Source organism: Amblyraja radiata, chromosome 33, assembly GCF_010909765.2.
Source record: "Amblyraja radiata isolate CabotCenter1 chromosome 33, sAmbRad1.1.pri, whole genome shotgun sequence".
Classification (NCBI taxonomy): domain Eukaryota; kingdom Metazoa; phylum Chordata; class Chondrichthyes; order Rajiformes; family Rajidae; genus Amblyraja; species Amblyraja radiata.
In genome coordinates this window covers 12196848-12259399 of record NC_045988.1, presented here as the reverse complement: position 1 = coordinate 12259399, position 62552 = coordinate 12196848, and the positions used below count along the sequence as shown (strand labels likewise).

Below are 62552 nucleotides of genomic sequence, written 5' to 3'. Positions count from 1 at the left end.
ACCAAAGAGACATTTGGCGTTAAAGGTACAATGGCTTCATGCCTGCGTCTCTCAACTACCATCCATTCCCGGGACCAGGACTCCGGTCCTACGAAAGTCATCTCTCATTTTGCTTGGGAAGGGGGTGGGGAGGACTTCAGCTTCCCCGCTTCTGGAGTCGACAGAAGCCCAAATACCGAGGGAGGCCCGGCGCCGGCTGCACACCGGTGTCCAATCCCTCAGCGGTGAAGGGGCGGGTCGCCTGATTCTCAGATGCGCAACTATTATTTTCCCCAGGCCTCACCTTTGCACCCCTACACCCACAATCCCAATGAGTCGTGAGCCAGCCAGCATGATGAGCTACTCTTCCATCACCTCTGCTGCTGCGATACCTATTTCTGTGGGAAGAGTCCTTGCCTTCCATTGATCCTTGCCCCAATCCTCCTCTTTTTGCTGAGAGAATGGAACAGCTGGGCTTGTACACACTGGAGTTTAGAAGGATGAGAGGGCATCTCATTGAAACATATAAGATTGTTAAGGGCTTGGACACACTAGAGGCAGGAAACATGTTCCTGATGTTGGGGGAGTCCAGAACCAGGGGCCACAGTTTAAAAATAAGGAGTAAGCCATTTAGAACGGAGACGAGGAAACACTTTTTCTCACAGAGAGTGGTGAGTCTGTGGAATTTTCTGCCTCAGAGGGCAGTGGAGGCAGGTTCTCTGGATGCTTTCAAGAGAGAGCTAGATAGGGCTCTTAAAAATAGCAGTCAGGGGATATGGGGAGAAGGCAGGAACGGGGTACTGATTGGGGATGATCAGCCATGATCACTTTGAATGGCGGTGCTGGCACAAAGGGCCAAATGGCCCAATCCTGCACCTATTGTCTATTGTCTTTCTCATGAACACCCTCTATTGGCCTTCGACCAATCTTTCACTTCATTTCCAACTGCTACTATCACGCAGACCATCTTGCTTCCACCACTCGGGTCCAAGTCCGCAGCTCTCCACTCACTCCGCACCAAGCCCAACCTCGTCAGCAAACATGCAGGCAAGAGTGGACCCACTGTCGTGTGGTGGACTGACCCGTACCTCTCCTGCTGAGGGGAGGTAACAGGTCTCACACACCTCCATAGTCATGATCCACCAACCAAAACAAGGCCAACCTCCCAAACCATCACAGATCTCATCACTTCTGGCTATCTCCCATCCAAAGCCTTGCCTAATAACTCTGCACACTGCCTGTTTCTATCTCCTACCTAAAATCTACAAATAATTCTACCCTGGTAGGCCTGTTGTCTCTGTTTGCCCTTTGCCTGCTATGAACCCATTTCTTTACATCTCAAATCTCTCACTTATTCCCCCCCCCCCCCCCCCCCGGTCATCTTTACCATGGACGTCCTGTCTCTTTACATTTCCATTCTCCATTAGGATGGCCTGGGGGCCCTTTGTTTCTTCCTGGAACAGAAACCCAACCTGTTCCCTTGTACTAACACTCTCTGTCTGGCAGAACCTATCCTCACCCTCAACAACCTTTCCTTTGATTTATCTCACTTTTTTCAATACAAAGGTGTAGCCATGAGCACTTGTGTGGGCCTGAGCTATTCCTGTCCTCTTGTTGGCGATATTGAGAACTCTTTGTTCCAAATGTATCTCCAAACCATTCCCAAGTCTTTCTCGGCTACTTGACAACTGCATTGCGGCTTTCTCCTACACCTGTGCTCAACTGGTCAATTTCACCAACTTTGCAACCAAATTTCAACCCTGCCCTCAAACTTTCATTAAATTCATCTTTGACACCTCTCTCTCCTTCCTGTGGAGTATCTACATACTTCTATTCCAAACCCATTGACTCCCACAGCTACCACTTCGTGTTTCTACACCTCCTCCCACCCTGTCTCTAGCAAAGACGCCATCCTTTTCTCACAGGCTCTCCGTCTCAGCTGTACCTGCACTCAATATGAGGCATTCCATTCAAGGGAATCTGAGATGTCCTACTTCTTAATTAAATCTAGCCATGCCCTACCCTACCCCCTTTTTCCTCACCGCTGTCTCCTCTGTTTTACACCATTCTGCTCTGGCCACCCCTCCACCTAGAGAAACCAGATAGAGTTACCTGGTCCTTACATTTCACCCGCATCCAACACATCATTCCCTGAGTTATCTGCCAGGTTCAATGCAATCCCAACATCAATGACAACTTCCCCTCCCCACTCTTTCTGCTTTTCACAGAGACTACTCTCCCTGTGACTCCCTGGGTTGCACATCCCTTTCCACCCACCCTTCTCCCACTTCAAGCACATTGCCCTGCAACGGCAGGAGGTGCATCACCTGCCCCTACACCTCCTCATCCTTCACCTTCATTCAGGGACCCTAACAGCCCTTTTAGGTGAGATCAGAGTTTACACGCACCTCCTCCAACCTCATCTACTGAATTTGGTGTTTCTTGATGAGGCCAAACATAGACTAGGCAACCAATTGTACTCTGTCTGACAGGGTAGGCCATAATTACACACACTAATTCCTTCCTGTTAGCCTCTTGTTTTTGCTCATTTCTATACCAACTTGTTAGTCCTTGGCCATCTCCACTGCCTGAGTGAGGCCACCTTCAAACGGGAAAAAGATCTCCTCATATTTTGTGTTGGTAGCCTACAACTTAATGGTATGACCATTGAATGCTGCAATTTCAGGTAGCCCCAATCCCCCACCTGCTCATATACCCAGGTCTCCCATCCCTGCACATTCCTTTCTTTCCACCTCCCCAATTAAGTTTCCCCCACCTACCCCATTTCCCAACCATCACCTCCATTCACTCCCACCCACCCCTCCCTGCCCCAACCCCCCCATACCTCACCCCACCCCTCCCTTCCCTTCCCTTCTATCATCATCCTCCCACTGTACTACATTTCACACCCCTCTTTCCTTTCTTATCAGATTCCACAATTTGCATCCTTTTTATTCTCCACATCGCCTCCAGCAGTTACATCTCCACCCCCACCTGGGTCCACTTATCATTGGCCAGCTCTTTCCACACCACATCTTCTCACATCTTGCCACCGGCCTTCTCCCCTCAACTCCATCAGTCTGGAAGCGGGTCCCGACCCAAAACATTGTCTCACCATTTCCCTCCACAGATGCTGCCTGGCCCCTTCAGTTCATCCAGCAGTCTGTTCCCAACACGTGGGGTATTTGATGTTTCCACCTGCTATAACAGGTTTGTTTTTCTAATACCACTCACCCAGCCAAAATATTGACTCTCAGGATCTTAAGGACACTCTGGTCACCCAACGTGCACTGGGTGGCAGTTAATGATAATGTAAGGAGAATTTTATTAAAATATTATTTATTTAGGATGAGTGTTAATGGGTCGACGGTTTGCGTAGACGCAGTAGTGACTTGATGTCACCTGAGTCAATGCAAATTTGCATGGGCACAAACAGCTCAGGGCATTTGTCGGCTAAGAGCAGAACTGGTTTCATGGGGATCAATGGGCACTGCTTCCAAATATAGGGTAAAGTCCTATGGAAACCATCTGAGGTCCTGAGCCCCGGTGAAATGGGTAAGCAGTCATTTGAACTGAGGAGATGATTATAAATGTGAATTGTGCAATTACAACTATGGTGGGGAGAGGGGGGACTGGTTGATTTGGGTAACATCATTGCGTATTGGAGAGATGCTACCAATACTCTACACAAAATCTGCACTGGATGGATAAGCAAACCCACATTGCTGTCCTCTTGTGGGCTAAAACCCTGAGCATTGAGGTCATAATAACACTCAGTTGACATTTTTAAAAGACCACATTATTGATGTGCCCAATGCCAGGAACTGGAGATAGACACATTATTCCGAGCCCAGGCAGAGGAAAAATTTCACAATGTCCTTAAAGCATCTGAAAAAATGCAGTTTCTCTGATACAGATTCTTGGACATCTTTGGCTCATGTCCATTTAAAGTGAAAAGAGGTATTTGGACGTGTATTGAGAATGCAAGCACATGTATCGGAAGCACATATAAGTCCCATGTCAACAGTGGAAGGAAGACGTCACTTCGTACATACCCACCTGCCTGCTATCAGTCATCTTCCATCTGTGAAGGAGCCTGCCATTCCCACATTGTCCTCATCAGTCACCTCATTTTAACTCCAGTTTTGTGTGGATTAACTGACGTTCAATCCCATGCTACTGTCTGGGTAATGATAAGCAGGGCATGCCACCATGAGCTAGTCAATTTAATGCTGAAAGTCCATCTGTTAATGGAAAGAAAGTCGTGAGGGTGCTCAGTAGCTTGCATAATAAAGGTTAAGATAAAGGCAGAAGTGAGGAACAGTCTTGGACTGGAAAATCAGGAAGAATCATTACTGTTGGGGAAAAAAAGGTAACATAGGTGAAAAGATTTCATGGGGTTGTTGACTCTAGGTATAATCTATTAGCATGGATCAAGCCATAAGAACATTATAATAAAGATGTAGCCATAATCTTAGAGTTTTTAACTATTATAACACACAAGACAAATCTAAAGAACAAATTAACTACAAAACAATTTTATAGGATGCATCTGAGACAGATCCAAAGCAATATGTAATGGAACTGACCAGGAATCGGCTATTTTAGATTATGTCTTGTTTAATGAGACAGTGTTATTCAGAAACGATGATAGATTATCTTGGGAAAAGTGATGCATTATAATAGAATTTCAAGCAAAGTTTTTAAGGGATGTATTTAAATTGGAATAGAGACTAATCGAAAAGGCAATTATGTAGAATGAGGGGCAAAGGATTAAACAACATGTTAAGAAATAGTTCCTAATTATCAACACATATATGAACAGTGAGAAAAAAAAATCTTGTTGGAAATGTAATCAATCTCTTGATAACAAAGATGGGGTGGGAGATTGCAACCTTCACCTGGTCCGCCCTGTTTCGTCGAATGTAATCAACCTGGCGTGCACAATCAAGTAAGATCAAATAGAACAAGTTGTCCTACAACTTTAGGCTGTGCACGCCATACGCAAGAAGAAGAAGATAACTAAGATGTTAAGAATAGTATTGGATCTAACGAAGAAGCTGCTTTTACAAATAAGCCTTAGAAATGGGTAAGATTAAGAAACAAGCAAATCATGACCAAGATTTAGAGCAGAACAAATGGAATATGAGAACAAACTATCCAGCAATAAAAAAGCATATTGTAAGAGCTTGTATGGATGTGTGAAAAGAAAGAGAGCAACAAAAGTATATGTGGACGCCTTGGAACTTGATTGAGGAAAAATAAGGAAGTGCTCAAAATTTTAAAAGTATTGTATCCAACTTCATTGTTAAAACATATTGAACGATGGATGTAACGAGTCATTGAGAATGAGAAACTTAATGTAATGAACATGTAATGTGAAGAAAAAGTACCAGAGAAAATAATAAATATCTAGCACTAAATGGTTTACTTCCTGAAATTATTGCAGAGATACAGGATATATTTTCAGAATTCCATAGATTCTGCTTCGGAAGAAAACAGGTGTAAGTGAAAAATGAAGGAGAGAGAAATTAGGAAAATATTGGTTAATTCATTTAACACAGGTTGCTGGCAAACTAATGGAATCATAACTAAGGAATTGGTAACATGGCATTTAGAACATTATATGATTGAACAGAGCCATCATGGTTTTGTGAAAGGGAAGTCTTGTTTGATAAATCTTTGGCTTTTGAGTATGTAGCTTGCAAGGTATACAAGGGGAATCCCAAGGATGCATGTGTAGATTAAAAAAAAACATTTCTAAAGGTTGCTACATAAAATATCGATATACAAAATATTCTCAGGCCCTACATAAGAATGGAATAGATGATTGGTTTAAGAACAGAACACACTCAGAATAAATGGATTTATATCAAACTGGAAGGTTGTTACTTGTGAAAAGCCACACTGATCAGTGATGGACTCTGTTCTGAAAACAAGCCCTGCCAATGCGGAAAATTAAACTTGAAATACTCAGCAGGTCAGGTATCTTCTGTGGAGAAAAAAAACGGAATTAATGTTTCACACTGCTGATTGTTGATCAGAATTAGGAAAAAGCCCATCCAATTACAACCTATCTTAATGAATTGAATCAGCGGCCTGAATCTATGCAAATTCTTTGTGAACCAAAGCTATGCCAGAAATAAGCATATAGTTATTCACTTCAATCATTAAAAATATAACATGTTTTAATGACGAGAAGCTATTATACGTTTGTCTTCAGAAGGATTTGAGGATCCTTGCACAATAGGACAATTAATAAGATATACAACTTTGCCATTATTTTAAGGGAGTTATCGTATCAGTGAACATAATTATTGCCGCATTTCTATGGATGAAAGACTTCTTGGCTGGTTGTGCAGATACTGTATTCAACCACAGTTTGATATATGTGTTCAGTTTTGAACTCCAACCTAAACAAGGATATTCTTGTCTTAAAGGCTTTGCAATAAAGGTGCAAAATATTGATGCTTGGGATAATAGGGATGTCTTTGAGAATAAATTGAACACAGTAGTTATCTGGAGTTTAGGAAATTGAGATATTGGCTCATTAAAACACAAGATTCTGTGACAACAAAGAAAATCAGTTTTCTGAGTGTGATTCCCAATGACTAGAGAGTCTAGAAGTAGACCATCTTTTTAAAAGTCTATAATGGTTTGTTGCCGTTGGTGGCAAGCCTGTTATTTGTTGCCCATCCTAACTGCCCTTGAGAAGTCAGTTTGTTTAAGAAGGAGCATTGCAGTCGATACTCCCAGCCTGCAGTTGTGTATTGGGTTTCAATATTCATAAGCAGTGCCGATGAAGGAATGGTGATATATTTCCATCAGAAAATGAAATGATTAGCAAACTTGTAGATTATGAGGTTATTAGTTTAGTTTAACATTATTATCACATGTACCATGGACTATACATGAAACCCATCAAACCATCCAAAGTACACAGATAAAGAATAAAAGGTACACATTTAGTGCAAGGTAAAGTAATACAGTCCAATTAAATATAGTTCAAAGGTCTCCAATGAAGTAGATGGGAGGTCAAGTCTGCACTTGAGCTGATGAACCCCATGCATGCTCCTAGAATAAGGGACACAAGAGGGGACAATCCAACACTTAAGGGATATTAATCTTTTGAATTTGCAATGACAGAGGCCTATTATTGCACCTGGATTTTGAACCTGTGGCAGAATTAACCAGTACAGTCATGCAGATTAGTGAGGTTGAGGTTAAGACTGAGAGTGAAGGAACAAATTTGAGACGGTGAGGACCCTTAATTCCACTATTTAATGCTAACAGCCTACTTGCTCCCTGCCCATGCATTACATGAAACTTTAATGTCTAACGTCATATCGTAATTGTGGTGATCATTTTGGGTTGTCTATAAGATTGTCAGGATATTCTTTATTGGTGAAGACATTTGTAACAAGGAATTTGTCCATCAGACATTGGAACAGGGTTTCTAGTTTTATTTTAGGGTAGTCTGTTCCCGGACTAGGTTTTGCAAAGTAAATCCCTGGCATTTGCAGGTGAACATTCTGCATCTGCCTCAATCAAGAACAGTTTTGCAGTTCATTGTCATTGTGATAAAATCAATAGACAAAGTTGACGATAAAGCATGGAATCAGCCATTGCCAGGTGAAAGGTGCAAGTTCTCACTCCACTTTTGAAGATTGTTTGTAGCCCTATTGCAGTGAACTGCAAATCACCAATCCATGATTAGGGTCAGAAGTCAGTCTCGGTCTCAACAGGGCCCGAGGAGCTGATATGTGGGTGATTTGTGAAGCAGCTGCTACTTTCCGGAAGTGAAAGCCCCTACTGGTGTATAAAGGGAAGGCAGCCATGTTTGTGAGTGGCTGAGATTGAGGTGTAGTGTGAAGGCTTAGGCTTGAGAAGCTTCGGCAAGGAGGTTAACCAGAGGAAGAAGGTAAGATAAGATAGGTGTAGGAAGGAACTACAGAACCTACTCCAGTTGAACAGCTCCCTATACTTGCAGGCAATTGCGCCTACAGGGATCTGAAGGCAAGCAGCAACTCTGGCACTATCTCATCATGCCATGGACCCAGATTACCTCCTCCATCAGGCTATCAGCAGAGAGCAGAGGCCACCCCGACTGAAGTCCAGTCACCCCTTTGCTCCACATGGAAAACAACTCCTAGCATCCATCCAGCCAACTGAGACAAAAGCACACTGGATAGCCACCAAGTGGTCACAGGAGTGGAAGGCAACCTCATCTCCATTACACAGCTACATCTCTTCACCAGATAAAAGCTGTCCATGGTCTGACCTTGCCAGAGGAGCATAGGTGAAGTTCAACAGACTTCGTACTGAAGTTGGGCGTTTCAATGCCAGCATGTGGAGATGGGGACTCTACCAGAGCCCAGCCTGTGAATGTGGAGCAGAACAACAGACAGCCAACCATGTCATCTCTGAGTGCCTGCTCTACCACCCTCCAAATGGAGCTCAGGGCCCGGCAGACATTGACGCAGAGACACCAACCTAGCTGCTCAACACCCGGCTTGAGATCTAACTATTCCTTTGGTTTATTTATGTTTCATTTGCAAGAAGATGAACAGATGCTGGTTTAAACCGAAGATAGACACAAAAAACTGGAGTAACTTAGCAGGTCACCTATTCCTTTTCTGCAGAGATGCAGTCTGACCCACTGAGTTACTCCAGCTTTTTGGGTCTAAGATAAGATAAGGGTCTTTTTAACTTTCTTCTTTGGTCTTAGTGCAGTTGGAATGGCACTTATGGCAGTTGCTCCTCTTTCAGGATGTGGGATATCAGGAAACCTTACAGTGTGGAAAGGTGCATCCCGTTGCAGCTCCTGACTGACCATGTGAACCTGAAACGTCACCCATTCTTTCTCTCCAGAGATGCTGCTTGTCCCGCTGGGTTACTCCAGCTTTTTGTGTTTATCTTTGGTGTGACCACATGAAGGAACTGGAGCTGGAGCTGGAAATGGACATCACATGAGAACATCATAGATAGAAGCTTTCGCAAGGAGGCCACATCTTAGGTGTAGACAGATAGTAGCTGAGTGACCACCAGGAATGGTAAAGGAAGGACACAGAGAGTGCAGGACAACCCTGAGCCGTTGCTCATGAAAATAAGTACACCATTTTAGATACAGTTGAGTGAGGTGTGAGCGGTGGGGGTGAGGAATGACTATTCAGGAAAAAGCAGCAGTAGCAGTCAGGACTATTGTGTTCAGTTTTGGTCACTGTAGGAAACACGCCTTTAAGCTGGAAAAAATGTAAAAAAGATTTATGAAGATGTTCCCAGGGCTTGAGGTCCCGAGCTATAGGGAGATGTTGGGCAGGCTAGGACTTTGTTCCTTGGAGCATAGACAACTGAGGGGTGACCTTATACAGTTGTACAAAAACATGAGGATCTTGGTGAGACCACACCTGGAGTATTGTGTACAGTTTTGGTCTCCTAATCTGAGAAAATACATTCTTGCCATAGAGGGAGTGCAGAGAAGGTTCACCAGACTGATTCCTGGGATGTCAGGACTTTCATATGAAGAAAGACTAGACTCGGCTTGTACTCGCTAGAATTTAGAAGATTGAGGGGGGGATCTTATAGAAACTTACAAAATTCTTAAGGGGTTGGACAAGCTAGATGCAGGAAGATTGTTCCCGATGTTGGGGAAGTCCAGAACAAGGGGTCACAGTTTAAGGATAAGGGGGAAATCTTTTAGGACCGAGATGAGAAAAACATTTTTCACACAGAGAGTGGTGAATCTCTGGAATTCTCTGCCACAGAAGGTAGTTGAGGCCAGTTCATTGGCTATATTTAAGAGGGAGTTAGATGTGGCCCTTGTGGCTAAAGGGATCAGGGGGTATGGAGACAAGGCAGGTACAGGATACTGAGTTGGATGATCAGCCATGATCATATTGAATGGCGGTGCAGGCTCGAAGGGCCGAATTGCATAATCCTGCACCTAATTTCTATGTTTCTATGCAAAGGTAGGGTGAAGACACACAGTTTCACTCCAGGTTTGAGGAATCAAGAACTAGAGAATATAGGTTTAAGGTGAGTGGGGAAAGAATTTATAGGAAACTGAGGGGCAACATTTTCCACACAGAGGTGGTACATATATGGAACAAACTGTCAGAGGAAGTGGTTTAGGCAGATACAATAACAAAATTTAAAAGACATTTGGGCAGCTTTGTGGATAGAAAAGGTTTAGAGGGACACGAGCAAAATGCAGGCATGCGTGACTTGCTTAGATGGACATCTTGGTTAACATGAACAAGTTAGGCTGAAAACCTTGTCTCCATGCTCTATGGCTCAATGATTACAATTCAATTCACCCAATTCAAATGCGCAGGTGTCAGACTTTGATCAAATTATTGATTAATACAATAATGAAGAGGCCAATTAGTCAAATGCATCTAAACTGCCTCTATAAACGTTGTAGAACATTGATCATCCTTTTAATCTGGATTTTTAACTTATGTATTGTGTTTTAAAAAATATATAATTTATGATGCTTTTATAAGTGATATACTAAGATTTTATATGTATTTTATGATATTTAATATGCAATGCATTTTTTTAATGTAATGTTGCCCCTTGTCTGGACCTCGAGTCCGTAATAAAGTGAATTATTATTATTATTATTATTATTAAACGATCTTAGACACAAAAAGTTGGAGTAACTCGGTGGTACCGGCAGCATCTCTGGAGAGAAGGAATGGTTAACCATTCAGGTCGAGCCCCTTCCGCCCCAATCTCCTTCCCCTATAAACCTGCAAGTGTTTGATTTCAACTCGTTATCCAAATACCTTTTGAAAAATATTAAATTAGGTTCAACACATTTTCAGATAGAGCAATTCACATCACAACACACTGTGATAAAATAATGGTCAGCCCCCCCCCCCCCCTTAGACTCTTTAGTCAACTTTACATTTAAACTCTCTATCTATCTAACCTGTTGCCAGTTAAAAAAAACAAGTATCTCCCCTGTTAATCTATCAAAACCCTCTAAAATTTTAAAAGTTCCCATTAACTTTAACTCTCTCTGTATTAAGGGGAACAAGCACATTTTCTCATGCCTCTCCATGTAAATCACATCCTGATTGCTGGTATTATCATACTGTATTATTGCAGTATATACTGTATTATTGTGTTAGGTACAATAGCCTAGTGATAAAGTTACTGGACAAGCAGCTAGAGTTGTGGACTATTGTTCCGGAGACTTAAGTTTGAATCCCACCACAACAGCTGCTGCTTTTAAATTCAAGAAATTGAAAAAAAAGTTAATGATGACCGTAAAATGGCAGAATTGTCATACGAACCTATCTTGTTCACAGAAGGAAATCTAATCTAAATATGCCTTCAGATCCACGGATGTGGTTAACCCTTTACTGATTCCTCAGTTCAGGAGCAGTAAATGCTGGCACTGCCAGAGACACCCACATCCTGTGAAATAACAAATAGAAAATATATTCTCCACATCCTCTCCAAACCCAAATTTCACGCACATTGCTGCCGTTACAATGATGTGTACAGTGACGAGGCAGGTAGCTGAATTCTTGTTTCAATCAGCATCTTTTCATCATACAACTTGGGGTCGTACTTGAACCTGAGGGCTCTCTGGTTTACGGGCTGATCCCTGGGACACACTCAAGAGTCAGACATCAAGTGCTGCTCGAAGACCACACTTCTGATCTGCCTGAGATGTCAGTAAGGGAATGTTGCTGATGGGCCCAGTACAGACTGCAGTGTGCATGTGGAGGTGAAGCTCGGTGCAGCCAACGCCAAGGCTCTGTGGGGGAAGACCACAGTCCGGGGTCTCTCTGCAGTTGGACACTGAGGCGCAGAGTCCAGTGGAACCAACCCTTTAATCAGGGGAAGAGATATCACCTCAGGGGGCTACGTGGCAAGGGCGCTTTATGCAAAGACAGGTGTGACAACACTGAGCACGACACTATTGAATGTACAGGCACATAAGAACTTATGAAGTGTTTTTGTGTACAGGTTTTGTTTTATACATATTTTTTATTACAAATAAAGTTTAATTTTGAAATGAAAAGTTACTTGATCTTGAACCTGGCTGCGTCTCTTGAACCACCTCATACTTAACAACTGAATTGTTTGATAGTAATTATTTTATATGATGTTTATATTAAATGATATTAATGACATTAATTCTATGAAGAGTGGACCCAACCTGAAACACCTATCCATTTTCTCAAGAGATACTGTCTGACCCGTTGAGTTACTCCAGCATTGTGTCTATCTTTGGTATAAACCAGCATCTGCAGTTCCTTGTTATTTCATACTTAACAGTGTCTCTTCAGGCTTCTCTGAAGGTTTTGTGTTTATTTTCAACTGAATATGTCCCTTGAGAGATATAATCAATAGTTGGGAAGTTAGAATGAACAAGCAGTGAATTTGTTAAAACCTATATCTATCTGTGGTTTGACCACAATTGAAATCTGTGAATAGTTCTGGGCTTCATATTGAAGGTGGACTAAAGTAGCTGTAAACGGAATCACTGGGAGTGAAACCAGAAAAGAGCAATTATGCTCATCAGGAAAGATCGAAGAGTCCAGGAACCTTTTCTCTGGAAAAGACCAGTGCAGTGTAAATATCTGTTTTCACTTATGGTGGAGACTACAACTACTGACCATAATTAATCTAATCTCTACTAAATCCAACTGGGAATTGAAAGGATTATTTTTAATGAGCATGTGGTCACATTGTGGAACTCATTCAATCAGCAGTATGAACACAGAAATTGAGAACAGGAATAGGCCACTCATCCCATTGATCCTGTTCCTTATTCAATAAAATCATGATTTATCTGACTCTAACCTGAGTCATGTGAATATTTCTGCCAACCCCCTTAATCTTGACCAGCCCCGCTCCCTCCCTTTGTTCACCGTTTATTTACACCTGCCTTCATAATATTCCAATTCTCTGCTTCACTGCTCTGTGAGGAAGAGAGTGTTTCACAACTCCCAAAGAAAAAGATTTATGTCTCAATTCCGTCTCAGTGGTGCAGAGGTAGAGCTGATGCTTCATGGTGCCAGAGACCCCGGTTCGATCCCGACTATGGGCGCTGGCTCTGCAGAGTTTGTACATGCTCCCTGTGACCTTGTGGATCTTGTCCAAGTGCTCTGTTGTCCTCGCCCATTCTACACACATGCAGGTTTGTAGTCGTTCCAGGTGCGACAAAGGTTCACCTGTATCTCCTCCAACCTCATCTACTGCATCCGCTGCTCTAGATGTCAGCTGATTTACATCGGGGAGACTAAGCGGAGGTTGGGCGATCGTTTCGCCGAACACCTCCGCTCAGTCCGCAATAACCAACCTGACCTCCCGGTGGCTCAGCACTTCAACTCCCCCTCCCATTCCCAATCCGACCTCTCTCTCCTGGGTCTCCTCCATTGCCAGAGTGAGCAACAGCAGAAATTGGAGGAACAGCACCTCATATTCCGTCTGGGGACCTTGCGTCCGGATGGCATTAACATTGAATTCTCCCAATTTTGCTAGTCCTTGCCATCTCCTCCCCTTCCTCAACCCTCTAGCTGTCTCCTCCCACCCTCCCATCCGCCCGCCCTCGGGCTCCTCCTCCTCCCCTTTTCCTTCCTTCTCCCCCCCACCCCCCATCAGTCTGAAGAAGGGTTTTGGCCCGAAACGTCGCCTATTTCCTTCGCTCCATAGATGCTGCTGCACCCGCTGAGTTTCTCCAGCAATTTTGGGTACCTTCGATCTTCCAGCATCTGCAGTTCCTTCTTGAACAGGTTTGTAGATAAATGGCCCTGCAAATTGCCCCTAATGTGTAAGATGTGAAAGTGAGATAACATGGAACTAGTGTGTGGGTGATCAATGGGCTAAAGGGCCTCTTTCCATGCTGTATCTCTAAACTAAATTAAAGTGGGTAATCCAGTAATTTCTCATTAATGATTCTAATTGCTGGATGTTTAAGAAAGAACTGCAGATGCTGGAAAAATCAAAGGTAGACAAAAATGCTGGAGAAACTCAGCGGGTGAGTTGCATTTGCCTGCTTTTGGCCCATATCCCTCAAAACCTTTCTGAATAGAGTCAGGACAATTCATCACAGTATTTCTTCCAAAAATCGACACATGTACAATCAAAAAACGTATCTACATTCTTGTGAAAAATTCCCATTCCAGAGATTCGACATGCTGACAGTTCTGATGTCAGTCACAGTTAAGCAAAATAACATGCTGAAGAAATTCATCATCATTCCCCCATAACCTGTGGTCTAACCACCACAGATCCAGCCTCATTTTGCACTGTCTAACCAATTTGGCTCTAAAATAGGTGACCTCACACTTGGCTGCAGTGGAAATCCATTTGTCGCAGTTTTGCCACTTGTTTAATTTGTCAGTGTCTTTTGCAATTTAGGTGCTGGAAACTTTCAGTAAGTTAGGCAGTATTGCAGCAAGAGAAATGAGGCCGGTGTTTCAGATCGAAGATCCTTCACCACGATTCCATCTCTTGTTCCATCCAATCTAATTACACATTCATTATTCCAATTCCGTGCCTTCTGCTCGCAGTAACTTTGCTTTCAAATCATTGAGCTTTCAATTGAGGTCTAGGAACCTGAAACTTTCACTTGTTTTCATTCAAAACAGACGTAGCCTGCCCGGAATATTTCCAGCACTTTCAGTATTTACGGGAATCCCCCCCAACATTCTCCATACACATTCAACTTACAATTCTCATCTTTTTTTCTGTTGCTATATTCCCAGCCAATATTTCCCAAGATAGATGCAAAGTGCTGGAGTAACTCAGTGGGTCAGGCAGCAGCTCTGGAGAAAAAGGATGGGTTACCAGCATCTGCAGTTCCTTTCTACACGATATTTCCCAAGTCTCTCTACCCACCTTTCAGATTGTTGAACCCATTTTTGCATGTGTCTCAATTGCCAATATTGTGAATACTTTTCTCCTTGGGCAATCTCTAAGGTTGAAGGATGACTTGCTTCTACTCTGGATCTGTGGATTCAAATATGGCTGAAAATAAAAACAATATCAGGAATGCAAACTCTTCCACAGGTAGCTCAGGAGGTGTTTGGTGGAGGTACTATGTCAGATGATGTGCTCTTCTGCAGTAGATGCAGGGCTTCTATATGTTCCCAATCTATGGACTCAAGCTTCTCAACACCATTGCAAATGTTCCTTCAAACACTTTGAGCTCCAAGCCTTTGTTGACTTGTTTACTACAGCATGTGAAAGACTGGGCCTTATACCCATACACAAGACAAAGGTCCTCAACCAACCTCTTCCCATGGCACCACACCAACTCTCCTACAATGAAGCTTCTCACCAAGAACTCGTAGAAGATGGGCCACTTCCCGTATCTCAGGAGCCACTTCGCAGCAAAGGTGGGCATTGATGATATGAATATCAAGTCCCAGGGAATCAGCCTATGTGTGACTAATAAGTCTTGGAAAGTTGCCAAAATCCATATGAAAAAGAGCCAATTCATTCACTCTCTCATTTATTGTGCGAGAAAATGGTTTGTGAATACCTCATTCACATCTTTGGATCTAAATTACTTATTTTAGATTTAGATTAACTTGTTGTTTTGACGTGTGGCATTTTGGTAGCTTCCCTTCCAATGAATTCCATCCACATACACAATATATTTGATGCTTGGTGAACAATTCAGTCCTTTATAATTACTCTGTCAATTGTATGATCTTTTGATTCCATCAGCTGATAGACTTCCTTCCTAAAAATAATTGATTAAATTGATGGATTGAGAGATACAGCATGGAAACAGGCCTATCAGCCCATCGAGTCCACGCAGACCAACAATCACCCATTCACTTTAGTTCGAAGTTATCCCATTTTCTCATCCCTAAATATTATAGGCAATTTACAGAGGCCAATTCACCTACAAATCCAGATATCGTTCAGATATGGGAGGAAACCCACACGGTCACAGGGTGAACGTGCAGACTCCACATTGAACAGCATTCATGGTCGGGATCTAACCCGGGACCCTGGCGCTGTGAGGCAGCAGCCGTGCCACCCTGTGCTGATTAATGACACAGCTACCTGTCAAACTCTATGCTTTTACCTTGTATCCATTACGGTTGTCCTACCTTCTGTTGTCTTTAAGATACTAACTATCTTAATAGTTTCTCAAACTGCAGTTCAGCCTAATTTCAACATTTCACTGCAAATGGAGTTAATGTAGAAACTGAGTTTTTCTTTCTGGATTTCTTTCCCTCCATTTCCTCTTCTGCTACATTCTCAAGCTTCTCTGCCCTCACTGTCAGAAACTTTATTTTCTATCATCTCCCAAATTGTCCTACTCTTTCTAGCTACATTCTTTGCCCATGATTTCACAGTGGAAAACTCTTCTTTCCCTGATTAGTGATCTCCCCCTGGAGATTCTTCATGATGCTACACGTTGAAGAACGTATTGTTCAGTGAAGAACATATCACCACGTGTCCCATGTAGAAGATAGCATGTTGTCCCATGCAGAACATAGCATGTTGTCCCATGCAGAAAATAGCATGTTGTCCCATGCAGAACATAGCACGTTGTCCCATGCAGAACATAGCATGTTGTCCCATGCAGAAAATAGCATGTTGTCCCGTGCAGAACATAGCATGTTGTCCCATGCAGAACATAGCATGTTGTCCCATGCAGGACATAGCACGTGCTGTCCCACCCTCGATGGAAAAGCCCAGCAGTATCACGCACAACACCATGACTTCTCAATCACATCTCTATTCGAAGCTTCTGTCTGAAGTTACGCTATGGATGTCAGCACTCACCCCAACCCCCTCCATTCAAACCCTCTTTAACCTCAGGTCAGTCTGCAGCCTGGACTCAATTAGCAACAGGAATCTGTGGGAGGAAGTGAATGATGAGCGCAAGAGTTTATTATTGAACACGACATACAAGAAGAGCTAATGAATAAAGCCATCTTTTAATTTTTTTTAAAAAACACATTAATACAAAAATAATTTGTTAGGAATCTGAAACAATGAACAGGACAAGAAGGCACTTTTGTGAGATTGCAGTTATTGAGGTGAAGGCTTTCCATGCTACATCCTACAAAACCTTTTCCCACCACATCCCAAAAATATTCTCATTAACACCATGGGTCCTCTAATGCTTGACCCGAAGCTCTGGTGTCTCCAAAGTACTACCTCTAACGGCAGCCCGTCAAACCAGGCACGGGTCTTGTGACACATCACAGGCTCAGCTCCTCTCAACCCCAAATTGGACAACAAGTCGAGAACATGGTCTCGCCTCAAATAGAGTGACATGGATGGACGTGAAATGAAGAGAACCAATTTCTATCTTGCCGATGATCCCTCACGAGGGACAACTGCAAAACACTGAACGTACACCTGAAGCATTTCAAAAGCTTTTCACTGTACCTCAGTACATGTGACAGTAAACTAAACTGAAGCGGTGGCCATTCTTCAGGTCCGTGCAAAGAGTTGGTGGTTAACGGCATTTGAGACCAGAAGATTATCATGAGGAAAAACACTAAACTCACATCCTGAAGAGAAGGTGAGGAGGAAGAATTAGAGAACCATGTTCCAGTGTGGCTAGGAAATGGAGTAACAAACTGTGCTGGAACAACTATAATCCCCCTTCTAAGTCATGACCAAAAACTCACAGTTTGCCCAGAGTAAGACACTCTTGTTTGCCCAGAGTGAGATCATCAGCTTACCTACACAGCTCTAGAACTCATCACATTACCCTTGCTGACCCCAGCCAAGGGAGACAAACAAAATGGACATTCAAAGGCACATGGTCCACGACAAAAGTATTATTTTACTTGCACAAACTGGGAATATATTGTGTAAATATATACACAATATAGTCACACCGCCTCAGGATAGCCAATATTATCAAGGATGGCTCATACACCAATTATTATCTCTTTGTTCCTCTCCCCTTAGACAGAAGAGAGAGTACAGAGGAGATTTACTAGAATGTTGCCTGGGTTTCAGCAACTAAGTTACAGAGAAAGGTTGAACAAGTTAGGGCTTTATTCTTTGGAGCGCAGAAGGTTAAGGGGGGACTTGATAGAGGTTTTTAAAATGATGAGAGGGATAGACAGAGTTGACGTGGAAAAGCTTTTCCCACTGAGAGTAGGGAAGATTCAAACAAGGGGACATGACTTGAGAATTAAGGGACTGAAGTTTAGGGGTGACATGAGGGGGAACTTCTTTACTCAGAGAGTGGTAGCTGTGTGGAATGAGCTTCCAGTGAAGGTGGTGGAGGCAGGTTCGTTTTTATCATTTAAAAATAAATTGGATAGTTATATGGATGGGAAAGGAATGGAGGGTTATGGTCTGAGCGCAGGTATATGGGACTAGGGGAGATTATGTGTTCGGCACGAACTAGAAGGGTCGAGATGGCCTGTTTCCGTGCTGTAATTGTTATATGGTTATATGGTTATAAGATACAAAAGCTTGTTAGCATGTACCACCAGATTCAAAAACAGCTTTCCTGGACTGGAACAAACTGCACTACCTCATGGTGACCCCTACACTTACTTTTTCTAAATCTGCACTTTCTCTGTGGCTGTAGCACTATATTCTGCATTCCGTTTATTTTCTCCTTTGCATTACCTGTTGTATTCATGTATGGCAAAATCTACCTGGATAGTACACAAAACTACTTTTTTTCATTGTATCAAGATGCGTGTGACAATAAACTAAAACCAATACCAATAAAAGTACAAACATGTATCAAGGAGTTAAGGCCTTGGCATCAATTCTTGTGCAAGTCAAACATATGCTGTTTTACTTTGTTATTGAAAACGTTCATGTCAGTAGACCAGCTCATCTTACTCTTCCTTGAAATGTCTGGAAGCCAAGAGATTATTAAAGTAGTGAAGAGGATGTGCTTGTGTCAAGGTGTTTCCCTCATCTACTATACACACCCACTGGTCCCCACACACTCACCTCAGAAAGGTAGTGTTTTACGTTAAAAGGATCTTGGTGCAGTTGCTAGGATCTTTGGTTACTTAGTCCCATTTACATTTCTACTTCACACTATTATTTCCAAAGAAAAACACCAACAAAAACTCAATACTGTGACAATAATCTTTCCCTCCAAGCTTCCTTCCTGTTACCAATATATTCTGGGGATAATATATATATATTTTTTTAAAGTTTCATTGTGGAAAGCACTCTGGATATTGGAGATACTGTATTAGATTGAGATTGTAATACCTGCAAACATGACCTATTTCAATCTCAGGACATTTTGGCTAAGTTCCACAGGACGGAGACTACACACATAGATTTACAATATTTAAACAGAACTCAAGAGCCTTTTTGTTGAATTTGGCAAATAAAGATAGGTGCAAAGAACCGGGGCTGCTGGAAATCTGGTTTCCTTTACTTTTGCTTGTTGTGATTTAAGTATTTGGTGAAAATACAGACCTAGAATCTATGCTACAAGATAGATAGGCTGGTTGAAGAAAGGAGCCATACAAACCGAATAATATGTTAGTCACTTAGGAAGAACGAAACACTTAGTGGAACTCCTGGGTGGGGGCATGAGATAGCCTGACCTCCTCTGGCAGATTAAAAGAAGACACATCTGTCATCTGCATCAATCTTCTGACATTAGGACAAATTGCTGGCTGCTCCTATATTGGATAACACCCCATGTGATAATTCTCAATGGATTAAAAAAAAACAAAAAAAAACAGGATTTGGCATCACATCATGAACAATTTAATATGAGTAAGACAACTTCCCCATGAATAGCACCTAGTAATTTAGTGGTTAACAACCTCCCCTGACTATTGATTCAATGCCTGGTCAAAGAATGAGCTTTTGCCATCAAGAATGGTGGTTCTATGTATCTTATGCAAGCTAATAAACTATTGGCCATACGTCATGGAGGATGGGTAAAACATCTTATTGAGTGTTGGTTAAAGTTAATCTAATAATCTGAGGCACTTTTTATCACCAGGATGAAGTGGTCTGGTACCCTACTCTGCCAATGTTGAGCCATTGAGCCATCTCCTCTGTCACTTATCAAATGTAAAAATTGTGTTATAGCCTGGGCAGCTATTTGCTGGTTTCTATGATCCAAAGGGTCAAGTGATTTGGCCATTCTTACAAATCAACAAGGATCCACTCTGGTTAACAAAACAGCATTGAAATGATCACCATTGAAACAACCTAGACCAGGGAGATTAGTTAAAATACAGCATTAGTTAATTCAAACTCCCCACAAAGTAAACTAGGCAACCTCTTGAGGAAAGGCTCTCTGTATAAGAATTCCTAATTTTGAAACTTGGCTCAATGTCAAAATCTACAGTCCTTCAAAAAACCATAAGTGAAACTTGTTTTACACATTCAGGGTCTCTGAAGATTCTTCAAGCACCCCTAAAAAAAAACCACTCTTGAAATGTACAGATGTCACCATCGTGGACATGGACTCACCACAGAACAAGGCCTCGTAGCAGAGGCAAGGCCCAAACCACAGTAACCCCACCAATTCCCAGTCCCAGCCTCGGTTGAGGGCCTGGGGCCTAGGCTCCTTTTCACGTGATGAAAAATCTCTAATGCAAACACACCACTTCTCACCGACTCGCTCCCATCCCAGCGATCCCCTCCCCTCATTAATGATCACAGCCAGAGAGCTCTGAAACAGATTCCCAGTCTCCATTTGGCAGGCAAGATGAATGCGTAGACTATCATTAGCACTGTCACCCCGAACCCCTCCCAGTCAAACAAGAGGAGTGGGTGACGGTTAAGTGTCCTCGTCCCACAGACACAGCTGTTTCTGCGGGACATAGAAGTCAAACTGGGAACATTTCTGGCAGCTTTTGATTCCACACTTGTAGGTGCTGGTTTTCCCAGTGGCATCCTTTGTCCGACAGTATTTCAGGAAGCAGGGGTACCATTCCACACACAAGGAGTAGCGGCAGATGCAGCCCTTCCACCACTCACGGCTGGTCCGACATCGAGGAACATCTTCTGACACGTGGATTGCTTCAAAGATGGAAGCATCGACACCTGACAGTGTGGGGGGAACAAGAGGAGAAACAAGTCAACCAGGGGTCAACAAATTATCCCACAAACAAAGTGCATTAATATGGCACCTTGCTCATCTCTTTCAAAACATCCCAAGACACCCTACAATCTATTAAGTACTTTTGGGAAAGTTACCTTCGTTGCAGTTTAAGAAATAGCAATGTAGGAAATATAGCAGCAATTTGTACACAGCAAGTTCGCGAAAATAACAAAGTAATAATGACAAAACAAGGAACTGCTGATGCTGGTGTACACAAAAGGATACAAAGTGCTGGAGTAACTTAGCTGGTCAGGCAGCATCTTTGGAGTAACATGGATAGGTGATGTTTCGGGACGGGACCCTGAAGAAGGATCGCAACACAAAACGTCGCCTCTCCATGTTACTCCAGTGATGCTGCCTGACCCCCTGAGTTACTCCAGTACTCTGTGTCCAAAGTAATAACAACTAAACGATCATTTTCAGAACTTGGTCACCAAATGATCAGGGATAACATCCATGCTCCTCTTTAAAACTCTGCCACAGGATCATTTTAACATCAACTCAATTGAACTGTTGGTACATTAAGTCCCTGTTGTCTGTGAGGGATAGAGGCATAAGGATCCCATGGATAACTGTAAAAAATAACCATAAAAAAAACACCCACCATGGCATCCAAATACATCCCAAAAATGAATACGAGTATGCACTCAAATGCTCTCAAAGCATTAATGTACGCTAATAACACATTAAAATATTAAAATAGTTAAGAATGAATGATATTTGCAGCAAACAACTTCCATTCCATGTACTCAAACTTACAAGCAGTGACTGGTTTTCAAATCATAAGGTGCAGCTGTGTAAATAAAGACTGCTCGTTCTTAGATCAGGAGCCACGACAAGGCAATAAGGTGATGATGAGTTTCCAAACCAAAGAGGTCTGGTTCCTCAACACCTACATATTTGTTAAAAGATGCACCTCAAGCCCACCTGATGAGTCTGCAAACCCACAGATATCAAGGAGCAGAACGTCACTCGAGACTTTTCTCTAAATGGACTGAGACCTGAGCCATCTGACTCATTGGGAATGGTCATGAGTCATATGGGCGTGGAAACAGGCCACTCAGCCCCTGCATCCATGCCAACCAGTGGGTGCCCATCTGTACTAATCCCATAGATAGACACAAAAAGCTGGAGTAACTCAGCGGGTCACACAGCATCTCTGGAGAAAAGGAATAGGTGACGTTTTTGGGTCAAGACCCTTCTTCAGACACATCTTCAATAAGGGTAATGCAATGAGTTCTGGAGCTTTGTAGATGGACAGCAGGAAGATTCGGGGGGGGGGGGTGTTAATGGTCACATGTGAGAAAATGGGTTAGAGGAAATTACTGGAGAAGGGGGGGGGGGGGGGCAGCCCTTCGAGCCTGCACCGCCATTCAATATGATCATGGCTGATCATCCAACTCAATATCCTGTACCTGCTTTCTCAGCCATGATTGAATGGCAGAGTAGACTTGATGGGCCAAATGGCCTCATTCTGCTCCTCTACCATATGAACCTCATGGACAATATTAAAATGAGTTTGGGACAATACCAAACTGATACACAACATGATATAGATTTTGGAACTTTCCCCCACAAAAAAAGCTGTTGAGGAAGATAAATTGAGGACAATTAAAAAACAACCGAGGTCGGTAGATTTTGTCCGTGAAAGGTTACTGCAAAGAGGTAAGGTACTGATCAGCCAAAATCTACTTGTGTGGTGGAACAGGCTCAAGACACTGAACAGCCTCCCACTGCAAGCATTCAACATGCCTGCCTGCCTCTTGCATCAATTGCACAAACCTGAATTCATCCAGTGTTTCACGTCGCTCTCTCTTGCATAGATACCGTCAGTGGCCTCGGCGCACACATTATGTACGTGGATGCTGAGCTGGCTGGCCCTGCTGTAATTCACAGCCACGTCCATGTACAAGTGCTCGAGGCCTCGCTGCTCCTCTGCCACTCGCACGGCTCTCGGGTTCTTCTGCAGGGAAAGAGAAAGCGATCCGTACTGATGATGGAGTAGATGGAGCAAAGGTCGAATTTCAACAACAACATAAACAGATGGAGGCTTGGGGCGGGTGTTACAGCGCCCGAGACTCGGGTTTGATCCTGGTCTCAGGAGCTGACTGTACGCAGTTTGGACGTTCTCCCTGGGTGGAGTTTGCTCCGGGTGCGCCAGTTTCCTTTCACACTCTTAACGATGTGCAGGTTTGTAGGTGAAGTCTTGAGACCCTTCTTCAGACTGAGAGTCAGGGTGAAAGAGAAACAAGAGACATATATGGTGATATAGAGAGAGAGAGATAGAACAAATGAATGAAAGATATGCAAAAAAGTAACGATGATAAAGGAAACAGGCCAAAGTTTCAGGAACTGTTTGAATTGGAATCATTCAATAAGAAGCTACTTGTCAGAGGTCTGCAAGCAGACTTCACAGTAGTGTCGTAGAGTCTTCCAGTGTGGAAACAGGCCCTTTGGCCCAACTTGCCCACACCAACCATCATGTCCCATCTACACTAGTCCCACTTGCCTGCGTTTGACCCATATCCCTCTAAACCTGTCCTATCCATGTACCTGTCTAATTGCTTCTTAAACATTATTAAAAGCATTAAAACAGTATTTATTAAAAGCAATTATGTTATTAAAAATGTTATTAAGACAATATTAAAAGTGGTTACTATTGATTTCTGCTGAAGGGCCCAGACCAAGATTTAGTTCTAACCAGTTATATTGGGACTAGAATGAGAATAGCCCCGTTTTGGAAAGTATGAGTTAGGAGCAGTAGATCGACTGCCCCAGATGCTTGCTCCACCAGTCAAGGAAGTCACATCTGAACTGTTGTCATCTCAACACCACACACCCAGCTACCCGCAGTAATTTTTCACCATGTTATTCACTGAGAATGTACCTACATCTGCCTTACAACATTCAAAAACTATCTTCCATAAACTAGGAGGCCAACACAGTACACACTCGTCCAGACGTGGTCTTAATACAGCTGAACTCCAACCTCTCTACTTATGTACGGGTACACCATCGATTTTACTGCACACTTGGTTCCAGAGCCTTGCCGGATTATCCATTTTGCCGGACCAACAAAGGATTCATTTGTTGTAATAATAAACAAATTATTATAAGTAATATTTAATAATTTGTTATAATAATCCAACAATACACCTCTGATCCACTAATTATACCCCCCCCTCCCCCTCCGTGTCTCTAAAACCCCATGGATTGCCAGAAACAAATAAATAATTAACTATTGACAAAGAAGTAAACAATTAATTATTTTAGTCCAGGGGCCTGAAGGAGCATCGGCCTTCCACAACCATCTCATGATTTCGTCCAGATTAATGGTGGTCTGGAGTTGCCGGACAATCGGTGTATTCAGTTCCCTTCACAAAGACTAAAGACTAATATTCTGGTTAATTAACTGCAGCACTAACATACCAGGATTCTCAGACCCCTCTGCATCCTCTCATCTTTGGGGCAATTTGCCTTTATTTTTCCCCGCATGATTGAACAATTTTACAATTTCCCATATTCCACTCCATTTACGGGATCTCTGTGCATTTATTTGGAGGATGTATATCCCCTTCGTGGTCCCCGTATGTCCTCTTCACAACTTTCCTACCCACCTCATGTTATCAGCAAATTTAGTGACGTTATCTTTGGTGCCTTCGTCCGAGTAATTGATGAATTGTATAAAGTTGGGGCCTCAGCACCAATTACTGCAGTGTGTGTTCCTGGCATCTTGCCACCCGGCCAAAGACAAACTTTGTTTCTCTTTGGTTTCTGCTAGATACTCAATTTCCTACCCAAATCCATTTTATTTATTGCTCTACCATGAGATTTTATATTCCACTATAACCTTTGGAGCAACACCCAGTTGATACCAATAAGTCAACACCTTTAGCATCTCCACCATTTTCCCTTTATCCTCAGCCTATTACTCATTTAAAGAATGCCAATAAACTGATTCATTGTGATTTTACTTTCATTAAAATACTTTGACCACCTGATTATTTTTCCCCCACAAGTACCCTGCTGCCGCATGTTGTATAACAGTTTCTGACTTTTTCATCAATAAATCAACATTGATTAGCAACCCCATCACCAACACCTCCACTCTCACCCAGTGATCGGAACAACACGCCTTCCTATCTCAAAAACAATCTGCTTGAGGAATTTAGTTGGTCAGGAAGCATAGTCATAGAATCAAGCAGCACAGAAACAAGCCCTTCTATCCAACATCCATGTTGACCAGGGTTGCCCATCTAAGTTAGTCCTATTTGCCTGCTTTAGATCCATATCCCTCTTAACCATTCCAATCTGTGCACTTGTCTAAGCGTCCTGTAAATGTTGTTATTGTGCATTTACAATATGTCTACAATGCAGCCACTCCAATGTACTATGCACTGTGGGGTGGCACCGTGGCACAGTGGTAGAGTTGCGGCCTTACGGAGCTAGAGATCTGTATTCGATCCTGACTACGGGTGCTGTCTGTACGGAGTTTGTACCATCTCCCTGTGACTGCCTGGGTTTTCCACGGGTGTTCCGGTTTCCACCCACACTCCAACTCCACACAGGTTTGTAGGTTAATTGGCTTCAGTAAAAATTGTAAATTATTCCTGTGCGTAAGATAGTGCTAGTGAACGGGGATCTCTAGATGGTGTGGACTTGGTGGGCCGAAGGGCCTGTTTCCACACTGAATCTCTACACTAAACCAAATTATTCTACCTACCTCAACTACTTTCTCCGACAGCTCATTCCATATATATGCACTACCCTCTGCATCCATTGAGAAAAATGGTTCGACAATGTTTCGGGTGGGGACCGTTTTTCGGACTGATGGAGTAGAGGGAGATAGCCAGTGGAAAGAGTTGAGGGGGAGGGGTGGGGTAAGAGCTGGCAGGTGATACGGGATCCGGGTAAAAGGGGGCATCTGGCCGGGTGTGGGACCACATCTCACCTGTCGGAGTTTTGCCATGGAGTCACTTGGAATAATTTCATTCTTATGAAGCCTGGTGATGAAACACAGACCCTGAAACTGTGTTTGACCGCGTTCCATCTCGCCCAAGATCAAGGAACGGATAATCTTCACATCCTATTTCAAAGAGAAGAAAGGAGTAAAAAAATGACCAACATTGTGTGAGAACGTAGGTGTCAAACAGTAATAATAATAATAATAATAATAATATATTTTATTGTCATTGCACATAAGCGCAACGAGATTTGGTATGCAGCTTCCAACCGATGTCATAACATAAATAACTAATAAAATTTGGATTTAGATATTGATATCCCGAGAACATGGATTGTAAAAAGAACAGTAAAACAGTCAAAACAGTTCAACAGACTAAAGTGCAGATGTGTCTGTGCGACGTGACCATCCGAGGGAGACAGTCCAGGGGGGATGGGGGGCACTCAGCAGGGCCGGTTCAGAGCCGCTATAGCTCTGGGAATGAAGTCGTTCCTGAGTCTGGAGGTTCGGGCGTAGAAGGCCTTATAACGTCTGCCGGAGGGAAGTAGTTCGAACAGTCCATTACAAGGGTGTGAGGAGTCTTTATGGATGCTGACGGCATTCCTCAAGTCAAGTCAAGTCAAGTCAAGTTTATTTGTCACATACACATACGAGATGTGCAGTGAAATGAAAGTGGCAATGCTCGCGGACTTTTGTGCAAAAGACAAACAACCAAACAACCAAACAAACTATAAACACAATCATAACACACATATTCTTTTACATAATAAATAATGGAAGGAAAAACATTCAGTAGAGTTAGTCCCTGGTGAGATAGGCGTTTACAGTCCGAATGGCCTCTGGGAAGAAACTCCTTCTCAACCTCTCCGTTCTCACCGCATGGCAACGGAGGCGTTTGCCTGACCGTAGCAGCTGGAACAATCCGTTGCAGGGGTGGAAGGGGTCTCTCATGATATTGTTGGCTCTGGAGTTGCACCTCCTGATGTATAGTTCCTGCAGGGGGGCAAGTGAAGTTCCCATAGTGCATTCGGCCGAACGCACTACTCTCTGCAGAGCCTTCTTGTCCTTGGCAGAGCAATTCCCAAACCAGATGGTAATGTTCCCGGACAAGATGCTTTCCACCGCCGCTGCGTAGAAGCACTGGAGGATCCTCAAAGACACTCTGAATTTCCTCAATTGCCTGAGGTGGTAAAGGCGCTGCCTTGCCTTACTCACGAGTGCTGAGGCGTGTGATGCCCATGTCATATCCTCGGAGATGTGGACTCCCAGATATTTAAAACAGTTCACCCTATCCACAGGATCCCCATTTATCCTCAATGGAGTGTACGTCCTCGGATGATGTGCCCTCCTAAAGTCCATGATCAGCTCCTTCGTTTTTTTGATGTTCAAGAGGAGGCTGTTATCCTGGCACCAGAGTGCTAGACCAGCCACCTCCTCCCGGTAGGCCTTCTCATCGTTGTCTGAGATCAGGCCCACCACCACAGTGTCATCAGCAAACTTAATTATTGAGTTGGAGCTGAACCTAGCCACACAGTCATGTGTGTACAGGGAGTACAATAGGGGGCTGAGGACGCAACCCTGGGGCGATCCTGTGCTCAGCGTGAGGGACTTCGATGTATTCCCTCCCATCTTGACTACCTGGGGCCTGGCGGTGAGAAAGTCCAGGACCCAGGCACACAGGGAGGTGTTGAGCCGCAATTCCATTAGCTTCCCGGCCAGTCTGGTGGGGACTATCGTGTTGAAGGCTGAACTGTAGTCTATGAACAGCATCCTCACGTAGCCCCCCTTCTGGCTGTCCAGATGGGAGAGAGCGGTGTGCAAGACCTGGGAGACCGCATCGTCCATGGATCTGTTCGGACGGTATGCGAACTGCAACGGTTCCATGTTCCGAGGGAGGAAGGCGCAGATGTGTTTCTTCACCAGCCTCTCAAAGCATTTCATGACTCCCTTCAGCTTCGGTAGCCAGCCCGCTGGCGATATTGTCGATAGTCGGCAGACCTGGAGTGGTGTTGCCCCTCTCGAAACGAGCGTAAAAGGAGTTCAGGTCATCAGCTAGGGAGGTGCCGGCACTTGCGGATGAGGGAGGGGTGCTCCGGTAGTTGGTTACAATCCGTAGCCCCTGCCACAGGCTTCTGGTGTCCTGCTGCTCCATCTGTAACTCCATCTTGTCTCTGTACCTTCTCTTTGCGTCCTTCACCGCCCTTCGCAGTCGGTAGGGCTCTGCCTTGTAGACGTCCATGTTTCCTGATGCCAGGCCCGAGTTGTAGGCAGCGGTGCGAGCATTCAGGGCCACACGAACAGACCTGTCTACCCAGGGTTTTTGGTTCGGAAAGGTGCTTACCCTTACCGTGGGGACGATGTTGTCGGTTACTGTTGTGATGAAGTCCGTGACTGCTTCCGCGAACTCACTGACGTCACTGGAACTTGCTTCGAACATATTCCAGTCGACATCACTCAGTGCATCTTGCATCATGGCCTCTGACTGGTCGGACCACCGCTTTACGTCCCTCGTCTCTACCGCTTCCCGAACTATCCTCTGTTTATACTCCGGCAACAGGGAAATGGCAGCGTGGTCAGATTTTCCTAGGGGAGGGAGTGAAACGGCCTTGTAGCCTTTCCTGAACGGTGTGTAGCAGTGGTCCAAAGTTCTCTCCCCCCTGGTGGCACACGTGATGTGTTGGTAGAAGTTCGGCATGACCTTCTTGAGATTTGATTTATTAAAATCTCCCGCCACCACCATAGCCGCATCCGGGTACTTGTTTTGATGTCGACATAGCACATCGTGTAGGGCCGATAGTGCCACGTCGGTGTCTGCCTGCGGTGGAATGTAGACGGCTGTGACGATCACTGAGCCGAACTCCCGGGGAAGGTAGAATGGGCAGCATGAGATCGTCAGGTGCTCCAGGTCCGGCGAGCAGGAACGGGAAAGCATCTTGATATTTCCAGGGTTGCACCAGTTGTTATTGGTCATGAAGCAGACTCCTCCACCCTTGGATTTCCCAGATGCTTCTGTTCTGTCAGACGGCGGACAGTGAAGGACTCGGTTGGGCAGATTACCTGATCCGGATTCAGTGAGGTCAGCCATGTTTCAGTCAGGCAGAGGATGTTGCAGTCCCTTATGTCCCGCTGGAATCTGACCCTCGCCCTGAGGTCATTCAGCTTGTTTTCCAGGGACTGGACATTCGCCAGAAGAATGCTGGGCAGAGGTGGACGAAAGGCTTGGGCTTTCAGCCTATTCCGAATCCCCACCTGCTTCCCTCGATGTTTTCTCCGGGTTTTCCTTGCAGCCGAGCTCCCATTGTTGTTGCAGCAGCTTCTGCTGATCTCTGCTGGCCACGCTGGATCAGTAAGTACAGAGTTTAAAAAGTCTCCGTTTGCCCTGGAGTTTAGATTTAAGAGGGTTTCCCTGTCATACTTTGTTAGTACTAGGGAGTTAGAACTTAGAAATAAGTTAAAAAGGAACATAAAAGTTAAAAACACACACTGAGGCACCGTGTGTGGTAGATGCCCTCCAAGAGCCCATGTGATAATCAGTTCAGTTTTGTTTATTATTGTCACGTTTACCGAGGTACAGTGAAAGGTTTTTTTACTTGCGCACTATCCAGTCGGCGAAAAGACTACACATGACTACAATCAAGCCGTCCACAGTGCACAGATGCAGGATAAAGGTATCATGTTTTGTGCAAGATAAAGGCCAGTAAAGTCTGATTAAAGATAGCTCGAAGGTCTCTACTGAAGTAGATGGGAGGTCAGGACCGCTTTCTAGTTGGTGAGCGAACTGTTCAGTTGCCTGATAACAGCTGGGAACAACTGTCCCTGTATTGGGACGTATGGTATGGAGGTAAGCAGATCTTCTGCACCCTTCTGCTTCTGGACCTGCTACAGTGTAGTGAAGCCAGTAGTGTACCCCATTGGAAAATATTTAATTTAGAAATTCTGGTGCAGATCCCCCAATAAAGGTTTTTCAGGAAACAAATATGACTGCAGGAGTCCTTTCAGATTGTACCTTTCATAACCTTTAGGGACAGGATCACTGCCTGCTCTCTCAGTTCTTCTCCATCCTATCCCACCCCTTTCCTTTGGTGCCCTATCCCCACCCCTCCTCCAGTGGCACTTTGTGCTTCAGGCCCACAATATCACCTGTGAGAACTACAATGTTTGCCCACATGATGGCGCCAGATCTCCACAAACTCAAGATGCTATTACGGCCTCTCATTGCAGAGGAATTACTTCCATATCCAACTCCTCTCACCACTTCCCTGCCACCCATTCCCGACATTAATTTACACCATCTCAACTTCTAACAATAAATGAAAATCAGAACGCTACAAAGTCTTGTACAAGTGTACAGGGGAGAACATACAGTGTAGGAAGGAACTGCAGGTGCTGGTTTAAAACAAAGATAGACACAAAATGCTGGAGTAACTCAGCGGGACAGGCAGCATCTCTGGAGAGAAGGAATGGGTGACGTTTCGGGTGGAGACCCTTCTTCAGTCTGACGAACAATCTGCTTACCTATCATAGCATGAGAGACAGAGTTAGACCAAGAGACCATCAGACATAGGAGCAGAATTAGACCAATCGGCCCATCGAGGGTACTCTGCCATTCAATCATGGCTGATCTATATTTTCCTCGCAACCAAATTCTTCAGGCTTCTTCCTGTAACTTTTGGCATTCTTCATAATCAAAAACCTATCAATCTCTGCATTACAAATACCCAATGACATGGCCTTCACAGTCAGGAGTGAAAATGAATTGCAGGGATTCATTACTGTGTGAATAAATGAATTTCTCCTCAAGAGTTGATTTTTCAGAGTGAAGGGTTTTCAACCTGAAATGATAACTCTGTTTCTCTTTCCACAGCTGCTGCCTGACCAACTATGTGCTTCCAGTATTTTCTGTTTTATCTTATGTTTCACCAATGTGTGGCACGGTGGTGCCTTACATAGACCTGGGTTCGATTGTGACTACGGGTGCTGTCTGTACGGAGTTTGCACGTGAGCTGCGTGGGTTTCCCCCGGGAGCTCCGGTTTCTTCCCACACTCCAAAGACGTACAGGTTTGCACGGACTCTGTGGGCCGAAGGGCCATTTACACGCTGTATCTCTAAAGTAAACTAAACCAATGGAGAGAATTCATTTGATGTACAACAGTTCTCCCACTGACACCGTGGAACAGGTCAGCTGGCTAAATATAACCATTGGAACATTGATCAGACCAATGTTGTGGAGACCAAAGATCCTATAGTGGAGCAAGATAGATCACTCCTTCTAAATGCAATGTGTAGTACGCAACGGAACAGAATGTGGAACTTTTTCTCATCCATTTCAGTAACCCGACCCGACCCGACCCGACTCGCAGTGTATTCAACGTGTTAATAAATTATAATTCTGAAAACGAGGAGAAGATTTTTACCAAATAACTTTTATTTTTACGAGGATGTTTCCGAAATCGGCTTCCATCTCCGCACTAGCTCCGCTATGGTATCTTTGGTGCGGAGACGGAAGCCGGTTACGGAAATGGGGCCGAAAATTACCCATGGATCTGCCCATGACCGTAGTACGTCTTTTTCGTCGAGTGGTCTATCTTGCTCGCTGTAGGATCTTTGGTGGAGACCTTCCCAGCAAAGGAGTTCATTCTCATAACTCCATCTCAATAACCACTCTCCCTCCACCCCCTCTCTCTCCATCCCCCTCTCCCCCCCCTCCCCCCCCCCCCACCCCATTAGCCTTCCCCACCCTCGTCCTAACAATCGGATCCATTAAAAGATTAAAATGCAACTAATGTCAACCCTCAGGGCAGCTCATTAGAAAGTTGTAGATTTGCAACCCAACACAGGAAAGGCTGTGTTTCCAAACAAAAAAACTTCTGAGAAAGTAGCCTTTGATCAGTCTCCGGCTCAGATTATGTGTCACATTTTACAATCTCTCCCTGTCCCTTATCGTATGTTTCAGATACATGAAGGGATAAAATAATCCACTTCCTGTTGATAAGCAAATACAAGTCTGAAGTTGAACGAAGTCCAATTAGGAAAAGTCCCTGTGGAACTTACCAGGAGCAGAAAGCAGAGAACCCGTCTAAGCCACTGCAGTAACTCAGCGCTGCAGGGACTCAGTGCTGCTCCACGGTTTGCATTTCAAACAGATTAAAATGGAAACGGTGATATGACCAACACCCTGCGACAGGGTGGAAAGATTTGTGCTGAATGACAGAGCAGTGGTTTACAAATATATTGCTGTATATTCTGCAGCGGCAGAGCTGCTGCCTTACAGCGCCAGGGATCCATGTTCGGTCACGACTATGGGTGCTGTCTGTACGGAGTTTGTACATTCTTCCTGTGACCACGTGGGTTTTCTCTGGGTGCTCCGGTTTCCTCCCACATTCCAAAGACGTGCAGGTTTGTAAGTTAATTGGCTTCTACAAATCGTCCCTAGTGTGTAGGATAAAATTAATGTATGGGTAATTGCTGGGCGCCGTGGAATCGGTGGATTGAAGGGCGTGTTTCTATGCTGTACCTCAAAACAAAACTAATTTCTATCCGGCAAATTAGAAAATCAGATCTGATAATTATAATTTTTGATTATTAGAGAAAATGTACGTGACAGGCACTGCATGTGATGCAGTCACACTAACCAATGTCTGGTATTAGATTTAGCACAGCAAATAACATTTATGGAAAAAAAATGATCACAAGTTCAAATCCAAGACCAGGCAGAAAGATAAAACTCCAAGATGACTTTTCATTATAGTTCTGAAGGACCATCATTGTTCAAATGTGACGTTAACCCTGGGATTCTTCCACCCTCTCAGACACCCCATGGCACTACAAATCAGTGGGCCAATTATTAACCTACACCATCTGAAAGATATTAACTGGTAATTCAGCTCTTTGTTATTTATAGCTGATTATTCTGCACTCTCTTTGGATGCAAAGGACTCAGTCCTTAAGAGGTAAAAAGCATTAAACACATAACATATAACAGAACAGGCAGACCCTTCAGCCCACAATGTCTGTGCCAAACATCAGGCCAAGGCAAATTGTTAACTGCTTGCACATAATCCATATCCCAACATTCCCTTCAGATCCATATGCTTATCCAAAGTCTCTTAAATGGTACCATCATATCTGCCTAACCACCGCCCCCAGCAGTGCATTCCAGGCACTCACCACCCTCTGTGTAAAAAAAACTGACCCTGCACATCACCTTTCAATGCTGCCTTTCTCACCATAAAACTATGCCTTCAAGCATTTGATTTTTTCCATTCTGGGAAAAAAAAGTTCTGACTCTCTACCATGTCTACGCTTCTCGGAATTTTATATACTTCTATCACGTCTCCCCACAACTTCTGGCATTCCAGAGAAAACAATCCAAGTCTGGTCCAACCTCACCCTGTAGCTAATGCCCCCAAATCCAAGGCATCATTCCAGTAAACCTCCTCTGTGCTCTTTCAGTTACACTAAACGTTATTCCCTTTATCCTGTTTCTGTACACTGTGGATGGTTTGATTATATTAATGTATAGTCTTTCCGCTGACTGGAGAGCATGCAACAAAAAAGCCTTTCACTGTACACATGACTCAACTAAACTAAACAAAACCTACACATCCTTACTGTAATAAGGTGAGCAGAACTGCACGAAATACTCCAAATGTGGCCTAACCAAAGTCCAATGAAGCTGTAACATGACCTTCCGACTCTTATGTTAAATGCCCCAACCATTAAATGAATGGGGATGCTTTGAAGGTGTGGAAATGTTAGCAAGATCACATTGAATCAACCAATTTCCTTGAGAAGGTGCAGGTGATACAACTGGCTGTCTGTTCACTTCAGGGCACATTGATGGTCATCGGGTATCAGAGGCCAATGCCGACCTGATTAGATGGATAAAGTAGTCATCTCTTCCCAAGCTGACTGGGGGCTTTGGCAATGATGCAGCTTCCTTGTTCATACAAACCAAAAGATTCAGCTTCAAGAACAAAATGAACTCAATCTAGATGTTTCAGTATTGGCTCTTTCACCTGGGCTGATCTTTTTCACATTGAATCACTAGTTTCTGATTGCTGAGCGAACAGTTTTATGCTTTGAGAACTCGTGCCGAGCACGATGATAGGAAGACCACAGGAGAGGGTTGAGGCAGAGAGTGGAGAGGCCTCGTGACATAGAGGGCAGTCAATCTAGCTTTGCTGATCCTGACTATGGGTGCTGTCAACATGGAGTTTGTACCTTTGTAAATTCTCCCTGTGACTGCGTGGATTTTCTCTGGGTGCTCCGGCTTCCTCCCACACTTCAAAGACGTGCAGGTGGTAGATTAATTGGCTTCTGTAAATTGTAAATTGTCTCTAATGTGGAGAATAGTGCTAGTGTACGGGGATTGCTGGTCTGTGTGGACGGTGGGCTTGAGGGCCTGTTTCCACACTGTATTGCTAAAGTCTACATTGTTCTATATGTACGCAGGTGCCAACTCAGTGGGCAGTGTTGATTGCGATCTGGTAAAAGGGAAAAGATTGGATGGAGACTGTGGGCAGGGGAGAAGAATAGCCATGAGGAATGGCAAGAGACAATACCAGGCCAGACTTGAGAGCCAGTATAATCACTCAGACACCCGGCAACTGTGGCAAGGCCCGAAGGCTATAACTGGCTACAAAGCGGAGTCAGACAGCAATAGTGGGAGGAGCCATCTTGGGGAACGGCTGCTAACCAGCAGCCATCCGTTTACCTCACTTTTCTTTGGAGTTTTAGTAAGTCCTGTCCTTTGTCTGTTGGAGAAAGGACTTTTTAATGTGGAGGGAAGGAGGTAATTATACTTCTAGGTCCCTACCTGGTTGGTTAGGCAGCTTTTTCTCCGGGCTGCCCCGTCGACCCGTCCTCGTGGCCTACCAGCGGGGGTGGAGCGCCGTTTCCTGGCGGGGACCGCCCAGCACCTCGGCTTCGGTGGCGGCACAGTGCTGGGGCGCTATCGCGGAGCGGGCGATGCCTTGCCTGGGTCGCCGCGCTGGATCGACGCGCTGGAGCTCCGGTGAGCTGTGACCGCCGAGATCAACACCTCCGGGCTGCGGATCTGCGGAGCGGGCGGTGCCGACTCTAACATCGGGAGCCTGGGAGCTCCAAACCGGCGCGGCCTTGTCGGCTTCGGAAGCCGCGGTCTCCAGTCAGGAAGCGGCCGTTCCAGGTGGCCCAGCCGCTGAGAGGACTCTCCCGACGCCGGGGCAACATCACCCGGCCAGAACGGCCAGGAACATCGGGCCTCCGTAGAGGCAATAGCGGTGGCCTCAAATAGGCCTGACTTTGGGTGAACTGGGGATGGGGACTGGACATTGTGCCTTCCCCCACAGTGGTAACCATTGTGGGGGATGATTTTTTTTTTGTATGTAAGTAAACATGTTAGTCTGTGTCCAAGATGGCTGTCGGAAGGGAGAGTGGACGCTGGCGCGCTTTAGCTGCCGCTGCTCTCTCTTCACATTGTGTTTTTGATTTTTTTTGTCTTTGGATTGAATTCTGTTTTTAATTTGTGTTTTGGTGATGTCTTTATTATTTATTTTATTCCGATTATATGTTTTATTATTCTTGTTAATCTCTGTAAGGTGTCCTTGAGATTTCTGAAAGGCACCCAAAAATAAATTTTTTTATTATTATTATTATTATTATTATTATTATTATTATTATTATTATTATTATTATTATTATTACTGATAATAGTGAGACCCTCCCTAATGAATTTAACACTTTCAAAGCTCGCTTTAAGCAGAAGACATCCATCCTGTCAGACTCGAGTCTGCCTTTTCCCAGGGTCACTGTTGCAGAAGTTAGATCGGTTTTCTTGAGGCTGAACCCATGGAAACCAACTGGCCCGGATGGAGTCCCTGGCCCCGTCCTTTGGAACTGTGTGGACCAACTAGCAGGAGTGTTCATGGACATCTTTAATCTCTCCCTACTCCGTTCTGAGATGCCCACCTGCTTCATGAATTCCAGTATCATCCCAGTGCCAAAGAAAAGCAAGATCCCAAGCCTTCATGACTACCGCCCAGTGACCTTGACATCCACCGTCATGGTGCTTTGAAAGGCAGCTTATGCCACACATTAAATCCAGCCTTCCAAGCAACTGTGACCTAACCACCACAACAGGTCTACGACTGATGCCATCTCACTGGCCACACAATCATCCCTGGAACACCTGGATAAGAAGGACACCTACATCATACTAATATTCATAGGCTGGAACTCTGCTTTTAATACCATTATCCCAACCAAGCCCATCGCCAAACTTGTGGAACCCGGGAGTCTGCAACTGGATCCTCGACTTCCTGACATACAGACCACAATGATGACGTTCGGCATGTCCCCAACAGCCATCACCAACTTCTGCAGATGTTTCATAGCAAGCACTTTATTGGGATGCATCACGGTTCACCGCCTGGTTTGGGAACTGCTCCACCCAAGTCTTTTTTGGGAGAACAAGGAGGGAAGAGACAAAGACTTAAGACTTTTGCCTTCCATCACAGTGAGGAGGTGCCTGGTGAACTCACTGGGGTGGATGTTAAATTTGTGTTTATTGTGTGTTTTTGTCTTTTATATTATATGTATCACTGCATGGCAACAACATTTCGTTCAGACCAAAAGGTCTGAATGACAAATAAATTCAATTCAATTCAATTTTTTATAATCATGTATAGTCTTTTCTTTGACTGGATAGCATGCAAATAAAAGCTTTTGAATGTACCTTGGTACATGTGACAATAATACATCAAACTAAACCACGCACACACACACACAATGAAAATGGAGAAGAGTGCTGCCTGCTTTGGGCTGTAAACACTGCCGCAGTCCCCCAGCAAGTGGTGCCATGTGCCGCTGGGAACTGTTTGATGAAAGGCCTGGACACATGCAGACCCCTAGCTGGCCCCTACAATTCTCCACCAGATGTTTGCAATGTTGTTCTGGAGAAACCTTTCAACCCACCAGGAGGTGACTCAGGCTGTGATCAGTTTTCAGACTCTGAATCACTTGAGTGTTTTCTTTTTCGCCATTCACTGTTTCTCTGTTTATTTTCATTCCCCAGGTCTGTACTTTAATGCTCCCTCCCCTTCTGGATGAGTTCCAGTCAGAGCTAACACTGCCCCCTGTGTTCCTGCTCCTTGTCATCCTCCCACTTTATCCAAGTTGTTGTCCATCCCAAATTACTGAATTGATACATCATTATTTTATTGGCTTTCCTCCCCTCCCCCCTCCCCCAAAAAATGTGCTCAAAACCTGACACTTGGTCTTCATCACTTCCACTTGGACCCTGTCACTTCGAGAAAAAGATCTAAGAACTTCCACGATTGTAAACGAGTAATATAAAGGCAAAGTCTAACATGGTGCTCGGCAAATTGACACTCAGGTTTTTAACTCTTCAAAGACTGTGTCCTAGCAGGACGCCTCATTCCTCTAGCATTAACCCCACGAGGTTTGGTCTGAATCAAAGCAAACTAGGTCCAAATCCTTCCTCCCATTCATCACTGGCACAGTGTGCATTCATCCCTGGCCTGTGGAGCGATGGCTCCACAGTTCCTGCAGTTGGACAAGAGAACAGCAAGGAGAGCCCAAGAGATCCAACAACATACAGCTGGGCATCTTTGTACCGACACCAATGCCAACAAAAACACTGGCTGTACATGCATTAGTAGAAGGGAGAGAATGACTGGCAGTATCCAGAATGAAGACACCCTTTTTCTACAACTTATGTTCATACAATCACCATGCATGGGCCGGAAGGCATGGTCAATATTCACAAGTTAGAGTAGAATGAGGCCATTCGGCCCATCGGATCTACTCCAGCATTCAATCTTGGCTGACCCCTGCCTCCTAATCCCATTTTCCTGCCTTCTCCCCTTAACCCTTGATGCCCGTTCTAATCAAGTATTTGTTTATCTTTGCCTTAAAAATATCTACTGACACAACCCTCTGCGGCAATGAGTTCCACAGATTAACTACCCTCTGACTAAAGAAGTTCCTCCTCATCTCCTTTCTAAAGGAGCGCCCTTTAATTCTGAAGCTATGACCTCCTGTCCTAAAGATTGACGGATTATTTTGAGGCAATGTCCAATAATGCAAGCCAATGAAGTAATGATCAGTCCTATAATCAAAGGCCATGTTGCCATGGGAAGCATGTGGTCCCAGAACAATGTCATTACAGCACCGGAGTGCTGGCTGGTACAGTGATTCTTTGAATAAGCTCTGTTAGCTAAAGAAACGGGGCAGATTGGCTCTAACAATGAGTGGCTGTTGGTTTAGTTTTTGTTTTACAGATACAGCGTGGAAACAGGCCCTTCAGCCCTCTGAGTCCATGCTGACCAGCGATTACCCGTCCACACTAGTTCTATCCTACACACTTTACCGAACAATTTACCGAAGCAAATTCACCGACACACCTGCACATCGTTGGGATGCGGGAGGAAACGGGGAGCACCCGGAACAAACACATGCAGGTCAAGGGAGAACGTGCAAATTCCACACAGACAGCACCCGTGGTCAGGATCCGTGGCCGGGTCTCTGACGCTGTAAGGCAGCAGCTCTACCACTGCGCCACTGTGGATTCTGCCCACGTGGCAGAGTTTTGGTCTAAATTCCGAGTGTGGTTTTGGAATCTGTTGAAAAAAATTGTGTGCTGATTCTACCTAGGATTTAAAAACAGAGAAGAGTCGAGTATGAATGACCAAAAGAGGGACCAAGGGAGTGTATTTTGTTGGGACGTTGATGGGGGAAGAGGAAAGAGATTTTCAGGGTAAGTGGGCTGGAGCCAACAATCTGATGACTCTCACAATCCGAGCCAGACCTAGTGCTCCTGGCTCTGACCAATGTTCCGTCACTGATATTTGTTCCAATTCCTCTTTACCCAGCTTGAATTAATTTTGGCAAATTACTCAACATACCCCAACATTTACTCTGATCTGAAGATAAGCACAGAAAGCTGGAGTAATTCAGTAGGTCAGGCAGCGTCTCTGGAGAAAAGGAATAGGTGATGTTTCAGGTCGAGACCCTTCTTCAGATCCGAAATGTCACCTATCCCTTTTCTTCAGAAATGCTGCCTGACCCACTGAGTTACTTCAGCATTTTTGCGTCTATCTTCAATTTAAACCAGCATCTGCAGTTCCTTCCTACACATTTACTTTGATCTCTCGCTGTCCTTCCTCACAGTCACGGTGGTGCAACGGTAAAGTTGCTGGCTTACAGCGAATGCAGCGCCGGAGACCCGGGTTTGATCCCAATTACGGGTGCTGCCTGTACGGAGTTTGTACGTTCTCCCCGCGACCTGCATTGGTTTTCTCCGAGATCTTCGGTTTCCTCCCACATTCCAAGGACGTTCAGGTTTGTAGGTTAATTGGTTTGGTAAATGTTTTTTAAAATTGTCCCTAGCTGGCCGGCAGGGACCCGGTGGGCCGAATGGCCTGTTTCCGTGCTGTATCTCTAAACTAAACTAAACAACCCTCTTTCCTTGTATTTAGTCAATTGTACAAAGCAGCATGTACTGGCTGTGTGTCCAGACCTCTGGTTCCATTCACAATGGATTGTCATTTTGCTCAGTATTAACAGCTCAGCATGTTGCGATTAGGAGTTAAGGTCACTTGATAGGCAGCAATTGTACAATTCGGAACCTACTGAATACATTTAGCACGGATGTAAACGCTGTTTGAAAAGGCTCATCACCACTTTCTCCACATCAAATAGAGATGGGCAATAAATGTTCTCAAGCCATTGACAAACATATCTTGTTAATTAAATGTAAAATGAATGTCAGAACCATCCCTTTCCAAACATTATTTCAGGGCACAATCATCATACAATTCCTCTGGTCTATCTATCAGTCTCGCTTCACTTACATTACATGGAGTCACAACAGATCTGGGGCCATAAACAACATACTGGAGGAAGTCAGCAGACTTCAGCATCTATGGGGGGAGGGTGTGGAAAAAATTATCCTGATGTTAGGCTTCGTCCCGAGACGTTGAGCATTCCTTCCCCCACCCCTCTCCCTGCCCCCACCTCCACCCTCCAGTGCTGCCCACCCCACTGAGTTCTTGCTGCAGGATTGTCTTATTCCCTGGTGCGGTTTGCACTCTCACTACATCTCTGCTTCACTTGGTTTTCACTTCCTGAAACCAAAAGCTGGAGCGACTGGTTTTCCCAAGAGCTAACTTTATGTATGCTTTAGCTTTCAAGCATCAAGGGTATCTAAAGGACAGGAACGACAGGCAACTTCTGCATGTTTCCTGCCCTTCATAGTCCAAGCTCTCCACAAGAGAAGAAAACAATTTGGCAGAAACTCTGAGTAATGAGCCCGACTTCGTGATCTGTGGAGTTAAACCTGCCAATTAACTCTTTCCGAGCCATTAAACAGCAAAACGACACGAGTAAAAGTCTCCAAATTAAAGTCAGATTTCAGATCACAAACGGACTGTTGCAATAAATTTTACAAAAGACAATTTGCACGGCACGGTGGCGCAGTGGTAGAGTTGCTGCCTTACAGCGTCAGAGACCCGGGTTTGATCCTGACTTTGGGTGCTGTCTGTGCGGAGTTTGTACGTTCTCCCTGTGACCGCAAGGGATTTTCCAGGTTGCTCCAGTTTCCTTTCACACTCCAAAGACGTGCAGGTTTGTAGGTTAATTAACTTTGGTCAGAGGGTATAAATTGTCCCCAGTGTGTAGAATAATGTTAGTGTTTGGGGATTGTTGGTCGGTGAGGACTCGGGAGGTCTGAAGGGCCTGTTTCCGTGCTGTATCTCTAAACCAAACAATATTCAAGAAACATACATTACAATGTCCCTGCCGACCACACTTACTCCTTTACAACTTACAACTTTACAAGTTGTTAAAATGGCCCCAATATTCTATTTTGGGCAAGTCAATAAAAGGGTGAAAGGCTAATTAAAGATTAAAAGGGTTAACTAGCCCATTACACATTAACTCTCTTTTACATTATCATGAAGTTATGGATTAAGACAAGAGTTATGCAACAACAGGTTAATGATCTGCGAAGTGTCTTTGAGGAAATACTTGAATGTGACAAGAGAAGTAATGACAAGTTACGTCCCATCTCACTCAATGAGAAAATTACAGCCATCATAGTTTTGGACTTTGTTTAGTTTAATGATACGCCATGGAAACCCATTCCTTCTCTCCAGAGATGCTGCCCTTGCTGCTGAGATACTCCAGCATTTTGTGTCTATCTTCGATGAAAACAGGCCCATCAGACAATGAGTTCATGCAATCATTGATCACCTGTTCCCACCAGTTTAGTTTAGTAAAACAGCTTGGAAGCAGACCCTTCAACCCACACTGAGCATTGATCACCCATTCACACCAGCTTAGTTTAGTTCTATGTTATCCCACTTTCATATCCACTCCCTTGAAGCAGCAAAGCTGGCATCACATTAGAATCAAACACCACTGTAGCTCAACATGCCAAACACAGATTGCCATTTGGCACAGATGAACGTGGCTCAACATCAGTGCCAAAGACAGGTAATGCTGGAATTTCAAACCAACTCATTTGGTATGAGACAACATGGCATCTCATTCTCGGTATTTACCTTCTCCTAAACTACACCCGGTGCTCTCAATCACCAGTCAACTGATGGAGGCTGAAGCCCCTCTGGATTCTGCCAAGACTCCAACTTGACTCCACTTCCATCACACCCTTGGTTAAAACTCTGACCAAGGAGCCAAGTTGCAGGAGGTGATGCAAGAGTGACAGACCTTGAAACCGAGACAGCATTTCTTTGTCAACATCAACTATCCATCTTTTCCAGAGATGCTGCCTGACCAGCCAAGTTACTCCAGCATTTTGTGTCATTTTATATGATATTGGGGAGTCCTGATAACACTCGGGTCCAAATAGGAGACACTTCTGTTGTTGGAGTCACGACCTCAGTCAAAGAATAAGGATCGTATTTGAAGCAGCTCATCCATCCCATCCCCACGTCTTCAATACAGCGCAGAACATAGAACAGCACAGGGCAAGGACAGATTCCTCGGCCAACAAACTGTGCCGAACATGATGCCAAGATAAACTAATCGCCTCTACCTGCATATCATACACATCCCTCCATTCCGTGCCCATCTAGAGGTCTCCCAACCGCCACCATATTATCAAAGTCAAAGTCAATTTTATTCGTCACATGCACCTGAAGGTGCAGTGAAATGAATTTGCCAGCAGCGATACACATAAAAAGAACACACAATACCCAATAAGATTTAACACAAACATCCACCACACCATTCTTCACTGTGGCGGAAGGCAACAAAGTTCAGCCAGTCCTCCTCTTTTGTTCACCTGTGGTCGGGGCCATAAACCCTCTGTAGTCGCCGCTACGGACGGCCCGATGTACAGGCCCTCTCGTTGGGATGATCAAAACTCCGACGTTGGGACGGTCAAACACACTCTGTGGTTTGGAGGTCCCGAATTGGCACTTTCTTACTGGAGACCATGGCTTCAGGATGGATAAGGCATTATCTGCCTCAACCACCACACCTGGCAGCGTGTTCCAGGCATCACCACCCTCTGTGTAAAAAAACTTGCCCCACGCATCTCCTTTAAACTTTTCCCTCCCACCTTAAAGCTATGCTCCCTAGTCTTTGACATTTCAACCCTTGAAAAACAATTTTGACAAATCATTCGTCTGTAACGGTCACAATTGTTCATCTTGTTCCTCTTTCTGCCGGTGCCGGCTGATCTGGTGAATATTTTTAGAATTTCCGTTTATTTCAGATTTCCAAAAGCTGCTATGTGCAGCATCTCACGGTTGCAGCACTGTTCAGTTCTGTTCCGGTCAGAGATACAGCATGGAAACAGGCCCTTCAGCCCACCAAGTCCGTGCCAACCAACGATCACCCGTTCACACTAGTTCCATGTCCTACACACTAGCGGCAATTTACAGGGGACCAATTAACCAGCAAACTTGCACATGTTTGAAATGTAGGAGGAACCCAGAGCACCCAGAGAAAACCCACACAGTCACAGGGAGAAGGTACAAACAGCACCTGAGGTCAGGGTCGAACCAGAGACTCCAGCATTGTGAGAGCAGCTCTACCGCTGTGCCACTGTGCTGCTCCATCGGACCATTCTCCTCTGTTCACTTTGCTCATTCAGCAGCCTCCATTTACACTGCTCCCGTTACAATTACTAAGCTTTCATCAACCTCTCCTAGAGGGTAACGATGGCAATGGCGTCAAGTAGATAATCATGGTCTCCAACTATCGGAGAAACTCCCTGTGTGAGGAACTCCATTCCTCCCCCTCTCTGCTACTTAAAGCACGTTCTGCTACTTTCTTAGCGTCCCACTTTGAAGAAGAGACCATCAACGTGAAATGTTAACTCTGTTTCTATCGTCTCAGGTACTGCCCAGACCTGCTGATAATTCCCAGCAAGTCCTTTGTTTGTTTCAGCTTTCCAGCAGCTGCAGCATTTTGCTTTGAGATGCACTGATGCCTCAAGTGTCAACAATCAAGGAGCGCCAACATCAACCCTCGACGTGCCAGCACTTGCAGCAAGAGGGTCTAATAAGATCTAATCTAAACTAAAATTATTGAAAGAGAGAGCGCAGCCAATATATTTTGAATTGCAAGACATCCTTGCCAAGCACACATAAGGAATGCAGGGCGCAAGGAGGACACTGGAGAGTACTTTGTGCTCATGTTTGACAGTGAATCAGTGAACCATCTGCACCTGAATGTAGAAGAGAGAGGACACAGTTGACAACGTACCAAAAATAATGTGTAGGAAGGAACTGCAAATGTTTGTTTAAAGCGAAGATAGACAAAAAAAGCTGGAGTAACTCAGCGGGTCAGGCAGCATCTCTGGAGAAAAGGAATAGGTGACGTTTCGGGTCGAGACCCTTCATCACACTGTGAAGAAGGGTCTTGTCCCAAAACGTCACCTATTCCTTTTCTTCCGAGTCTGAAGAAGGGTCTCGACTCGAAACGTCACCGATTTCTTTTCTCCAGAGATTGTGCCAAATATAATGTCAGCTCTGGGGGGTCCACGTCCCAGGGATGGGAATTTCGAGATTCTAGTCATTCCATCTCACTGAGTAAACACTACCTTCTCAGAGGTTGGTGGAAAGAGTTAATCATAATCTAACTGCTGCTAGAATCCAAAGTCATCTTTCTTTTTTTTGTCAAGTCCTGAAGGATGGGCTTCGAAGACAATGGGAATGAATATTCTTAATCACATTTCCTGCAGGAGTGGAACAAGTTTTGGCAGAACGAAGATACGCCTACGCAGAGGCACAGAACATTTCATGGGAATCAGCCCGAGCTGTGGTGTAACCAGTGGCAACTTCAATACCCACCTGCCAAGAGGTGAACCACACACAACAAGATGAAAACCTCAGGCTTCATCTACCGTCAATGCCGGACAAACTCAAAGCACTAGAGGTCGTCTGAGATTTATTGCTTCCGAAAGAATTCATGTAAATAACTGAACTTCATACCAAACAAAAGCTGCCCTGCTGCTCTCCCTAGTCCAGGGTCAACAACACAATTAACCACTGACATGCCATCCGGAACACTCGGCGACTATTCTTGTTGCAAGCATGCCTCCATCGTCAGCTAAGAAACAGTTAAAAAAACCCACCATGGCATTAATGGCGTGCATTCTCAGCCCCCTCACATTCCATCTTGCAACAGTGAGGGGTTCAAAGATCTTAATCTGATTGAAATCAACAGTGCCATTCATGGGAAAGTTTATCCCCTGAAACATTCATCTCTCTGTCCTTGATGCCAAGCAAATGCAATATTTTCTACTTCTGATTTCCAACATCTGCAGTATTTTGCATAAACAAGTATACAGTTCAGATTGACCCATTACAGGAAGGATGTGGCGGCTTTGGAGAGGTTACAGGAGAGATTTATGAGAATGCTTCGTGGATTAGAGGATATTCGCTGGAAGGAGACATTGGACAATTTATATTGTTTTTTCTTGGAATACCAGAGGCTGAGAGGAGACATAGAAACTTAGAAATTTAGAAACATAAAAAATAGGTGCAGGAGTAGGCCATTCAGCCCTTTGAGCCAGCACTGCCATTCAATATGATCATGGTGTGTATATATATATATGATTATTCATGTGTGTATATATTTATTTAATGGTATATGGACACACTGATCTGTTCTGTATTCATGCCTACCATATTCTGTTGTGCTGAAGCAAAGCAAGAATTTAATTGTCCTATCTGGGACATATGACAATAAACTCTCTTGAATCTTGGCTGATCATCCAAAATCAGTACCCCATTCCTGCTTTCTCCCCGTATCCCTTGATCCCATTAGCCCTAAGAGTTATACCTAACGAAAACTAGAGAAAGCTGATAGAATCACATAAATTGAATTGAATTGAATTGAATTGAATTGAATTGAATCCTTTATTTGTCATTCAGACCTTTCGGTCTGAACGAAATGTCGTTGCCTGCAGCCATACATGTAATAATAAACAACACACAATAAACACAAATTAACATCCACCACAGTGAGTTCACCAAGCACCTCCTCACTGTGATGGAGGCAAAAGTCTTAGAGTTACTGTCTCTTCCCTCCTCTTCTCCCTCTGCGCTGAGGCGATACCCCACCGGGCGATGGCAAGTCAGTCCCGCGGTTCAAGCTCCGCGGCCCGGGGGTGGTCGAAGCTGCCGCCCTCCAGTCCAGCGGACGCAGTTGTTGCCACGGGAGCTCCGGAAAACAGGCACCAGCCTGTGCCCTGCGAGCTCCCGACTATGTCGTCCACTGGCCCGCGGCCAAGCCCCGGATTCAGGTCGCTGCCACCAGAACGCCGCCTCAGCCACCGGAGCACCGTCTCCGCCCCGCACCGGGCCGCCCACACTGATGCCGCCATTAAAATAATGAGTGGCATCAGAATCTTTTTCACCAGAGTGGAACTATCAAAGACTAGAGGGCGGAGCTTTCAGGTGAAAGAGGCAGTTTAATGGAGAGGTGCGTGGAAATGTTTACGTAAGGGGTGGTGGGTGCCTGGAATGTGCTGCCAGGTGTGAAGGTGGAGACAGATATGATGGTGTTTAAAAGGCTTTTAGATAGGGCCAGGGATATGCAGGGAATGGGAGGATCTGGATCACGTGTGGGCAGATAAAATAGGTCTTGACATCATGAGATTAATTTATCTTGGTATTATTTTCGGCATGGGCATCATAGGCTGAATGGCCTGTTTCTGTGCTGTACTGTTCTATGTCCTCATAGGTTCTAGGAGCAGAATTAGGCCATTCGGCCCATCAAGTCTATGCCATTCAATCATGGCTGATCTATCCCTCCCTCTCAACCCCTTTCTCCTGCCTTCTCCTCATAACCACTGACGCCCTTATTAATCAAGTATCTGTCTATCTCTGCCTTAAAAAATATCCACCCACATGGCTTCCACAGCCATCTGTGGCAATGAATTCCACAGATTCACCACCCTCTGACTAAAGAAATCCCCCCTCATCTCCTTTCTATCAGTGAGAAGACCAGGAGACCACCTCCATTCAACAGTTGCCTGCATCTCCTTACGGATACGGTCGCAATGGGCAAACCTAGTCAGTGCCCAGAGAAACAGGATACACTGCCCATTGTTTAACAACACATGATCAGTTGACTTCCTGATCCATCAGCCAACAGTTTGTATTGTCAATGAATTTCTGCAGTTACCAGAACATGCTTTATGCAGTCGCAACTCAATTTGATTTCAGACGTACATTGGTGGAATGTGGAGCCGTTTGGGATAAATGTTGCATGCAGATGCTCCTGATGGACAAGGTCTGACTTCATCTCAAGCAATTTATCCATTACTAGTCAGAGAAATACCTTTTTCAGATCTACTCCTGCATCCCACAAATGACACACATACACAGGGTAGGGAGACAACCTCGCTAAAAACATAGTCCTCCTAATGCTGATCAGTTCAACTCATTGAGCAAACATATCTAACGCTGCTAATACAAAGCAATCCCTTCTCGTTGTCTATTTCCCACCAGCTGAGCACTATCACTGGTGCTGGGTGTGGCGGTGTGATTAGTAAGGCAGCAGCAGGAAACCTGGAAGGAATAAACCACAAGGAATAAGAACAACCACGTGAGTAAGTGTGGGACTTTCAGTGTAGACTCTTCCCGCAGTCTGGTTTCAGGCACAGTGTCCATGTCTCCATTACCAAATCATAAGGTCTGAAGAAGGGTCTCGACCCACAACATCACCTATTCCTTTTCTCCAGAGATGCTGCCTGATCCGCTGAGGTTACTCCAATATTTTGTGTCTCTCTCGCTTTTCCATTATTGAACATGTGCTCTGGAGAAACCTTTCAAACCACCGGGAGGTGACTCAGGTTTCTCTCACTGATCTTCTCCAGAGCGTCTCTAGACTTCCGCCAAACCTATGACTAACACTGCACAGTGCCCAAGCAGCAGCCAGACACCCGACAAATCTTCACTGATGGAGATAAAAACACCAAAGTCAAGGATAGGGGCTTCAAAGTTAGAAGTACGTGTAGCTGCAACAATTCAGCTTCTTGCAAAATCTACATTTTTGGACCCAAACTACAGCTATCCTTGCCACGAGATTCCTGAGGCAATTATAACTCCAATTTATGAAGCAACTAAAAGGTCAGACAGTTCTGTGTCATTGCACTGAAGAGCTCATCTTCAGAACATTGCCCGCATTCACGCTGACTGAGGGTCTACACGCTTCAAGTAAATTAGATAATTGGGCAGCTCAGTAACAAAGGATTCAGCAGGAAAAACACACACGTACATAGGATTAAGAGCAGGAGCTCATTTTACACCTCAAGGCAGCCTTAACACTCAATAACATCATGGCTGTTCCGTTTTTATCTCAACCCGGCATCTCCTCTACTCCTGGTTACTTTTTATGCTCTCGCCTATCAGGAATTTATCTTTGTGCTGGAAGGAACTCAGCGGGACCGGCAGCATCTCTGGAGAGAAGCTATGGGTGACGTTTTGGTTCGAGACCCTTCTTCTGAATTTATCTTCGTTTAGATAGAAAAAGTATTCCAAGTCTGCTTCCACTCTTCTCTGAGAAGACTATGCCAAAGACTCACCAACCTCTTGATGTCAAACATTCATTGCAGGTCTGTCTCACAAGGATGTCCCACAAAAGTAAACATCTTCTTCATAACCTCCCCCACCCCATCCCCCACCAAGACCCTCAAACTCCAGCTGATACCTCTCACCTATATTCACCATGGAGGAGCACAGGGAGGATAGCGAGTTCTGGGAGGAGTATTTGGATAATCTTGACCTTAAAGAGAAAGTGATAGATATCATGGAACACATAAGGATTGATGAAATCCCAGGCTGGATAAGATTTATCCCAGGTTGCGATGGGAAGCAAGAGAGGAGATAGCTGGTGGCCTGACTGGGAAATTTGTATCTTTGTTAGCCACAAGTGACAGAAGATTGTAAGACAATTATTTACAGAGGGCAGCAGGGATGTATGTGCCAGTGGGTCTACAACACTAGGTGTAGAAAAGCTATCGGAGGAAATCATAAATATATCGTAGTTATATATATATTGGGAAGGGCAGGGGGTGATCAGGGATAGTCACCATGGCTTTGTGGTGGGAGAATTCCTGCCTCACTAACAATGACTGAGATATCTTATTGAGGAAATAACTAAGATGCTTGATGAAGGCAGGGAGATCGTCATGGTACGAACTAAAATAAGGCAGAAGATAAGGACCATCAAAGCAGGCTGGTCAAGATGGTTAAGGCATACAAGGATCAAAAGCCAAGCTGGCTAATTGCATAAACAATTGGCTTGGCAATGAAAACTTGTGGGTTGTTTTGGAAGGATACGTTTCTGATGGGAAATCTATGACCAATGGTCTACTGAAGGGTTGGGTGCTTGGACACTTTCTGTTTGCGACTTGGACCTGAACGTAGGGTGGAGCAAGTTTGTACATGGCACAAATGTTGGTGGTGTTGTAGATAGCAAGAAAGGTTAGATAAGACTACAGTAGTATATATATATATAGGATGAAAAGTCAGGTGAAACTTTGGCAAAGGGAATTTGACCCAAACAAATGCAAGGTGGTGTATTTTAGGAAGCCATATGGGTTTAGGATGTTTTCTGTAAATGGTAGGACTTTAAGGAATATTGATAAACAGACTTTAGGGCTCATATCCAAAGTGCCCTGAAAAAGCAGAACATGTAGATGGACTAGTGAAGGCGGCACATGACATGCTCGCATTGGTAGATCATGACAGAGAATATAAAGGCTGGGCCATAATGTTGCATCTTTACAAAACACTGGTTAGATCACACTTTGTGGCGTTCTAGTTCCAACACTGACAGATGGTTATGTTGGATATAGTTGTGCTGGAGAGAGCAGAAATTCGCCAGAATGTTGCCAGGATTGGAAGATGGAAGTCAGGTGAAGGGGTTGGATAAGCTTGGCTTACTAACCCCAGAGTGAATAAGGCCGAGGTTTACCTGATAGAGGCACATCATTTTTTAGAAGGTATATAAATGCTGGACAGTCAGTATCTTTTTTCCCCATAGCAAGGGAATGAAAAACAAGGGGGCATATATTTTTGAGAGGAAGGAGTTTTAAAGGGGATTTGTGGGGACTATATTTTTTGAACACAGTGTAATTGATATCTGAAATTTGCTGCCAGAGTCAGGGGTGGAGTCAGATAGTCATTATGTTTAAGAGACATTTAAACAGGCACTTAAATAGGTAAGGGATAGAAATACATAGATCTAATGCAAGGATTAGTATGGGTGGGTAACAAGGTTTTGTAGTGGGCCAACTAAAATGCTGCAGTAGACAATGTGGAGACCAGCTAGCCTGGCAGCAGGCCAAGTGTGACCAACAGCTAGAGAGCAGTCCTGAGCTACTATCTGCCTCAAAGGTAGACACAATATGCTGGAGTAACTCAGCAGGACGGGCAGCATCTCCCAGAAGAAGGAATGGGTGACGTTTCGGATCAAATGGGTGACTCTGTCTTTCAGTCTGAAGAAGAGTCTCAGCCCAAAATGTCACCCATTCCTTCTCTCCAGAGATGTTGCCTGTCCCGCTGAGCTACTCCAGCATTTTTGGTGTAAACCAGCATCTGCAGTTCCTTCCTATGCATACTATCTACCTCAATGGAGACCCTCGGACTATCTTTGATCAGACTTTACTGGCTTTAGCTTGTACTAAATGTTATGCACAATATTCTCTTTGTCATGTATCTGTACACTGTGGATAGCTCGATTGTAATCATGTATTGTCTTTCAGATGACGGGTTTGCACACAACAAAATGCTTTTTCTCTGTACCTCGGCACACGTGACAATAAACTAAACTCAAACTCTTTCATAGAAACATAGAAAATAGGTGCAGGAGGAGGCCATTCGGCCCTTCGAGCCTGCACCGCCATTCAATACGATCATGGCTGATCATCCAACTCAGTATCCTGTACCTGCCTTCTCTCCATACCCCCTGATCCCTTTAGCCACAAGGGCCACATCTAACTCCCTCTTAAATATAGCCAATGAACTGGCCTCAACTACCTTCTGTGGCAGAGAGTTCCAGAAATTTACCACTCTCTGTGTGAATTTTTTTTTCTCATCTCGGTCCTAAAGGATTTCCCCTTTATCCTTAAACTGTGACCACTTGTCCTGGACTTCCCCAACATCGGGAACAATCTTCCTGCATCTAGCCTGTCCAACCCCTTAAGAATTTTGTACGTTTCCATAAGATCCCCCATCAATCTTCTAAATTCTAGCGAGTACAAGCCGAGTCTATCCAGTCTTTCTTCTAATGAAAGTCCTGACATCCCAGGAATCAGTCTGGTGAACCTTCTCTGTACTCCCTCTATGGCAAGAATGTCTTTCCTCAGATTTGGAGACTAAAACTGTACGCAATACTCCAGGTGCACATGGGAGTAGGTGATGGGCTTTGTTGGGTACAGCACTTGCATCGTGTTGCCTGGAGCTTTGTGAGCACCTCTGGTCTCCTTGTTTAAAAACATCCTTGTTTAAACATTGAGAGCTGCTCTGAGAAGGATTACTAGACAGCCACCCAGAAAACGTGATGGGCCAACTACAACTATGACTGTGATATAAGTCTCTCTGTCTAACCTGTTCTTATAAAACAACCCACCTTTTCCAGGTATCCGTTGATTAATCCTTCTCAGAACAGCTCTCAGCGTTGGAACACACCTCTCTCAATGAGGAGACTAGACGAGCTCACAGTGCTCCAGGTTGCAAGCTCTGTTCCCATTGAACACATCACCTGTCCCCCTGGGCCTCTGGAAAGAATCCCACTTGGTTCTGATGACTGCCTGATCGCTACACTGTTGTTTACTGCTTTCATTTCCTGGGAAGCCTTTGCTCCAACCGCACTGTCACCCGAGAACATGCAAATAACTGCACCGACCAACGCTTAGAAGCTGACTTGTTAATTCCTGCTCTCATTAAAGGTCCTATTGCCCAATTGAATAGGTGTCTCTCACAACAGGACCTGCAAATCCAGACTTGCAGGAAACTGAGTGAAGGTAAAAGTGGTACCGTGAGAATCTTAATGCGAGAAAAGCGGAAATGCAAAAGAGAGTAGGAAGTGAGTGTTCCCCCTCACTTCTCAAACTCTGGGATCACTAACACCAACGTCTTGAATAAGCCACCGTTTACTCAGTTTCAACACTTGAAGGCGAATAATGGCCCTTCAGGTCCCACCATCTCCCGCTGCCTCCCCTCCCCCCTCCCTTACCCCCCTCTCCCACTCCCCTCTCCCTCCTGCCCCCATTTCTCAAATCCCCCGCTGCCGCCTAACCCCCCCCCCCCTCCTCTCAACAGCCTCCCCTCCCTTACCCCCTCCTCCTGCCCCATTTCTCAACACCCCCTGCCGCCCAACCACCCCTCTCAACCCCCCCCCCCGCCCAACCACCCCTCTCAATAGATCTCTCTTCTCCTCTCCCCTCTCTCTGGGGCAAGTCCATGCTGAAGTAGACTTGTCACCACATGTCCATGCCTGGCCGCTGGATCTCATCACTCCACAGTGAGACGACAGTCATTCATTACCAACCAAAAGTTAATTACTTCCTCATCAGAGGACGATTGCTTAATCCTGTTCAGAGAAAAACACTTCTCCAGCACTTCTGTCTACCCCAGAAAAACAAAGTGCTGGAGGAACTCAGCGGTTCGGGCAACATCTGTGGATGGGTTTGGACAGATGACGTCTCGGGTCGGGACCTTTCTTCAGATGAGATGCTGGCTGGCCCCGCTGAGTTTCTCCAGAACTTTTTTTGTTTTCTTTGCTCAAGTTCCCAGCATCTACAGTTCGACGTGTATCCACCTTAATCCCGACCTCACTCCCCCAGGGTAACACCGCCCTCTCATTCCATCCCCTCAGATGGGGATTGTCCACCACAAATCCCTCTCCTGCTCCAAATTCACTGCAGGATCACACACCACCCCCACCATTCCTCCACAACACTTTGCGTCTCCAGGGTCTAGTTGACCCCATCCTCTTCCCTCTCTGGTATCCAGTTACCTCCTAACATCATACCCACACAAAAATGCTGGGGAAACTCAGCGGGTGCAGCAGCATCTATGGAGCGAAGGAAATAGGCAACGTTTCGGGCCGAAACGTTGCCTATTTCCTTCGTTCCATAGATGCTGCTGCACCCGCTGAGTTCCTCCAGCATTTTTGTGTACCTTCGATTTTCCAGCATCTGCAGTTCCCTCTTAAACACCTCCTAACACCCTATTGCAGAGAGGCCAGTTGTCAGAGTCACACAACATGATAACAGACCCTTCGGCCCGACACGTCCATGCTGCCCCATTCTGGCTAGTCCCATCTACAAATGCCAACTTCCCTCCCACCCCCCACTCGCTGGTCCCCGCACCTTTCTCAGGTCGGCGATGAAGGTGATGAGGCTGCCGTCGCTTTTCTTGAACTCGATGCTGATGGAGTCGGTGTCCGTGTCGGCTTCCAGCGTCTCCTCGCCGATCTGTCCGTCGGGCAGCCGGACGCGGACCCTGAGCCCGGCCACCAGCGCCCCGGCGGGCGGAGCTCCGGCCAGCCACACTGCGGCCAGTAGCAGTAGCAGCAGCGGCCGGCGGCGGACACACACCCAGCCCGGCCGCAGCTCGGCGGGCATCGCGGCTCTCCCTCCCGCTTCAGCAACTCTGTCCCACTGTCCCGCCGCAAGCCCTGGCGGAGCCCGGAGTCATTCCTCCTCCCACCTCCCCTCCCCTCGCCCGCAGACCAGCCGCTGTCCCCGGCTCCGCTCTCAAACTGTCCCACTCCCAGCCCAGACTTCTCCCAACTTCTCCTCCCGGCATGTCCCGTCACTTCCTGCAGCTCCGCCCGCCCGTGTCAGGAGCACAGAGGGGTTGACATGCACAGAGCGAGAGAGAGGGAGAGGGAGAGGAGAGCATGCAGAGAGAGGGGAGCATGCAGAGAGAGAGGGGAGCCTTCAGAGAGAGGGGAGCCATCGCCCAGCGCAGAGCAGGCATCCAGCTCCCTGCAGCAGCAGCAGCAGTAGCCAACCCCATCATCACCCCCCACCCACCGCACGATGTCAGAGGAAACTCCAGATCCTTTAGCTGGGAAACTCCAGCTGGTCCGCCAGCAACTACGGTTAACGTTTCCAGTCTGTCACCCCTCTCAGAAGAGAGAGAGAGTCAGACTTAGATTTAGCTTTTATGTCTAAAGGAATTAAGGGATATGGGGGAAAAGCAGGAACGGGGTACTGATTTTAGATGATCAGCCATGATCATATTGAATGGCGGTGCTGGCTCAAAGGGCCGAATGGCCCGCTCCTGCACCTACTTTTCTATGTTTCTAAGAGAGTCAAGTCAAGAGTATTTAATTGTCGTATGCACCGAAATGTAACAAAGATCTTCCAACTTGCTCCCCGCCGCCCACCCTCCATCAGTCTGAAGAAGGGGTTTGGCCAGAAACGTTGCCTATTTCCTTCGCTCCATAGATGCTGCTGCACCCGCTGAGTTTCTCCAGCATTTTTGCCTATCTTCTAACTTGCAGCAGCAATAACAAGTCTGTAAACACAGTACCTTGTAGGTAACATAATAAACGAAAACAAGTTCAATAAGTTAAAAAAAAAAAACACAATATTAGTTCAATATGTTTTAAAATACAATATTAGTGCAAAACAAAAGGCACACGTCCCTCGTGCAACCAAGACAGTTAGTTAATGGTTTAGTTGGTGCTTGTAGTGCTCAAGAGCATGATAATTGTTGGGAGGAAACTGTTCCTGAACCAGGAGACCTCGGTTTGCAGACCTTCTTTCCGATGGCGGGAGTGAAATGAGAGCGTGGCTAGTGTTGTGAGTGTCTTTGATTATTCTGACTGCATTTTTGAGACACCAACTCCTATAGATCCCTTCGATGGTGGGGAGGCATGTAAGGGGCAGCATCCTCAACAGAAGGGCATCAGACTCAATGAAGAGGAAGCATCCCTCACGCACTCAACCCCAATACATGGACCCCCCCCCCCCCCCCCCAACACACTGGCAATAATCCCTATCGAAAAAAACATTAAAACAATGGTGCCAACCACAATATAATGTCATAGACCCAGTGCAGGGGTATCTGCATTCAACATAGAGGTTATGCTTCCAAACCAAGAGCACCAGTTGAAAGTAAGAACATACTAAGGAATCAATCACAATGTAGTCTCAGGCAAAGGCATCAACTAGTCCTATTAGTTCCACTCTCGTGGGATGGGAGATTGCAACCTTCACGTGGTCTGCCCTGTTTCGATGAATGCAATCAACCTGGTGTGCACAATCAAATAAGATCAAATAGAACAAGTTGTCCTACACCTTTAGGCTGTGCACGCCATACGCAAGAAGAAGAAGAAGTTCCACTCTCATCATCCTACTAGTTCCACTGTTCACATCCCTATATTCTTTGTTGTCACAACTTCCCCAGCCAACAATGGGCCATTATGGATCCACCCTTCCTTGGTCATCTGTTGCCGGCCCTGCCTTGTTCTGGGCTTTTCTTACCTTCAGTTCCCTCCCCTTTACATTCAGTCTGAAGAAGGGTCCCGATCCAAAAGGTCACCCCATCCTTTTTCTCCGGAGATGCTGCCTGAAATTTAGCAATGCAGCATCTAGCATTGGCTCAATGACGCTGATACACATTCATATTATTTTTCTACACAGATCCTGGGGTTGGCTCACTGGCAAAATGGACACTTGTTTCCAATCTTTCATTGGGCACCAACAAACTCCGCACAGGCCACCTGCACTAATGAGTCTTAATGGATTGGTAACATTCCCATCTCAGATAGTCCCATAGATAGATACAAAAAGCTGGAGTAACTCAGCGGGACAGGCAGCATCTCTGGAAAGAAGCAATGGGTGACGTTTCAGGTCGAGACCCTTCTTCAGACTTCTCAGATAGTCCCATTTCTGAGACCAGGGTAAACACTAATAACAGATGATCAAGCTAAAGCAGAACCCTTCGCTAACTCCATCCCCATCCAGGCCATGAACCCTAAAACTAACACCTGCCCACCAGGGATCCCCAGATAAAACAAACTGAGGCGGCAAACAAAAACAATCTTCAATACAGAATATTTGTTTTAAGGATAGAAATTAGATCCAATACAGGTCACAATGGAGGAAGCAGTGAGGACATCCCATCACCAGACAAGAAGAATAGAACCAACATAGCATTTAGACAGGACTTTCAATCTAGATAACCAATGGGTTACAAATAAATATTGGATTAATCAACAGGATGCAAAGTGCTGGAGTATCTCAGCCGGTCAGGCAGCATCTCTGGGCAACATAATTGGGTGATGTTTCAGGTCCATCTACAAACCTGTACTTCTTTGAAGTGTGGGAGGAAACTGAAGATCTCGGAGAAAACCCACTCGGTCATGGGGAAAACGTACAAACTCTGTACAGACATTACCCATAGTCAGGATCGAACCCGTGTCTCCGGCGCTGAAAGAGCTGCAACTCCACCGCTGCGCCACCGTGCCAGGGTGTGAAAGGGAGAACGGGAAAGTGGACAATTTAGGATTCTGGCAATGAGGTTTAAATAGAGGGTAGGATTTTAAAGGCTGAGGAATGAGAAGTGAGGAATTTCAGCTGCATAGTTAGACTGGTATATTGGGATTGCTCTCCTTGGACCAAAGAGTATTCAAATCCTTGGTGGGGCCAGGAGATGAGAAATGCTTGAACAAAGAGTTTACCCACAGATGTCATGGAAATGGAAACAGCTGTGATGAAGGAAATCTAAAATCAAGCGCTCAGCTTAAAATAAAAATGCTTCCAAGCATAACATATTATGATATATGTAGGTTTGGAGGTTAACCTTATAAAGTTGGGGAAGGACAGTAAATAGTTTGGGGTGAGTGTCAAGAGTGTTTTATTGTCATATGTCCCAGACAGAACAATGAAATTCTTACCTGCAGCAGCACAACATAGAAACATAGAAAATAGGTGCAGGAGTAGGCCATTCGGCCCTTCGAGCCTGCACCGCCATTCAATATGATCATGGCTGATCATCCAACTCAGTATCCTGTACCTGCCTTCTCTCCATACCCCCTGATCCCTTTAGCCACAAGGGCCACATCTAACTCCCTCTTAAATATAGCCAATGAACTGGCCTCAACTGCCTTCTGCGGGAGAGAATTCCACAGATTCACCACTCTCTGTGTGAAAAAAGTTTTCCTCATCTCGGTCCTAAAAGATTTCCCCTTTATCCTTAAACTGTGACCCCTTGCTCTGGACTTCCCCAACATCGGGGACAATGTTGAGGTACAACAGAATATGTAAACACAGTCCTCTGTAAACAATATAATAAATGAGAAAAAAAGTTATATATATATATATATATGTGCTGTATATATGCTGACTATACTCTATGTATATATACACACACATACACACACATAAAAGCAAACCAACAAACAATAATAGTGCTAAAAAGCAAAAACCAATGCCCCAAAGTGTATGTAGTTCAGAGCATATTTGGAGGTTGTAGTGTTTAATAAACTGATGGCTGTAGGGAAGTGGCTGTTCCTGAAACTAGACGTTACAGCTTTCGGGCTCCTATTTCTTCTTCCCGATGGCAGGAGTGAAATGACTAGGCTGGCAGGAGGGGAATCCGTGGCGGGGGATGGGGAGTACAGTGTGCTGGAGGGGCAATATAGGTAATACAGCCAGTTTGCTGAAACAATTAAAACTTTGTTTAAAACATCTGCTTCCTGTTAGGTTTTTGGAAGAAACATATATTTTCCTGAACACCATTCACTACATCTCTCTTAGGTCAACAACTGCACTCGTGAAACTGGATTATGCTGCCTACATTCTCTGTTCCCAGCTAAAGGATCTGCCATATGACTGTCCTATGAATCCACAATCCTCACAAACCATCTGCTGCCTTGTGTATCTCCAGTTGAAACTAATAACCTGTAGCCAAATCCACACTGGGTCTAATCCTAATAAACTATTACTTTTACATCCCAAATATATTTTCTTTGGAAGAACTGTTCTGCTCTATCATGGTAACATGAAGCCAAGTATATAATCTCAGTACATACGTGGCATTTCCACTTTGTATATAAATACTTAACATCGTGTCACCCATCTGAGACTAACTGCTACATTTTGCTGAATACCCCTTGTACCAATCCACATTACTTTATACATCTATATTTAAATGGATATTAGATTATATTGCATTCAAAGATTGACACTGAATTCAATTTAACTCTTTAGACTTTAGAGATAGTGTGAAAACAGGCTCTTTCGCCCACCGAGTCTGCTCTGACCAGCGATCACCAACCTACTCACACCAGGGACAATTTTACAACTTACCAAAGCCGATTAACCTACAAACCTGTACCTCTTTGGAATGTGGGAGGAAACTGGAGCAGCCGGAGAAAACTCATGGAAAATGTAGGGAGGGCGTACAAACTCTGTACAGATGGCACCCATAGTCAGGATTGAATCCGGGTCTCTGGCGCCAGAAGGCAGCAACTCCACAGCTGTGCCACTGTGCTGCCCTAATCCCTATCTATCCTGTGACAAGCTCTAAGTCTGGTAGATTTTCCAACAGTTTTCCCATTCCAATTACTCTCCCCTGTTTCCACTGATTTCTCTCTTGTGACTGAGTTTAAATACAACTTCATTTTTTGAGGTCAGAGTAGAAATCTGACTGAAATCAAATTTCAAATAAGCAAAGGTTTTGTTGTGCTATTAAAGAGAAAATTTTAGAGGGCACAGTCTGAACGTTGTTCCAAATTTACTTTGGGCATCTCCCTAACATGTAGTTTCACCTTATTTTTAGTTCATTGAATCCTATTACTTACTGATAATGGCATGATGAGAGTGTCTGGGACATGGATGAACTGGGAGACCAAACAATCATTTTAACCATCGAGATTTTGGAACTGAGAATATAGTACAGAGAAACATCAGAAATGGAAAATAGGATGAAATAGTGTCAAATCTGTTATTATAGAATTAAAAACAAAAAATGGTTGGAAAGGATTTAGTCTGAATACTTTTATGGGTCACTCTTGTTACTTTCACATCTTATTGTCAATATTATTACCCTGAGTTACTCATGTTTAAATACTATTACTTTAGTTTAGTTTAGTTTAGTTTAAGTTAGTTTAGTTTAAACTAAACAAATTAGAGATACTGCATTGCAACAGGCCCTTCAGCCCATTGGGTGCTCAATAACCATCCACCACCCATACACTCGTTCTATATTATCTCACTTTCACATCCTACACACTAGGGGTAATTTACGGAAATTGCCAATGAACCTACAAACCTGCATGTCATTGGAATGTGGGAGGAAACCGGAGCACCCAGAGAAAGTCCATGCAGTCACAGGGAGAACGAACAAACCCCAAAAGGACATCACCCATAGTCAGGATCAAACCCGGTCTCTGGTGCTGTGAGGCAGCAGATGTACCACCGCGCCATTCTGCCAGCCCTGTTTATTGGCATCAAAACACAGTTACAATTGGTTCCATGCCTCTGAATGCTGTTACATTGCATTTAATGCCTCTCTGAAGGTTGCCACATTGCAATACACATGTCCAAATACTGCCACATTGATTTACACACGTGTCCAACTATTGTACATAGTGTTCCATCTTTGTGTGTCTTAGCATTATTATATTGAGGCACACTTCTGTTTAAATATTGTTGCATTAGGTTACACATCAACATGTCACATGCCTCTAAATATTATTTCATTGAGCTAAACACCGCTGCTTCAACATGGTCACAATGTATTATACACAACTAAACATTGCTACTTTCTGTTACACGCCTGTTTCTAATCATTGTTAAATTGTGTTACAATTCCGTTTCACTTTTGCTACATTGTACTATACATGTCTAAACATTGTTACAAAGTGTTATAATCTATTCCCTGAGTGCTGTTTAGTATCTGCATCTCCGATAACACATTATTGACCAAACTTAATGTGGGCCCAATCCACCAAGTTAAACAGGGTTAAATTGTCCCGCACATCTGAGTCAGAATGTTTTTACATTGCAACGTATCACATTGGTCTGAACATTGTGCCAAGTTTGGATTGGGTATCTCCCAATATGCCACGTTAATTAGACTTTAACCTTGCTCTTCCATTTATTTTGTATTACTGTTTCTCACTCATAACCCGATGGGTGTAAAAGAATTCTAAAAATTTGATGAACTCGGAGACTAATCTATCATTTTAGAGAATATGACAGAGGAACATAAGAAAATGAAGTTGGGTGAATTGGTGTCACAAATGGTACAGAATGAGAAACAAAGAATGGGAGAGAAAGACTTTGCCCGATAGGTCCCTGTGAATCCCTGTGGTTTTGGCGATCTCCAAGATCTTTCTTGAATATTGCCCTTTAATAATGAATAAAGTATTTGCTTTCTCCACTGCCACTGCCTATCTGAAATTTGACTTAATTCAGATTCCCACTCTGATAGTGATGCAGCATTTGCCATGGGAAATTTAGCTGTGATTTGTGACTTTAATATGGATACGTGAACACAAATGTAATTGTTGGTGTCTACAAAATGTCATTGTAGCAAAAGGACTTCCCAGAAAGAACATGTTTTCCTGGAGACAATTGTCAGGGTTGCAATGTACTTTCTGTGATTGGAATTTTTCACAATCTTGTTCACTGCTGTTGGCAGCAGCAGTCGCTGTGAATGCGCTGAAGCCAGGTACTGTAGTGCCTTCAACTGTTCTGGGCACAGAACACTCTCACTCCCCCCACAGAGTGTATTTGCATTCCGTGAGAGTGGGGGGTGGTTGGTGAAGAGGTAATTAGACTGCTCCAAGGCCAGTTGGTCAGGAATAACAACGGAAAGAGCCAGAATGTCTCAGTGTGATTGTAAGCTTTGGTGGAGATGTAAACAGAGTTAATGTTTCACGCTCTTCATCTTTCATCAGTTTGTAAAAACTTTACAAAGTCCTTCTGGTTAAAACTAGCAAATAGCAAAAAAAACTGCCCTGATTGGCTCTGTTGTTTTCTCACCTACAGCTCTTCACTTACCACCCCCCCTCCCCCCCCTTCCCCCCTCCTCCATGATCTACTTTCTGCCTGAAGAAGGGTCCTGACCCAAAATGTCACCCGTCCATTTTCTCCAGAGAGGCTAGCTGACATGCTGAATTTAGTTTAGTTTAGTTTAGAGTTACAGCCCTTTGGCACACTGAGTCTGCAATGACCAGCAATTACTGAACACTAGCACTATCTTACACACTAGGGACAATTTACAATTTTTTTTACCAAAGCCAATTAACCTACAAACCTGTACGTCTTTGGAGTGTGGGAGGAAATCAGAGATCCCGGAGAAAACCCACACGGTCATGGGGAGAACGTACAAACTCCATGCAGACAGCACCCATCGTTAGGATCGAACCTGGGTCTCTGATGCTGTAATGCAGCAACTCTACAGTTGCCATGCCACCGAGAGTTACTCCAGCACTTTGTGTCCATCTTTGGTATAACCCGGCATTTGCAAGGGTTTTGTGCCCAGCTGAATCACAGTTGTGACCCATTCCCACACTGCAACTACTGTTACAAGACCAAGGATCAGAAGACATCAACAAGAGGAAGGTGAAATAGACTTGACAGGTTCAAGAGTCGAGAGTGTTTAATTATCATATGCACCAGGAATGGCAATGTCTTTGTATGGGAAGGGGAGTAAAACACAGGGACAGAGAGAGCTTTAGAGAACTGGGCCAATACCCAAGGCTCTGCAATAGATGGTGAAGCAGAGATAGGGAGGCAAGATAGCACAAGATGAGGGCAGACAGAGTGACAGTGAGAAAGCAGCCTCGTAGGATTGAAGCCAAGGGTATTGTGCATGTTAATGATGAGAACACCATGAATCGCAGCTGGAGAGTCTTTGAGGTGAGGAGGCAGAGTGACTGAAGAAAGGATCACAATGTTCTTACACAATTGAGTATTGAGTATAGAGTTGGGGGCCATGTTGCAGTTGTATAAGACGTTGGTGAGGCCGCATTTAGAGTATTGTTAGGAAAGATGTCGTCAAGCTGGAAAGGGCACAGAGGAGATTTACGAAGATGTTGCCAGGGCTGGAGGGTTTGAGCTATAGGGAGATGAGTAGGCTGGGACTCTATTATTTGGAGTGCAAGAGGATGAAGGGTGATCTTATAGAGGCGTATAAAATCCTGAGGGGAATAGATCGGGTAGATGTACAGAGTCTCTTGCCCAGAGTAGGTGAATGGAGGACCAGAGGACATAGGTTTAAGTGAAGGGCAAAAGATTTAATAGGAATCTGAGGGGTGACCTTTTCACACAAAGGGTGGTGGGTCATAATGTGATAAGGTCATAAGTGATAGGAGTAGAATTAAGCTATTCGGTCCATCAAGTCTACTCCACCATTCAATCATGGCTGATCTATTTCTCCCTCCTAATCCCATTTCCTGCCTTCTCCCCATAACCTCTGACACCTGTACTAATCAAAAATCTATCTATCTCTGCCTTAAATATATCCACTGACTTGACCTCTACAGCCTTCTGTGGCAACGAATTCAACAGATTCACCACTCTCTGACTAAAGAAATGTTGCCTAATCTCCTTCCTAAAAGAATGTCCTTTAATTCTAAGGCTATGACTTCTAGTCCTCAACTCTCCCACTAGTGGAAACATCCTCTCCACATCCACTCTATCCAAGCCTTTCACTATACTGTATATTTCAATGAGGTCCCCCCTCATTCTTCTAAACTCCAGCGATTACTGGCCCAGTGCCGACTGGGTGTATGTCACAAGCTGGGACGATCCCAACGTTTAAGAAACAGTTCAACAGGTACATGGATAGGACAGGTTTGGAGGGATATGGATCAAACGCAGGCAGGTGGGACTGGTGTAGCTGAGACATGTTGGCCTGTGTGGGCAAGTTGGGTTGAAGGGTCTATTTCCACACTGTATCAGTCGATGACTCTAATTCCCCACTAAACAATTGAAGGTAATTACAAGGGAAACCACCTCAAAAGATTCTGCTCCTGAAATCTCCAAATCCTGTAGTAAAATAACAGAACACCCAGTCAGCATCCCTCTC

General features: G+C 44.6%; 1 protein-coding gene across 2 annotated transcripts; it reads right to left on the bottom strand.

Moving 5' to 3' along the window:
- Nucleotides 1-19124: 19124 nt before the first annotated feature.
- oaf (out at first homolog) lies at nucleotides 19125-53421 on the bottom strand. 2 transcript variants are annotated; one of them, XM_033049961.1, is made up of 5 exons: nucleotides 53109-53420; nucleotides 52865-53072; nucleotides 25989-26123; nucleotides 22820-23000; nucleotides 19125-20979 (listed from the first exon to the last, which is right to left on the bottom strand). In XM_033049961.1, the coding sequence occupies exons 1-5, from the start codon at nucleotides 53117-53119 to the stop codon at nucleotides 20714-20716; spliced, it is 801 nt and encodes a 266-aa protein (XP_032905852.1). In that variant the 5' UTR covers nucleotides 53120-53420; the 3' UTR covers nucleotides 19125-20713. The 2 variants fall into 2 exon arrangements, with proteins under 2 accessions (XP_032905852.1, XP_032905851.1); XM_033049960.1 differs by having other exon boundaries at nucleotides 52865-53421.
- Between the last annotated feature and the right edge of the window lie 9131 nt (nucleotides 53422-62552).

Bases quoted from the DNA above. Each gene is read 5' to 3' on its own strand.
- oaf (XM_033049960.1), bottom strand. From the start codon at position 53,119: ATGCCCGCCGAGCTGCGGCCGGGCTGGGTGTGTGTCCGCCGCCGGCCG. The intron at 26,124-52,864 runs GTGCGGGGACCA...TCTTTGAAATAG, and splicing joins TCATCGCCGACCTGAGAAAG to GATGTGAAGATTATCCGTTC. The intron at 20,980-22,819 runs GTTTGTGCAATT...CCACACTGTCAG, and splicing joins GAAACACTGGATGAATTCAG to GTGTCGATGCTTCCATCTTT.